The sequence below is a fragment of the Caretta caretta genome, chromosome 10 (genome assembly GCF_965140235.1).
Source record: "Caretta caretta isolate rCarCar2 chromosome 10, rCarCar1.hap1, whole genome shotgun sequence".
In the NCBI taxonomy this organism is placed as follows: domain Eukaryota; kingdom Metazoa; phylum Chordata; order Testudines; family Cheloniidae; genus Caretta; species Caretta caretta.
In genome coordinates, this window is record NC_134215.1 from 26,378,344 (window position 1) to 26,450,432 (window position 72,089).

At 41.6% G+C, this 72,089-nt stretch overlaps 1 long non-coding RNA gene across 2 annotated transcripts; it reads left to right on the forward strand.

Annotated features, from left to right (window-relative positions):
* Nucleotides 1–6,708: 6,708 nt before the first annotated feature.
* On the forward strand, nucleotides 6,709–50,267 carry LOC125643948 (uncharacterized). 2 transcript variants are annotated; one of them, XR_012670160.1, is made up of 4 exons: nucleotides 6,709–7,223; nucleotides 19,601–19,810; nucleotides 34,940–35,065; nucleotides 47,857–50,267. It is a non-coding gene; the product is annotated as an uncharacterized LOC125643948 (long non-coding RNA). The 2 variants fall into 2 exon arrangements; XR_007358873.2 differs by lacking the exon at nucleotides 34,940–35,065.
* The last annotated feature ends 21,822 nt before the right edge of the window (nucleotides 50,268–72,089 follow it).

Here is a 72,089-nt window from a genome sequence, read left to right on the forward strand (position 1 = left end):
GAGTGCCCCAGGGGTCGGTCCTGGGGATGTTCAACATCTTTATTAATGACCTGGATGAATTGCACCCTTAGTAAGTTCACAGATGACACTAAGCTGGAGGTTAGGGATAGGGTCCAGAGTAACCTAGACAAATTGGAGGATTGGGCCAAAAGAAATATGATGAGGTTCAACAAGGACAAGTGCAGAGTCCTGCACTTAGGAAGGAAGAATTCCATGCACTGCTACAGGCTGGGGACCGACTGGCTAAGCAGCAGTTTTGCAGAAAAGGACCTGAGGATTACAGTGGATGAGAAGCTGGATGAGAGTCAGCAGTGTGCCCTTGTTGCCAAGAAGGCCAATGGCATATTGTATTAGGAGGAGCATTGCCAGCAGATTGAAGGAAGTGATTATTCCCCTCTATTCGGCATTGGTGAGGCCACACCTGAAGTACTGTGTCCAGTTTTGGTCCCCCCACTAAAGAAGGGATGTGGACAAATTGGAGAGAGTCCAATGGAGGTCAATGAAAATGGTTACGGGGCTGGAGCACATGATTTATGAGGCGAGGCTAAAGGAACTGGGGTTATTTAGTCTGCAGAAGAGAAGAGTGAGGGGGAATTTGATAGCAGCCTTCATCTACCTGAAGGGAGGTTCCAAAGAGGATGGAGCTAGGCTGTTCTCAGGGGTGGCAGATGACAGAACAAGAAGCAATGGTCTCAAGTTGCAGTGGGGGAGGTCTAGGCTGGATATTAGGAAACACTATTACAACAGGAGGGTGGTGAAGCACTGGAATGGGTTACCTAGGGAGGTGGTGGAATCTCCATCCTTAGAGGTTTTTAAGGCCCAGCTTGACAAAGCCCTGGCTGGGATGATTTAGTTGGTGTTGGTCCTGCTTTGAGCAGGGGATTGGACTAGATGACCTCCTGAGGTCTCTTTGAACACTAATCTTCTATGATTCTATAGTGTCTGCCACAATAGAACTCTGATCTCCATCAGGGCCTCTATGCACTATTGTAATACAAATAATTAAAAATGATTAAATATTATTAAAAGGGAAGATGATGAAACATGAATTTTCAGCAATACTCTGAATGTGTTGATCATAGGGTAAAGTCCTGGTCTCACTGATGTCAATGGAAGTCCTGTCATTGACTTCAGTAATGACAGGATTTCACCCATGGTATTTTAAAGCTTGACAAGTTAGAGAGATGGTGGAGCAAGATGTTTGTTCTTCCAATCAGTCCACAGGGTTCAGTGACATGGAAGAAGCTGTCCTAATAGAGAGGTGGTATTTGTGAGACACCACGCTTGAATGATTGATATTTGATAATTGATATTCTGTTTCTTATCTGTGACCATATCCATTCTCTGAAGATGAAATGGGATACAGAATAGCCACACCTATATTTATTTTCTCTGTGTTCAGGCTTTCAGGACAATGCCAAAGCCCCATGAAAATAATGAACTAAGGGCATGTGTACATTGTCTCACCATTCAGACTAAGGGGGTGTGGATAGCAGCGCACACCAAAGTGCTACTCTGTAACTCCCTTGTGTGGATGCTGTGGGTGCAAACTTAAAGGTCCTGAATGCACCCTAATGTAGTCAATGGAATTCTGAAGAGGACTACATTAGTGCGCACTGAGGACCTTTAAGTTCACGCCCACAGCATCCACGTGGGGCAGTTACAGTGCAGCACTTTGGTGTGCACTGCTATTCACACTCCTTTAGTCTGAACGGCAGGACAGAGTTACACCCAGCCTTGAACATGTCCTCCTTCAAGCTCTCTTTGCTTGGAAACGAAAGTGAACTCTTTCACTGAGCCATGGGCACTCCCTCTCGACCAACTGTGCATCTCTGGGGGAATTAGAGATTTCATTTTAACAACATCTAGCTATATAGGCAGAATATGCTACACCCTTCTTTTGTGCACATTTAACGTTGATCTTACTGATATCTGCCAAGTGAGTCTGTGTTCTGTTATGCTATCTGATTTGCTTATGAAAGAGCACATTAAAAGAAAATTGCCTACCCATAACCTCAGAGGTGAAACATCAAAATAAATCTAACAATAGTAAGTACTGGTAATTGAATTTTTGAGCACAGCTCCTCAGTATTTGAGGAAATGCATCACGGTTTGCCAATAGTGGCACATTAGATGCCATAGCTGAGATTTTAAAAAGTGGCTATGGAATTTGGGTGCTCAATTTGAGATACCTTAATTTGAGACTTTCTTCAAGAGCTTAGCACCACCTCTGAGAGATGGGTCCCTGTAAAGGTATGTGCATCTTGCCACCAAAAAATTGACAAACACAAACTCATTAGTTCTTTAAAATCTTGGCCTCCATATTTTGTGTTGCAGTAGATGGCTTTAATACATCTCTGAGTGTGTTTTAGAGTACTAAATGATTTATCAAGATTTTAACATCATGGACAGTAATGGAATATATGCCATATTATAGATTACCACCTTGAAGAAATACTCATCTCATTACTAGCAACCATTCAGCAATGGTTATGTGCCAGTTATATTTTCTTTCTGTCTATTATGAAACCTGCATAGCAGAAACACTGAGCTGCTACCAACAAGCTTCTTGTCAGCAGCACATGGAATGGTGATCCTCTACCAGGGTCTGATCCTGCACCTACTGCAGCATATGGCAAAGTTCCCACTGAGTTCAGTGACAGAGGATCAGACTCTGAGGCCAGGTCTACACTACAGACCACTACAGCAAAGCTGTACCACTGCAGCTGCGGCGCTGTAGGGTCTCCTGTGTAGCCGCTCTATGCCGATGGGAGAGAGCTTTCCCCTCGGCATAATTAAACCATCCCCAACAGCAGCGGTAGTTATGTCAGTGGGAGATGCTTTCCTGCTGGTGCTTCTATCAGTGTAACTTTCGGCAGTCAGGGGTGTGTTATTTCACACCCCTGACCAAAAAATGTTACTGACAAACGTGGTCATGTAGACATAGCCTTAAACACTCCTGCCAAGGCTTTTGCAAGAATGGTACGAAACCAAAGTCATAAAGACTCTTCATCTCATTATGATTCCAATCCTGCAAGTGATTCTGCAGTGATCTGCCTATGTGGTTCTCGATGTAGGATGGAAGCCTAAAATAGCAAACTGAGATTATGTAAGACTTCCCTCTTCTCCCTCTGCAAGACACTAATGCCTCATACAGGGTTGCTTCAGATCAGTTTAAAAATCTTTCTATTTGGAAATCTCTTAGGAACGCTTTAATAAATGAACATAAGAGACCTCTTGAAGATCATGATATACTGAGAAAGTTCCAAGTCTAGTTTTAGTCCCAAAGATACTGTAGTGGCTGGAAAGTGGTAAATGATTTTGATTATCCATAGACAAAAAAACCCTAATTTGTGCCTCAATTTCCATCAATCTTAGTAAGACCTCTGATGCCTTGATACTGTTTTATTGGCTAGACTAATGAATACCAGTATCAGTGCCTTTGTCCTCAGTTGATCTAAAAATTATTCACATCCTGTTCTCAGTATTTCAAAGCTAATGATCTGATTTCTGCAACCAGATTTATTGCAGAGAGAATTCCACTGAAGTTTCCCTTCTTTTTCTTTCTTAACCCACAGTATTTTACCTAACACCACAAATGAGGAAACTGTTGGAAGTCTGTTACAACAGCACCATTGAGTCTGCTGCAGTTTCTCAGACTAGGTCTTCTGGAAGTTATAAAAAAAGTAATTCAGACTGGAATTTGGTAGAAGAGGTGCTAGCGATCGAGACAGTTTATCCCCCTTCCTTCTCCCCCTCAAATAATCACCCTCAACTATCATTCCGTTCATTTCAGGTCCTGGAAATGCTGATGATCACAACATACATAACAACATTTGGGCCTGGAATTTTCAGTGACCAATCAGATTCTCACTTTGGCAGTTATTCTTTTGCCACAAAGTAAGGCCTGATCCTGCGAGTGATTTTGCACGGTAAAAGGGTCCACGCTAGTGGACCTGATCACGTATGCTGTACTTGATCACTGGTACCATCAAAGCCTAGAAACACAGAACTCAGCAGAATTATTCCAAAATAAAACAAAAGAAAAACAACACAAAAATCTCTCAAATAAATAAGAGCAATGCAATGTTACCTACTAAAAGAAGCTCATTCCTGAAATGCATTGTTCATAGTCTGACCCCTGCATGTGTGTAGGGCCTCCCCTTTCATTGCCGCCCCCCATTTCCAACACATTACAGGACTAGGACACAATTTATTATAGGACAAATCCTGCTCGCTTTACTCATGCAAGACTCCCATTGGCCCTATGTGTTTGTCTGTCTATACTATTTAAAAAAAAAATTAAAATGTGCTTTCACTAGGAAAAGTAGAGCTAGGAGAACAATACACAGCATATAATTTATATGAGAGATTTCACCTCTTCCGCTGGTAATAAATAGCTCATGGACAGACCATTATTTTCACACATTAATTTTGTATTCAGAATTATTTGCAGAACAATTTCTGCAAATAACTTTTGGCTTGTAACTCTTTTACAAGCAGCTTGATGTGAGTATTTAAATCTGAGCTGTATGATTTCACAGGGATCACGAGGTATGTTTCTGCTTCCTGACTGGATAAAGATTACTGCTAGAATTAGGTATCTGGTGCAAATACCAGTGAGTATGACTGACTTGAAGGGGGCTCTGTGCTGGCACAGGGGTTCACACAAGTGGGTCAGATTGCACAATACAAGCCTAGAATGTAAATAAAATTAACTTTGGGGGGGAAAAAGTCTCTTTCTTTTGCTTTTAGCAGAGGACATTTGGAGTCCATTTTCTTGCATATAAAAAGCAAAGTAAGAAGATATCGGAATCATTAACTGTGCACTCTGTTGTTCCATTTCTTTTTAATTTCTGCTATATTATATCCCACACCACATAATTCCAGTATAACAATTCCAGCTTTTATCCGTTACTTAAAATAATTACCTTAAGAAATACTTGGAAGCATTAGATTTGCTTCCAGTGGAGATTCTGATGACTATTTCTTAATACCAGCTCATTTCATTATCTCTCTCCACAGCACGCTTCAAGTGCCCTAAACTAATGTTGTTTAACAATTATTATGGACGAACTTACACGTGTATTCAATTACTCACTCTAGATATGAAGAGGCTTCCCTACTTTGTACATATAGGAAGAGGCAATTCCTCTCTCTCAAGCAGTACACCAGGGGTCTTAACAATACAGTGAATTAGTAATTGGAAGAGTTTTGCAATAAAGCCATCTCCAACCTTCCTCAGAGAAATGAGACAAATGACCTGTTGCTTTATTTGATAGTCTCATATCTCCACGACAGTAAAGGCATCTGAATATCTCAGGAAGGATTGGCTTGAACTCACAAGGTATGAGGGGCCTGAGACTGATCTCATTTATATTAACGTAAATCCAGAGTAACTCCACAGAAAGTTGGACATTCTGGGCACTGCCATGCACATAGCAACTGAAAGCAATGTGATAGGGTTATTCTGCATGTGCCATTTTCCCCAATTGGCCTTCCAAGTTTGTATAGTAAAGCTAGCTTCCTTCTGAAACCTGGGGCTCTTACCAGTGGAGCTAATAGCAGCCACAGTGGAACACCATACTGAGTTGTATGTAGTTAGTGGCAGCAGACATACTGGCTGAGGGGGATTAGTGGGAAGAGACTATACAAAGGGATTGATTGTAGTTTTGTGGGAATCTGTGTTTGTGGATACAGTACCGCATATAATATCTGTTTGAGGTCTCGCTATTGGGCCGATAACCTGATCCTACATTTGTGTCCTACTGACTTCAATAGGGTACAATAGGGCATCCGGTTAGATCACAGCGCAGGGCTCTAAGTGCTGAAAAAGGTTAGTATGGCAGTGCCCATACAGAATGGGACAGAAAAGTCTGTTTCTCTCTCCCCGGGTTTTAACACTCTTTAGTGGGACTTTATAATTCTACGGGGGTTTTGTTGTGTGCCATATTATTGGTGTCAGACAATTCTATTGCCCAGTTTCAGAGCCAAGAGAACGATGAGCCGAGAAATTGGAGGGTAGAATACAACAAAGCCTTGTGGCTGTTTTCACATTGTTATATTCTTTATGAATGGTCACTTATGGCTTAACAACCACTGTTGCTGCCTTTGAAATAATTTACATGCCATTCTTTTCCAGCAGTTGTCATTGTTAACCTCTTCTAACCAACCATTTTTTCCCTCAGGTTGTTTAATTATTGGAGGATAAGTGGTACTAGTGAGGGATTCACAGGGAAAAAGTAATTAGTATTTCCATCTATCTCTGTGAAAGAAAGTATTATTAATTAATTAAGAAGGATTTTTAAAAAATCTACAATAGAGATATCTACAAGGGTCACATTTGCTCTGAATGCCTCTTTGACAGGTACCCATTTATTATTTTAACAAGCCAAGATTGTCTGCATCTTCAATCACAGGAGGTCAATCCTTCATTTCTGTCAAACCTTTGATAACTAAAGTGTCTGTATTAATAACTAAAAGCTGAAAGAACAAGCTAAGATAGCTACAATAGGGGGTCACATTGCTTGAAATTGCCAAGTAGCAGCTAGTTCGTTTTGCACGAAGAAAAGAGTTAATCATTGTATACAGTTGCAGTAATTATTTTTAGACGTGCTTTGGCACAACTCTGCTACCTACTGGACCTTTACCTCCAAGTAAGCCCTTTTCTATAATAGCAGTTCACGTCTAGAAAGAAAGAAAGGAGAATGAATGTGTGTGGGATAAAAGGGAGGGATTCTTCAATGCCAATAATGTTTGATGCTAATGGGTATAAGATGACCGCAACGACCAGCCAACCTGAATAAAGTGTTGACCTGGGCAGGGCTTTCCTAATGAGGGTACATCTTTGTAACCACAGGCGCATGTTAGTCCACACTTATAAATAACTGGGACAGCCACCAGGCTCTTTTGTCTAGGGCACTGTTTAACTGACGTGTGTCCCAGCGAGAGGGCTCATTGTTGGAATCATCCCCCAAAAGGAGGAAGTGGCTGAAGAACATTTAGATTTAGAGTATCCTTGCTACGCATTTTTCCTACTTTTAACTAGAGGGCTTGTGTGAGCATCCTACCCTTAGTCTGCACCTGATTAATAACTGAGAAAGGAAAGTTCCAGATGAGTTTTCCTGATGCACACGAAGAAGCAGCTTGGCTTAGTGGATAAAGTCCTGCACTTGAACTACTCAAGAGACACAGGTCTGCCACTGACTGCTGGATGGCCTGGGGTAAGTCATTTTGCCTTTCTGTATCTCTGTTTCCTCAGGATAGTGGCAAGGATCTATAGATGAAAACCACTAAAACAGCTAGGTATTATTTTCCTAAACATTTTCTAGGTGAAAGTGACATTTTTTCATCTTTTGGTATATGCAAAGACATAACTCTGCCATACCAGTGTCACTTATTCTTTTTTTTTAAAATGATAGTAGCACCCAAAATATGCTAAGCACAGTACAGCTGTGTAAGAAGAGACAGTCCATGCCCTGAAGAATTTACAGCATAGAAGGACAAAGACAAATCAAAGGGTTGTTCAGCTAACTTACTGACGGTTCCTACTGCACTATGGTGAGAATGGATTGTTGGTTAGCTTTTCAAAAGAGGCAGAGCACTCTCAGATCCCACTGATCTCATTGTAGGTTGTCAGCACCTCTGAATATCAGACCACTCATTTTCAAGTAACGTGTGGTAATTTTGGTGCAGGCAGAAAGATCCTACTTATTATACACATAGGCCTCCTACTTAACCCTGAAAGGAAGAGGACTCTCTGTATTCACATCTGAAAGAGATAGCTGCTGAGATACAAACAAAAGCACCTATATTTACTCAGCTGACTGTGCCACTAAAATCTTCTCTTTAAACGTGCACTGAGTAAACCCCACCAGATTTGGAATTCCGGTGTAGTTTGGAGAAGCATCCTAGAGTTTTGCATCACCACTACTCAAACTTCTCAAAACTGCAAAGCTGACATGGAAATTTCTCAACAAGAACCTTTCTGAGGAAATTGACAACATGCCCGGCTCTGGCCCTGCAAATGCAAAGGGCACATACAATCTGATATTTCAGAATCTTAAGAGAGTTTCAGTTCTAGAAATGGATAGAGCTTCATTGGGGTTTGATTGTATTCAAATTGGACTACCCCAGCTTGGACTCAGCACTAGTTGTGCTGCATGAAAGGGATCCAGTGGAAAGAGAACACCCTTGCTAGCATACAGCTAAGAAGCATTTTCTTCTTCTCATGCCTGTCACATTCCCTCTTCCTCTTATTTCCATGTTTTTGTTTTCTCCTTCACTTCACTCTATGGCAGCAAATAATGCAGAATACTAATGTAGCTCTAACTCTTTCATTTACAGATCATTTCTCCACACACAAGTGCTCAGTTTTTCCAAGTACAAATCAAATCAGGTTACCTTAATTACTCAGGAGTTTTTGAGTTGTTCTGAGGTGCTGGCCTTTTGTTATCCCTAAGCCCCTTTACTAGACGGAGTAAGATCTATGTAGTCTTTCAATGCTTTTCTTTCTCAGTGTTAGCAGAGAGGAATTCTTGTCAGAAGTAATTCTGTTTGCCTGAACAAGGAGTTTCAGGGTGACATTATTTTAAAGCCAGTGGATGAATAATAATCCTTCCAGGTGATTGCTTTGCGAAGAATATAATAAAGGAATATTTAGTGACTTTTTCACCCAATTTACTGTTTCGTGGAATATCATAACAGAATTTAGACAGGTTAGCTGTGAACACAGATTCTGGCTTCTTTTTCAAGTAAATTGGTAGCACATTATTAGAAAAATTCACAGAGGGAAATGCTAATGGTGCAGCAGTGCTTACGTTTTATACGAGCCAGATTATGACTAGATACATAGAAAAAAGAGTGGGAAATCTGCAGCTGAGAAGAGCTTAGTGCATAATTATTTTCTCTCACTCACCAAATGACTCCTGGGTTGGAAGGATTTAAAACAGAAAGTGAATGATAAAAAATGCTGACTGTGGCTAACCAAGCAGAATTAACATTGCCAGGAGAGATGCGCCAGACTTGTGTGGACCTTGAAATGAGTGCTTTCTAAACAGTATGGCCCCTATTTAAAAATAGCAACTGTTACTTACTAGGAAAAGCAAAGTAAGTTTCATTTCCGATTCAGCAGACTGGCTCACCCCTCCCCACATCCAAGAGCTGGCAAAATGGCACTTAAACTACAGAATTTCACAGTCCTTTTTCTAGTGCCAGATTTTGCCAGAGGAGATTGCTTTGGAGAGCAAGCAAGATATATGTCCTCCTAAACTGCTAGGCATTCAAGCTTCTCCCTTTTTTGAAATGCAGGAGAAAAGTAATATTCACTGGTCAGCACTGCAAGTTCCACTGGCCTATAACAGCACATTATTTAAGCCCTGATTCACCAAAATGCTTAAGCACATACTTAACTTTAAGACCATCCCTATTCAGCAAAGCATTTAACCATGTGTTTAAGTCCTGTTGACTTCAAAGTTTAAAGTTAAGCAGGTGCTTCTGTGCATTGCTAAATTTGGGCCTTAAACTGTAAGAATGGGATAATTTGGCTCATTATACTTGGGGAATGACACAATGCCCTTGAACATTAAACTTGCTATCTATTTGCATACAGATGCACACACAGTACTGGGTTCTGCTTTCAAAGAATTCTGTAGTTATCAAACTACACATGGATCCTTAGAGATTACCCAACTGCAATTATACTCCAAAATAGATTTGGCGGCATCACCTACATGCCATCTCAGTAAGTCCAGCTGCACTGAGCGAACACATTTGCTCAGGTTCTTCCATTGCCCTTGAATGTGCTTTGGTTTCACTTGCTGCATAAAATACTGTTAGATATGAGTTTATGAGACACCCACTCCCAGTAGTAAAATAAACCTCTCTTGTAACAAGGAAGTCCTCTGGAACTTGAGTTCTTTCCATGAAATCATGGTTTGTGCCCACACATTGCTAAAGGTCTTGCCGGAGCACCCTGAAGTACCTTTCTACATAGAATATCCCCTGCTGGGATCTCTTCTAGCCAGATTAATGATGTGATGCCTTTCTGCTGTTCTTGGTTTCAGTGAGCATTAATTTGTGATGAAACTCTTTATTACTGTTTAAAGACAGACACTGCATAAATAAGCTGTACATTTCCACTGCTCACTCTCAAAAAAAGCTTCTGATTTGAAATGCAAGGAACTGAAATCAGAGTTACAACACTGAAATTCCTAATCGAGGAAGGTCTAAGTGCCTGGTTGTCACTTAAGTATTCTTGCATGGTTCACTGATGTGCTCCGATACTCATTTTCTCCATGTCAAGTGTACATTTATTATGTTAATGCTGAATCATCATAATAAGAGTGGCCATACTGGGTCAGACCAATGGTCCATCGAACCCAGTATCCTGTCTCCTGAGAGCAGCCAATGCCAGATGCCTCAGAGGGAACAAACAACAGGGCAATCATCAAGTGATCCATCCCCTATCATCTGCTCCCAGCTTCTGGCAGTCAGAAGCTTAGGACACCCAGAGCATGAGGTTGCATCCCTGATCATCTTAGCTAATAGCCATTGATGAACTTATTTAATTCTTTTTTGAACCAGTTATAGTTTTGGCTTTCACAACATTCCCAGGCAATGAGTTCCCACAGGTTGACTGTGTGTTGTCTGAAGAAGTACTTTCTTACGTTTGTTTTAAACCTGCTGCCTATTAATTTTATTGGGTGACCGGGGTTCTTGTGTTATGTGAAGGGGTAAATAACACTTCCTTATTCATTTTCTCCACACCCGTCAATTTTATAATCCTTAATTATAAGCTCTCTTAGTCACCTCTTTTCCAAGAAGAAAAGTCCCAGTCTTTTTCATCTCTCCTCAGATGGAAGCAGTTCTATAGCCTTCATAATTTTTGTTGCCCTTCTCTGTACCTTTTCCAAATCCAATATATATCTTTTTTTGAGATGGGGCAGTCAGAACTGCATGCAGTATTTAAGGTGTGGATGTACCGTGAATTTACATATTGGCATTATCATATTTATGGTCTTATTATCTATCCCTTTCCTAACATTGTTACCTTTTTTGACTGCCACTGCATATTGAACAGATGTTTTCAGAAGACTATCCACAATGACTCCAAGATCTCTTTCTTGAGTGGGAACAGCTAATTTAGACCCCATCGTTTTGTACGTATAGTTGGAAAACATAATCCCAATATGCATTACTTTGCATTTATCAACATTGAATTTCATCTGTCATTGTGTTGCCATGTCACACAGTTTTGAGAGATCCCTTTGTAGCTCTTTTCAGTCTGCTTTGGACTTAACTATCCTGACTAATTCTGTATCATCTGCATGCTTTGCCACCTCACTGTTTACCCCTTTTTCTAGTTTACTTATGAATATGTGGAACAGCACTCTTACCAGTACAGATCCGTCGGGGGTATTGCTATTTAACTCTCTCCATTCTGAAAACTATCTATTCCTTCCCCTTTCCCCATCCCTGTCTTTTAACTAGTTACTGATCCAGAAGAGGACCTTCCCTCTTATTCCATGACTGGTTACTTTGCTTAGGAGGCTTTGGTGAGAGACCTTGTCAAAGATTCTCTGAAAATCCAAGTACATTACATCCATTGGGTAACTTTTGTCCACCTGTTTGTTGACCTCCTCGAAAAATTCTAATAGATTGTTAAGGCATGATTTCCCTTTACAAAAGCTGTGTTAACTCTTCCCCAACAAATTGTGTTCATCTGTGTTTCTGATCATTCTGTTCTTTACTATAGTTTCAACCAATTTGCGTGGTACTGAAGTTAGGTTTACTGACCTGTAATTGCCAAGATTACCTCTGGAATCTTTTTTTTAAAAATTGGCATCACATTAGCTATCCTCCAGTCATCTGGTACAGAAGCTGATTTAAGTGGTAGGTTATACACAACAGTTAGTAGTTCTGCAATTTCATATCTAAGTTCTTGCAGAACTTTTGGGTGAATACCATTTTGTCCTGGTGACTTATTACTGTTTAATTTCTTCCAAAACCTTCTTTATTGACACTCAACCTGGGACAGTTTCTCAGATTTGTCATCTACAAAGAATGGCTCAGGTGTAAGAATCTCCCTCACATCCTCTGCAGTGAAGACCAATGCAAAGAATTCATTTAGCTTCTCTGCAATGGCCTTGTCTTTCTTGAGTGCTCCTTTAGCACATCGATTGTCCAGTGGCCTCACTGATTGTTTTGAAGGCTTCCTGCTTCTGATGTACTTAAAAATCATCATCATAACTGACTAAGCCTGGGATTTTCAAAGAGGCCAAACAGAATTAGGCACTCAGCTCCCTCCACCTGTTTTGAAAACCCCAACATTGGGTAATCACAATTTTTTTTTAAAGGAAACTGTTAGTGCCTGCAATTTTTATTCCATTCATCCTGGAAAGTTTGGGAATTGAACCCAAGACCTCTCACCCCAAAAACCATACACATATGCCTCCAGGCCATCTGTATTGTTCATATCTGATTAAGGTCCCTGTTGAATTAGTTCCTTTTTAATCGACACAACTGGGGTAGCCCAGACAGTTATTATGATGTCTTGATTGTTGTTTATGTGTTCACTCTATTGTAACTTGCATGCCTTAGGTTGGTACTAGTGCTGGAGAGAAGAAAACTAATTTAGTTTTAAAGGGGACGTGAAAGTTTTAAGGTAGTTTAATGTTTTGGTAAAACTATAATGGTTGGGAAAGTTGGACTATCAGAGTCAATAAAAAGCATTAATTCTGATAATAACTCAAGCCTTAACTCCCTCCACATCAAAGAAACACCCTTTCTCCGATGTACAGTATAAATGCTCTTCATACCACAATTGATGACAGCCAATAGAAAAGATACATTTTTCATTTGTACCCCATTGAGATTTCACACCATAAAGATCAAATCTGTAGATAGTTATTTACCCATATATAAACTGACTTGTTCAGCGATGAGGAGTCATCTACATTTTATCCATTTATGCCGTTCCCTAAACTTTATAGGCCAGATCCACAGCTGCTGTCAATGACCTCAGTGAAGCCATGTTGAGTGACATGAGCAGAGGATCTGGATCTGATATAGTAGATGGATGACTGTCAATATTACACAGTCCGTAGTGCCAAGATACCACTCTGATGGATAGAGTATGGAGCAGAGGAAAAGAGTGGAGGTGGAGAAAGATGCATGAACCAGGTCTTTGCCTGGATTTCTGGACAAATACAGCTCTTGACTTCTTGCAAGCTATTGGCTATGCCTTTCCAAATCTCAGTGTTCCAGCTGCATAGGGCCCGGGAAGGCACGTCAGCAGCGGAGCTTGCTGTGTAGCTGCCGCTCCTTTCCCTTTGTTTTGGGCTACATTTGTATGTTTGCTCCCCTCCATGATGCATAACAGAGGGCAGCATTTGACCCCAAAAGAACATAATCTGAGTGACATTCCAAAGAACTGTTTTAAAATCTTCTCTCCAACTTCTTTATTGGATCAGTTACAGCCTCTCTGTGTTTCCTTCTGCAAACCCTACTGTAAATGTTGTTGGGTAATTAACGTGTTGAACACCAGAGCTGAACTTTCATAGGCAATTAATGGGATGGGAACAGGCCACAAAATGCATTTCAGTTTTAGTAGTGAATTGTGACTCATTCGCCATCTTGCAGAGCAGTATCCATCATTGTGGTATCCCTAAAACAGATCAGCCCTTTGTGCTTGTTCACCTTTCCCACCCTTACCCCCTTTCCATATACCAAGGCCCCCTTTTCTGTTCAATTTTTCACTTCAGCCTTGTAAAGGATTCTGCTTGTTGGTTACTTACAATCTACGTATTGTCCTTCTGCTGCATCAATAACTCATTGGCCTAGCATCTGCTTTCCACTGAGCCCAGAAAAACAGTTTTATTTTTACATCCTGTGTAACTCCTCAGGTCTCCAGAAAATCATACCCTCCATCATGATTCTAGCCCCGATGTTTGCACCCCTGCTAAGGAGGCTAGGAGCCACTTCCTAAGCCTAGATAGACAAATGCACTATCACAGCTGGGAAGGGCACAGGAGGGAGTCAGAAATGCCTCTTTGCTCCCGACTTAGGCTCGGGGGAACACAGGGGCTGCACCCCAGATACTTCCCCACAGAACAACCAGGCAGGGAAGGGGCAAGGAGGGGTGGGGAGTAAATTAACTCATGGCTCTATCACAGCTATGCACTGGCAAGTAGAATCAGCTGAAGTATGCTGCACCCCAAGCAGAGGGGTTATAAATTAGTCCCTACACTCAGAGCCTTATGGGCAGCAAGCATGATCTAACCCTATACCTTTAGATGGGTTGAAAGCTTAGCTTAAAAACCCAAGTCCAAAGACTTATCCAGGGAACACTCATTTATTATGAAATTTAAAAGCAAAGACGCTTAACCATTTGGAAGTTAGAGGATTGTGTAAAATTTGGTTGTATGCTATCCAATGTTTATTGAGATTCCTCTGCCTGACTCAAAAATACCAGAGTTGTCTTTAAGCTGAACTTTGCAAACAAATGACTGAAATTATTACATAGTTATGGAACCTGTTCAGTCTCAAGGACACAGTATACTAGTCTGGCCAGTACAAATCCATCATGAGTTGCATATATCATAGTCGGACATTATAAATATGAAATAACATCCTCTTCAAAGTCTATATTGACAGGGGACAATGTACAAGAGAGCGCCCTACTAGGCAATTTCCTGTCTTGAGAGACCACGCCAAAGTATTCCTCAAGTATTCTGAGTACATTTTTAACAGAAGCCAACCGCCACAGAACAATTTTGCCAGAACTTTGAACAGTGGCTAAAGACAAGTCTTCCCGTATAGCAAATATTGTACAGCCAGTTAATGTAATTAATGTATTTCATGATTTTGAATAGAGTTGGGAAATGTTCCCAACAATTCCGGCCCCCTTCCCACAGTACAATTTTCCTAGTAATAAGGACTTGTTACTAACTCAACATTTAGTCCAGGTTCCATTAAATTTTGTACAAAACTTTGTGATAACCTAACTCTGAACACAACTGGGCCAATTTATAGTTTAATTCAAAATGGAGGTAAAACCAACAATTAATAAGAGTGGCTGCTATTCAGAAGCAAGCCTAGAGTTCAGCTGTACACAGCACAATCCAGACCTTGGTTTTAGATGGGACACTGGTCATAAAAATTTGTCTCTTTATTGTGGAAAAAAAGTGAAATGCTCTTTTTCAACAAGCTAAAGAACTGGTCAAAATAGGAAGTTTTTGGCAAAAATTTTCACAAAAAATCCACCTTATTTTTCATTGAAATATTCCACAATTTGATTTGTTTACTAGTTCTAACACAGGTATATTGTGGAATCTGAGGAAGGCCCCAACCCAGCTGCAGAATGCCATATAAAGGGTCTTTAAAAACCCTAGATCTGGCTAGGGGAAAATTCTCCAGGCACAGGAACTAAGGGTTTGTCTTCACTACTGGGGAGATCCAAGCTGCTGTAATCAATGCAGCAGGCGTTGATTTAGTGGGTCCAGTGAAGACCTGCTAAATCGACAGTAGAGCGTTCTCTCTGTTAGAGTCTGATACTCCAGCTCCCCAAGAAGAGTAAGGTAAGTTGATGGGAGAGCATCTCACGTCAACGCGGTGCAGTGAAGAATCCAGGGTAAGTCGACCTGAGCTATGTCGACTCCAGTTACGTTATTCTTGTAGCTGGAGTAGTTGACTTACCCCGGTAGTGTAGACAAGGTTGACTTACCCCGGTAGTGTAGACAAGGCCTATGGGAGACTGCCACAGGCTGCCTTCCAAGGACTCTTTCACAAAACCAGCCACGGGGAGCATGCCAAAGCTGGGAGTGGGTGGAGCCATAGCACTCTGATGATTCTGAACAGTGCTCCTGCCCATACGCAGTGGGTGACAGGCAGCCTCCAGAACTGTGCAAGTCATACCTGGGTCCACTGTGATTTCCAGGGCAACCCAGAATTGGCAGCTTTCAAGGGACCTCAGGAGGTCATCTAGTCCAACCCCCTGCTCAAAGCAGGACCAATCCCCAATTTTTGCCCCAGATCCCTAAATGGCCCCCTCAAGGATTGAACTCACAACCCTGGGTTTAGCAGGCCAATGCTCAAACCACTGAGCTATCCCTACCCCCCCTTACTCTTCCTCCCACTCTCTGGCCTCTAAGAGGGGCAGCACAGAATCTCCAACTAAGCTGCACCTTTCTGTCTCATACATAGTGTAGGCACGGAGTCCAAAATTAGGGAATTGAATTTACAAGCACAATTCCTGACTGAGAAAATACAATAATTGCTAACATCTAACACACAGTGGCACCTGAGATGCAAAAGTGACTAGTGATTTTGGGTACCTGGATCGAGCCACCTTAACAGGGGCCTGATTTTCAGAAAGCACTGACAGTCCACACTTTGTCCCCTTGAGGCATCCCCAGACTTTAATACTTAGTCCTGCCATGAGTGCAGAGGACTGGACTAGAAGACTTCTTGAGATCCCTTCCAGTCCTACAATACGATTCTATGATCCTCAGTTAACCCACAAAAATCACTACATGTGCCCTATTGAATGTGGCATATAGCAGCATTATAAAATATATTTATGCACATGAGATGAAAAAAATTCTCCTTTCCACAATCTTCCCCTGTTTAGGGTGTGTGTTTGCACATGAACATATACTCCCCAAACAAGGAACGTATGTGGAAAGGAGAAAATCTTTTCTATAGTCTACGGGATGTGATAAGATTGTGCCCCACTCTTTTCTCAGTCTCACACTGGAGGAAACACAGTTTTTTTTAAATAAGCTTAGGGAAAAATAAAATCCATCAAGATAAAAATAAAATCCATAGAGCTGCAGCAGTCAGGCCCTGCACCACTGCATAGGCGGGTCCTGCTACAAAGCCAAGAAACAGCCAAGGAAAAAATGAATTGTCAAGCAGATGATTGTACTTAAGAGAATCCTCCTGAAGCCGGACATCTGGGTGCTTCAGATGCCAACCTTAAATCAGCAGTCAGCTTAGTGCTGGTATAGGGATGGATGGCAAAATAAGAACAAGTTTTACATTGCCAAGGATGGTATGGGATGCAATGTCAAGTGAATACTGCAAGTAAATCCATTTGGCACTGTACTCTGAAAACCTGCTTAAAAACAAAGCATAAATTGTGTCAAGAGAATGCCTAATCAGGGCATGGAAATGTGCTACTATGACAATTCTGTGCTATTGAACTTCATGAGCAAAGGGGGTCTATGCGCTTCAGAATGGCTGGGGGTAAGCAAATGGCTGCTGTGTGCTGGGATAGGCATAAAGAGAACTGAAACATTAACCTCTGCTTTGCCAGCAAGCAGCAACTGCCTTTTTCATATGGCAGCTGTTTACTTGTTTGTTGTTCTGATAGGGAATGAATTATCAAATGAAAAAAGGACAAGAATCCTGTATTTTATCATCATACTTATTACACTTCCTATACTTCACTGCCATGACATTTTGGCACGTAATTTAATACTTCTAGTAATGTAAAAATTGCAAGAAATCTCCTTTCCTATTCACTCCCTGCCCCTCAGATTTCGGTGTCTCTTGAAATCTCAGCCTGCAACTAGGACTAGAAGAACACCAGAAATCTGGTGTGAAACTTTTTCCTCAAGGGTTTTTCCAGCTGGTTTTTGCAGACCCAAGAGATCCAACCCAAGATTTTATTTACAGTAGCTATTCAATCAAACACTCATTTATCCAGATAAAAGGAGTAGATGAAAATAATTCAAATAAACATAGTTCTGGGAAAGCAGGGAACCATCTATCTTTCTAGATAAGAATACTTCTTATATATGACCCATCCCTCCTCTACCATAGTATCTAGGCACTCCCAGTCATTAAAGTATTTTTCCCCCTACACCCCTGAGGTAGGAAAATATTACATCCATTTTACAGCTGGGGAACCAAAGCATGTAGACTAAGTGACTTGCTTAGGGTCACATTGGAACTCTACTGCAGTGTTCAGAATTGAACCCAGGTGTCCAGAGACAGAGGCCAGTTCCTTAACCACAAGACCATCCATCGTTGCTTTATTTTTCAGTGTACTCTAATACATATTTAATACAATGTCTCTTTTCAAATAAAGGAATTTTTCAAGTAATCAAAATTTGACTGTATGCACAATCTCTCTCAGACATTACATTGTGCAGAGACAGTTTACAGAAAGTCTCCATTGCAAACACAACATTTTCAAAGAACTGTAGCACGTGGATCCACTAAATACTGTACATATGACACCTGAGTTGATCTCAGGCAGACAGCTTACAGACCTATGAGCTCTACATTCTCAAAATAAGCCCTTGACTAGATTCCAAAGAAGTTACCACAACCAGTCAAAAATGTCAACTATACATTAATCCAGGGGTGGGCAAACTTTTTGGCCCAAGGGCCACATCTGGGTATGAAAACTGTATGGTGAGCCATGAAGGCTCATGAAATTGGGGGTTGGGGTGTGGGCTCCAGCTGGGGATGCGGGCTAAGGAGTGGGACCAGAGATGAGGAGTTCAGGGTGTGGGAGGGGGCTCCAGGCTGGCACGTAGTGGGGGCGGGTGAGGGCTCCGGCGGGGGGTGCGGGCTCTGGGGTGCGGCTGGGGATGAGGGGTTGAGGGTACTCCGGGAGGGGACCGAGGGATTCGGAGGGCAGGAGGGGGATCTGCATTGGGGCAGGGGGTTGGGGCATGGCAGGGGGTCATGGGTACAGGCTCCTGGCGGCGCTTATCTCAAGCAGCTCCCGGAAGTAGCGGCATGTCCCCTCTCCGGCTCCTACGTGGCGATGTGGCCAGGCAGCTCTGCGTGGTGCCCTGTCCGCAGGTGTTGCCCCTGCAGCTCCTATTGGCCATAGTTCCCAGCCAATGGGAGCTGCGGGGGCAGCAGTTGGGGCAGGGGCAGCATGTGGAGCCCCTGGGCTGCCCCTACACATAGGAGCTGGAGTGGGGACATGCCGCTGCTTCTGGGAGCTGCGCGGAACCATGGCTTGCATGGAGCGGGGTAAGACCCGAACCCCGCTCCCCAGCTAGAGCGACGGAGAGGGGCAAGCCCCAGACTCCGCTCCCTGGTGGGAGCTCGAGGGCCTGATTAAAGTGTCTGACGGACCGGATGCAGCCCCTGGGCCACAGTTTGCCCACCTGCATTAATCCCTGTTTACCTGATGCGGCAAATATTTGCCGAGTATATACACTTTCTAATAGCAGATTTATTGATTTACATAATGACAAAAAGTCTGACTGCAAAAATAAGAAAATCCATAGCAAAGACAGAAAAACTTTGACTAATAATCCAACCTCAAGTCAAGCTGGCATGTCCTCCTTTGTACGATGGCAGAGTGATGACTGTGATATCAGGCTACAATTTTAGCAATATGTATTTCCTCTCTTTTGTCAATTTGTGTGTGTTGGACCCAATGGTCACCCTTAAGAACTTGCCGTCAGTCACAATGGCCAAATGCAGACATGTTGATTCATGAGTAGCATCTTACTCCATAACTAGCCCCAAGGACTTAGGTGGGAGCACATGTATAGTCAAAGTGAGTCTGAATATTGCCTTAAATAACTTTAATTCTGTATTTGCAGTATATTCTATGTATTTCTTACAGCCAAACCCAGGGAACCTATCAACTTACAGAAGGCAACTGGAAAGTTTACAAGAGAGTGACCACTACTGCACATTATTTCAACATGTGTTGAACATAAGAACATAACATAAGAATGGTCATACTGGGTCAGCCCAAAGGCCCATCTAGCCCCGTGTCCTGTCTTCTGACAGTGGTCAATGCCAGGTGCTTCAGAGGGAATTAATAGAACAGGTAATTATCAAGTGATCCATCCACTGTTGAAGATGAATTAGTAATAGTGATTTGCATTGTCCAGGGTGGTCTACTTCAATTGTGTGTTATATGCATGACCAATAATATGAATTTTCCAGAGCGGCTCCTGAGGATCAGGGTTCTAGTCAACACTGAAGGAAGACTATATAATGTAGGTGTCATTTGATTCTAACACACACATATATATATTTAGCTTATATTCCAGTTACTTAAGAACAAGTCCTGAAGTTCTTAATGTAAGACAAATACTGGGCTCCTCAGATACAACAAAATTCCCCATTAACTTCAGTGGGAGTAAGGACCACAGAATTTGGCCTTTAGTCCTTAGACAACACTCCCAATGAAGTTAATGGGATGCTTTGCCAAGTAGGACTTCAGGATTGGGTCCTTTATCATTACTGCTGATGCTAAATATGAAGACGACTTTGAAATACGTGCAGTTTTTTTTTTTTACTAAAGTCAAATCAATCACAACCGATAGGGCTATGTGAAACTCGCAAATTTCATTTCACACAGATATCAGCTAACTTTTTCATTAATTTTGATTCACATGTTTTCACACTCATTTCAAATCCAGAACTCAAAATGAACGACTGACGTTATGTTCAGCTCCAGAATATTGCCTGTTAGTTTGAGTTTTATTCCACTGAGAAAACCTACCATGGAAGTTAAAAACATTTAGACAAAACCAAAATTCAACCACAAAAAAACACTGTTTTTTTAAACCATATGTGTTTAGAAGCAGCAAAATCTCCTGGTTTGATACAAACTGGTTCATAGTAAACTTTGACTTGTTCCATTTTTAGGTTCAAAGTCCAAATTTGCAGAGTTTGCTTAGTTTTAGGTTTCAAATTTTACCTTTCACACAGCACTTGTAACAAAGCAACACTAACTGCTACTTCAAAATAAATCACATCACAATATTAAAGAACTGCTACTAGACTCCCTTAAAAAGGAGCAAAATGTTCATAACCATAACTTAATTATACAGATATACAATGCAAATCAGAAATATTTTCTGAGTTGTACAGAAACATGAATAAGATGGAGGTTGACAGTTCAACCCATCTGAGGTTTAAATCTACAGAAGGATTGTTATGGCCTCTAGTTTTTAACTGAAGTGTGAACCCCAGTGAAATAACGCCACTAAATCAAAATGAATGACCTCTAAATAATTGTTCATGTTATTGGATTCTATTAATTTAACAATACCTATTGTTTTTAGAAGTTCATGTTTAAGGTGTGATACTACCATGAATAAGAACTAGAGGTCATTGTGCACCTTATAACCAACCTAGACATTCTTAACCATTCTTCAATTTCAAAGAAAAGTCATAGCCTTTGATGAGAAAACTAACATGACCCTTTCTGTTTAGAGAAGTAAAATAAATTCAAAATCTTCATGGCACAATGTCTAAAGTTCAGGACAAAGTATCAGTTTAGCCACAACATGTTTTTTTTTTTTTAAACTTCAAATTACTTGCTTACAAAGTGTCTCTCCATCCAGTAAATACATTAATCAGTGATTAAATCTAGGTGGGGACATTATTACTTGCCGAGTTATTTCAGCTTACATACACAACATGGCCTAAAAATCATGCTGGGAACTAAACACTTCAAGGTAGCGTCACTTTACCTTTGATTTTGGCTGGCTGGGACAGTGAGTTTTTGTCTCTCACATTGTAGCTGTCATTAAAAAGTCAGTGTTTACTACGATGCCACATCCATTCTGTTTGGTTAGAATATAGAATTTCTGTGATAACTGTTGAGTTAATGCTGACCAATGAACGTTCTTCCAGACACACCTCTCTCCACTCCTTTGGCAGAGGCAGCTAGGATATAGTCTTTTCCCCTGCTTCTCCCCTCAGGAAAGCTCTCCTGTATTTCCTTAGCAGGGTCAACTGAACAAGTGGCTCCTTCTCTTATGACCATGCTCTGAGCAGTTGCTGGGCTAGCTCATATCCAAAGAAGCAGTATCCTGTTTACTTCTGAGATACTAGATATGGGTGCAGAAATCAGTTCAATATCTACACTAAGTTGCCTTTGCAACAGACATTATATGATGAACGGAGGCAACCTAGATAATTTGCTTTGCCATGACAGCTATTATACTATGTCAAAAGTAGTGTCAAGTATTCCCAATGACTGGTCCAAGATTGTAGTGTTTAACTTTGTAAAGTTGAAATACCTAGAATCTAGATCCAATTTACAATACTAGGAGTCCTGCATATTAAGTGAGCTATGCCTTTACATACCAATATTAGCATTTCAGCACCACAGTTAATTTGAAGATCACTGTTCTGAAAGCTTAGTTAGGGAGAAAATGTTCCTGGCAACAGAAATATTTAGCTGAAAATATATTGTCCCGTGGCAACAGCCTCACAGAGAAGACTGAACGAAGCCCATCTCTTTTACATGACACAATTATGTTTGCAGCCATTTGTATTTCAGATCATGAGAGATGAACACTGCGCTGAAATCTGTATGCAGCTTTCTTCTGAAAGATTCCACCGCATTGTGCTGCAAAGCCACAGATCTAAATTAGGCCCTTAAGGCTCAACATGGAAAGCTGTAATCACAGGCTGAACTTTTAACTTTTGTTTTCCTACACAATGACCAGCACATTCTCCTTATTATTAGACTATTAAATTTTAATACTGCTATCTCACATGTTGCCTTTATTACCTGACACATTAAGTCTGCGGAGGTTTGCGTTTGTCCATCTTTATACCCCATAGAAGTGATTCAGCTTACATTTAAAGCACAAATTGTATTAAAAAAAAATAAAAATTCCTACAGGTGTTGAGAAAAATATCCTCTTCATTAAAGCTAAGCAAACTGGTTCAAACTAATTAAGAATCTGCTTAAAATTCAAGACCAAATTTTGACCTGAACTTTAGAAAAGTTTGATCATTACAGATAAATATTCCCTACCCAACCTAAGTTATTTTATGGCCCCAGAACACCACCCACAGTCTTTGATTTCCTCTATCACCTTCTCTGACATTTTAGGGACAGAGAAATTGCAATACCAGAGCAGTTCAGTAACCTGTGTAAGAAACCTTGCAGTAGGCAGTTAGAGTACTACATATATAATGGAAAGTTGCTTTCTAATCTCCATCAGTTAGAGGTTGGCTTGTGCCCTCAAGCATAAAGGTTTATACCCTTCCAAAAAACTTTTATACATTTTAATTCTGAATATTCTTAATATTCATATAAATATCCTATTTTTAAATCTTGCTAAACTCTTAGATTGTATGAGATCTTGTGACAATGAGTTCCTCAGGCTAGTTATGAGTCAGGTGAAAAAGTACTTCTTCATATCACCTTTAAAAATGCTGCCTTCAGTTTCATTGAACCTTGACAAATGTATTGCAGGGCACTAGATGTGTATGTGACCTGGTCAGTTCTGCTGGGGTGGCTGCTAGCTTTAAACCTCAGCTTCCCCAGAGAGGCACATAATATATGCAGATATCCCTGACCTGGGGGAAAAACCTGCTTATGCAGGATTTTCATACAGCCACCAACTTGGCCCAGCAGAGAGTGGTAGACCTAACGAGTGTGAGACAGCTAGGGCTGCCAGCCATCCAGGATTGTCCTGGAGTCTCCAGGAATTAAAGATTAATCTTTAATTAAAGACTATGTCATATGAAGAAACCTCCAGGAATTTGTCCAATCAAAGTTGGCAAGCCCAGTGACAGCCTGCAACAGGAATAGGGTGACCAGATGTCCCAATTTTATAGGGACAGTCCCGATTTTTGGGTCTTTTTCTCACATAGGCACCTATTACCCCTCACCTCCTGTCCTGATTTTTGACACTTGCTGTCTGGTCAGCCTAAACAGGAATATCAGGACGGGGGTGGGGAGAGAGCAAGGCAAGAAAGTAAATAAAGTGGTTGAGGGCAAATGGCAGACAAATAAAGAGAAAGAGATGGGAACTCTTAGGCTCAGGCCATCTAATTGTAAAGGGAGAAGTAGTAGAGGAACTGGGGTACAAGAGAAAAGTGTCACTTATTCATACATTTTAAAACTAAGAATAGTTCAAATTCAGTTCATTTCTTATTATTCCCCTCATTTATACTCCTCTGACATGTGGGGTACTAGTCTAAGCATGGGACTGGGAACAAGGAGATCTGAATTCTACTTCCCGCTCTGCTCTCTGTAAGAACTCAAGCCTGCTGCTTAACATCTCTGGGCCTCAGTTTCCCCATCTCTAGAGTAGGATTAATTATACTTTGTAAATCACTAAGATATTTATCATAAAGCTGCTATTGTACATAATTATAATTCAAATTCATTGAAGTACAAACAATAAAAAATTACCACTGGTGTCAGATAATAGGTTTGGGGCGTGATAAATACAAATAATGTTTGCTATTGCTCTTACACAAACCCATAAATCATTCGTGGATTAAACTTTCAGAAACTCTTAACAAGCATCCATGCCATTACAGCACAATTCAAAATCTATTTCAGGTTGCCACAAAAGCTTGGTGCTGTATTCAGAATGTAGGGATCAATCAATTTAAGGAAGGAAAGATGAAAGAACAGATTACCTAGTGATACGGTCATTAATTTTAGATGCAAACACCCAACTTCATTTTATTTTTATGGGAAAGAGCCCATGGTATCTCAGAAAACTCGTCAAAGTTCCGACATTCTCTCCTGCATTTAAAGCATCACTTGAACTTAATCAGACTGCTGAGCTAATGACAAAAGGTAGGCAAAAATTGTGCGACAGCATAAGATTAAATGCTAGAGAGAACAGCTTGTACAAGAGCTCTGGCTCCCCTGGGGGAGAGAATTTGGAATCCAAATCCCGAAGGCAGTTTTGACCACCCAAAGCATTTACTATTATCCTGTTGCTCTTACTCAGTTAAATGCCTCACTGAAGTCACTAGGAATTTTTCTTAAATACTGCAGGATCAAGCCCAATGACTTATTTTATATATGTCTATGTCTTTGAGGTATAAAATGTCTTCTAGATATAAATCTAGAGATTAGGTAAAATGATTCTGATACACGTGTGTCATAAATATAAAGGGAAGGGTAAACCCCTTTGAAATCCCTCCTGGCCAGGGGAAAGCTCCTCTCACCTGTAAAGGGTTAAGAAGCTAAAGGTAACCTCGCTGGCACCTGACCAAAATGACCAATGAGGAGACAAGATACTTTCAAATGCTGGGAGGAGGGAGAGAAACAAAGGGTCTGTGTCTGTCTGTGTGCTGCTCTTTGCCAGAGACAGAACAGGAATGGAGTCTTAGAACTTCTAGTAAGTAATCTAGCTAGGTATGTGTTAGATTATGATTCCTTTAAATGGCTGAGAAAAGCATTGTGCTGAATAGAATAACTATTTCTGTCTGTGCATCTTTTTTGTAACTTAAGGTTTTGCCTAGAGGGGTTCTCTATGTTTTTGAATCTAATTACCCTGTAAGATATCTACCATCCTGATTTTACAGGGGGGATTTCTTTATTTCTATTTACTTCTATTTTTTATTAAAAGTCTTCTTGTAAAAAACTGAATGCTTTTTCATTGTTCTCAGATCCAAGGGTTTGGGTCTGTGGTCACCTATGCAAATTGGTGAGGCTTTTTATCCAACATTTCCCAGGAAAGGGGGGGTGCAAGTGTTGGGAGGATTGTTCATTGTTCTTAAGATCCAAGGGTCTGGGTCTGTAGTCACCTAGGCAAATTGGTGAGGCTTTTTACCAAACCTTGTCCAGGAAGTGGGGTGCAAGGTTTTGGGAAGTATTTTGGGGGGAAAGACGCGTCCAAACAGCTCTTCCCCAGTAACCAGTATTAGTTTGGTGGTGGTAGCGGCCATTCCAAGGATAACGGGTGTAATATTTTGTACCTTGGGGAAGTTTTGACCTAAGCTGGTAAAGATAAGCTTAGGGGGTTTTTTCATGCAGGTCCCCACATCTGTACCCTAGAGTTCAGAGTGGGGGAGGAACCTTGACATGGTGGCACAGTGGTGGGATTAACCTGAAATCATCTGAGATCCAGTTGAGATTTTTTGAACTAGAAATACAGATTTTAAAAAGGAAATTTTTTTTCTTTGGAAAGAAAGTCCAGAAAGCAGCTTTGAAACTGAAAGCAGCTTGGTTTCTCTCTGCTTTGTGGCCAAGCAGAGACAAAAGGGGATTATCTTGTGAATTGCAGGTTTTCTTTGCCTGGAGGCAGGGTACTTAACTCCTGCAGGGAAATTCACAGTCTTCCAACCCATTGGTTTTTTTTTTCTTTTCTTCCTAAAAGTAAATAGGGGGTGTGTGTTCTACCCATTTGCTTTTTCTTTGGGCTGGGTAAGCAGGTTTCCAAGTAGTTGGAGGTTTTTTGCTTTAATTTGGGCCCAGAGCAGAGACAAGGGAATTGTCTTTTTCTGTAGGCTGACAATCACTATCAGAAAATAGTTATTCTATTCAGCACAATGCTTTTCTCAGCCATTTAAAGGAATCATAATCTAACACATACCTAGCTAGATTACTTACTAGAAGTTCTAAGACTCCATTCCTGTTCTGTCTCTGGCAAAGAGCAGCATACAGACAGACACAGACCCCTTTGTTTCTCTCCCTCCTCCCAGCATTTGAAAGTATCTTGTCTCCTCATTGGTCATTTTGGTCAGGTGCCAGCGAGGTTACCTTTAGCTTCTTAACCCTTTACAGGTGAGAGGAGCTTTCCCCTGGCCAGGAGGGATTTCAAAGGGGTTTACCCTTCCCTTTATATTTATGACAACGTGTATCTATACATTCACAAATACCATAATCATGCTTTATTAGCAGGGCCCTATCAAATACATGGTCAATTTCACAGTCAGAGGATTTTAAAAATCGTAAATTTTGTGACTGCAGCTATTTAAATCTGAAATATCATGGTGTTGTAATTGTAGGGGTCTTGACCCAAATGGCAGTTGCAGGGGAGGGGGTAGGTCACAAGGTTATCGTAGGAAGGGGTTGAAGTACAGCCAACCTGACTTCTGCGCTGCTGCTGGTGGGTCACTGGCTTCAGAGCTGGGTGCCTGGGCAACAGCTGCCGCTCTCCGGCCACCCCGCTCTGAAGGTGGCGCAGAAGTAAGGGTGGCAAGACTGAAACCCCCCTAAAATAACCCTGCAACTCCATTTGAGTCAGGATTCCCCATTTGAAAAACCCTGGTCTCCCTCGTGAAATCTGTATAGTATGGGGTAAAAGCATAGAAAAGACCAAATTTCATTTGGGGGAGACCAGATTTCAAGGTCCATGATATGATTTTCATGGCCGTGAATTTGGTAGGGTCCTATTTATTAGTTACACATACTATATATAAAATAAAGCATGATTATGATGTTGAAAATATGTGTGTTATATCTATACGTATGATATATAAAATATGTATATAGACATGTGCATCACAATCATACTTTATATTTTATACAGTGTGTACATAGAATACATACACAAACATGTCAAAATCATGCTTTCCATCATAAAGCATAATTGTGACTCATGATTTGGGCTGTCTGGACACTAATGTAGTTTAATTTTTCTTAGGCAATAATGTTTCTTTCAATCATTTAAATCACAAAGTCAATCCTTTCTGTTATATAAATAATCAATTTTATTTGTTTATTTTTCTTAAATACCAGAGTTCTTCCTTAGTTTTCAATTGAACTCCCTTATTTATTTTCCTTGAGCCTCTGGGGAAGAATGCATGAATGCTGCTGACATAAAAATTAATGGAAAGGAAAAAACCCAACCTAGCCAGACTAATAAACTGAGTGACATTAGACAAAAGAGGGGATAACATACAGTGCCTGCATTAAGCATGAGCTGCAGTCCCCACCCCTCTGGCAGCAGAGCACCTCCTGGCTCTGGAACCAGTGCTGTTCCACAGCACAAGGGAGGAAGCTGGATTCTGAGAGGCCATGCCTGGATTGTGCATCGCTGGTGTGAGGCCTGCCATGATAGGGACTCATGATAACATGCAAGGGGTGAACGGAGTAGGCTGTTGCCCAGATTCTACAGATCCTCCCACCAGGATGATGGCATTACTAAGGCCATTTCATCTACCAGGCACAAGCAGCATCAGTGCAGCAGCTCCCCAGCACTGGGGGAGGATTTCTTCCACCCTAAATTACTCCACAGAGATGCTTACCCTACAGCCTGCTAGTAGGCCTGTGGGCTACCTTTCTGCATTGGCTCTGCTAGCACTATTCTCAAGAGAGAATGCCACTGTACAGGAATATTAGGAACTGGTGCTCAGTCTAGCAAAGCACTTTAAGCATGTGCTGACTAGATTAAAGACATGCCTGGTTACAAATACACACGTATTTCGGTGATTTGCAAGATTGGGACCCTGGGGCTTGATGCTACGAGGGGCTGAGCCTCTGGTCCAGATCTAGCAAAGCACTGTGAGGACTCCCATTGACTTCAGTGGTAAAACTCAGGTAAAGATAAACACATGCTTGAGTGCTTTGCTGCGCTGGTGCTAGAGTGCTCAGCACTTTGCAGGATTTAGCCCTTACTGATTTACAAGAAGGCTGAACACCTACTATTAAGCTTATTTCCTATTAAAACAGGGAAGGATTATAGATCACTCATGCTTTTGCACATGCAACCAACTGGTCACTGTATGTGACAAATACCTCTCCGAGCCCAACCCACAGAGGATATGTTCCAGGCTACGCGGCCTGGCTCTTTAGCTCAAGCTGCAGAGATGTGAAGTTTCAGTCTTTGGCTCAGTCCCTGGTTAGTTGCGTCAGCCAAGATGCAGAAGGAACATCACACATTTCCCTACTCCTCTTTTATTCCTCCCCACATCTGTGTATTACTACTGCACTGGACCATAAACTGTCATCCCACATACAAGGGCAGAGACTAGTGGCAACATGACTCTCCATCTAAAGCTAGCAGCAGACACCACATGGCCTCTTGTGTAGGCAATGCAACCCATTTTGCATTCTGGATTCCCATGTCACTCATCAGATTTCCAGCAGCATCACAAATTCAAACTTCTCAAGTTTTTGAGTAGTCAAGTTCTGGAACTCTCAGTACCTCTGTTTTTTTCTCTGTGATGTGAGGATTACACTTATTTATCTACATCCCAGTGCAATTGTGAGTTAAAAGGCATCAGTGTTTGCAGATCACTTTGATCCTAAGATAAAATGTGCTGCACAACTCTTATGATGTAATAATGTGAGTGCAATGAATGGAGTAGAGAGAGCAGGAGTCTAAATGTGCCTCCGGTATTTCTGTATCTCCTCCCAACATTGATGTGCCTATAAATTAGCAACTTTTCCCGGCACACTTTTTTCCCAGCTGAAAGGTCTCTACAGTCTGATCTGAGGTTTTCAAAGCAGTGAAAATTAACAGAAGATATGTGGCCAAACCCCCTGCACAGCTCTGAAAAATCTCAGCCCAGATGTTTGTTTTTAAAATAGCCACAGTTAAAAGAGAAGAGAAGACCCAAACACATTGCATACCTTTGGGATTATGGCTTTAGAAACAGCAAAGCAATCAAATCCTTTCCCCCACAGCCTTCCGTGGGCCTGATTCTTTTATATAGGGCTTGTTTATATGGAAAACTAATGTACGGTAAACTGGGGTGTAAACCTATAGCACACTAGTCTGCAGTGCACTGTCTGGCTGTATGGAGCCTACTATTGCACACTGAAAATGCCATAGCATGCTTTACTGCAGTTTGAAATGGGAGTAGATTAAAGAGCATAGAACTTTTAGTGCACATTAGCAGGGTTGGCCAGTTAGTGCCCAGCAAGCTAGTGTGCTCTAGATTTACACTGCCATCTTAACACATACTAATTGTCTGTATAGACAAGCACTTCCACTGGCTTTGTACACAAAGTTATTACCAACCTAGGCCCCAGTCCAGCAAAGCAATTAGGCACATGACTAGTCCCTCTGAAGTCATTGCTATTGTTGTCCACCGACATCACTGGAGGCAAGGTCATATTGCCATGAGTCACTGCCCCTGCACGTAGTTAAAAATAACTGAGCTCAATGGAACTGCTCACATGCTTAAAGTGAAGCATGTGCTTAATGCTTTAAGGAGATCATGGCATTGCACGAGCATAAATAAAGTATCAGTGAACTGGATTCTCATTTCAAGTTGAGCCTTCTAATTTTCTCAGCCACACATCTAGTGCATTGGGAAGAATATTGTAGAATTATAACAAGGTATACATGGCCGTTATTACGAAGTCAAACAAACTGATTCCAAGTACAGAATACGCTAAAACGTTCAAACATGTATTCTAGTGTTTGAAGCAGTGCTTGCTTTCTTTAAGAAGCTAGTAACATCCTTTTAACCATACAAGCCTATTGAAGTTATCACTGTTGTTCTGTCATGTAATTTCAGAGTTCACAAGATATAAAAGGACAGCTTGTTGTGACAAACAACCTGATGATACTCAAGGACACAAACTATGTATAGCCACTTTAAGGCTTTCCTCGGGCCAGAGAAGTTTTCTAGGGGTCTTTATACATGTATTCATTGATTCTGTGGTTGCAAAGTTTGCCACAGATTTTAGTTTTACTGCATGGACTTTTTTTAGTATGTCTAACTTTGTTCTTCTTCTACTATATGGGGAAAATGCTAATTATTCTTCATGTTCTCCTGGAGCTGCTTTGTCTTGTCTTCAGGATGCAAGTGGCTGGTCTGAATTGATTTAATTGGCAAAGGCATAGTTCAAAGAATAGCAATATCTATGATAGAAATAACATAGCACATTAGGAGTCAAGATAAGTAGCCCTTTTATTTCAACAGGTAACGCTTATTGGTCCTGCTGCGCACTGCTCTATTGATTTACAATCATTCGTCTTTGACATTGGTTGTGGAGTTCTCATTCTTTCTGATTCAGATTGGGAGTGCAAGTGTGGTAAAAAAATTTGTTCCAAAACAAACAGAAATACACAAGGAGGAAAGTTAGAAGGACAAAGTATCATTTCTCATTACATTTTATATTAAGAAATAGGTTTGCAAAGCTATGTTTTTAGAATAAACAATATATCAAAGACCACACTGAAAAAAAATCACATCTATGGAGCACTTGTAGTATGTGGTACAAATAGTTGCATTTCCTCTTAGTTTAAATATTGAAAACATCTTTACAGTTGCAGTTCACTCCTAGGACAAAAAAAAGGGTGAGGTTTCTTTATCTGAGATTCATACAGCATGACAGAAAGTCCCATCTCAGCAACAAGAAAGGGAAAATGTAACAGGTACTTACCAATTGGAAAAGAGAAAATTGCAGCAACCCATTGCAAGATGGCTACTGTAGCATTGCAGCTACCTGGTTCTGCTGCATTTAAAAGGCTAGCTCCAAAAACGCATGCTGGAGGTGTATATGTGTCAAAGTGATAGGAGGACAACCATGCATTCAGCAGAGTATGACACAATGGCCTGTTGCTTTGTGAGGTTGGATACATTAGGCTACTCTTACGTTGCATGTAGTGTGAGTGAATGTGATATTAATGGAGTATGAAAGATCGTATTGTCTGGGTTTTTTCCCCTCTCCCTGCATTAGGTTTATTTATGCTGCAGAATTTTTATGTTCTAGTTCCTTTTCCACTTTCTTTTCTTTCAACTGAGCAGCAGAGAATGTGGACACCTGGGAATCAGCTGGGTTATTTTAACAACAATTAGGCAGGAAAGACATGATTTAATCCTGAAAGGCCAGGGGAGGCTTGCTGAAGAAAGCAGAGTTTGGGGTCAATTACAACAGGAGAAAGACCAAAGAAAAAGCACCAGACCACCTTGTCACAGAGAATTAGAGATTGATCCAATGTTCACTAAACTCAATGGAATGAGATCAGTCTCTAATAGGGTTCACAAAGTTGCTAATAGAGATATTGCATTCAGGTGTACCACTGTATCACAAATACAAATGACTTTCAGGAGTAGCAGTGTAATAGTGATGGCTTAATGGGTAAGCATCAGTATGAAACAGCTGGGGACAGATTCTCCATTGCCCTGCACTATGTGTAGTCATTTACCCCAATGTGAATTGAAAGGAAGGTGGGAGTAAACTGCAACTCTATCAGAATGGTAACTATTTACAGTCACTTAGGAATTCCTATGCAAGACACAGGGTAATGGACTTCTAGTCTCTTGAGAACCATAGCTTTCAATCCTCCCTTCTAAGAGAGATAAACTCAGTTCTACCCATAATTCTTAGATGTGGGTCTTTTGAATTAAACTTTAAATGCTGAGGTCCAGTCTGCTCTGTGTGGATAGAGATTACAAAGTATTTTTCATTAACATAACTGCTTTCCTTGGCAAACTTGTCCAAAATTTCCCATCACCCAATTCTGCTCTGCAATGGTCCCAGTTCCATTGTCTGTGGGGGAATATAAAGATCTCCCATTTGAAGAGCTTGCCACTCTATGTTTATTGATTCTAAAGTCCCAGAAAGGGAACCCATACCGCCATTTATACTTGTGGTTCAAAGGGCGGACAGTTAAGAATGCTCATGATTTACCTGCATTCTGTATGGCAGTATATCACCTTATCAGTTGCAAAGCAGTGAAAGATCAAGCTCTTACGTCATGTCTACATTAAGAAAATTCACACTGGTGTAACCCCATTAATGTAGTTACACCTGCACAATCCCCCAGTGTAGGTAAGTGCACTGCACTGAAGTGAGACCCTACCCAGAGTACCTTACTTTGCTATATTCCTGAACTAAGCCCCACTGGAGGACTTTCCACATCTACATTAGAGATTTGTGTAGAATAGCAGCACTAATGTAGTTACACCAGTACAAGTTATTCTAATGGAGTTAGGGCCTTAGACTGGGAAAGGCAGCATTGTAACTTTTAGCCAAAGAAGGGCGGGTTTACTACTTGTATTACAGTAGTGCCTAGAGGCCCCAGCCAAGACCAGGGCTCCATTGTGCTAAGCACTGTGCAAACATACATTGAGATACATTCCCTGCCCAGAAGAACTTAAAATCTAAATAGACGAACGGGTGTGAAGGGAAACAGGCCCAGAGACGTGACCTCTCCAAGGTCATACAGCAGTGAGTAATAGAGATGAGAACAGAACCCAAATCTCCCAAGTCCCAGTTCAATGTTCTATCCACTAGAACACGCTGCTTCTCCACCTCTGGCTTTTTATGGCAGAAATCTTTTTCTTCTAGGACATTACACTGTTCTAACTATAGGCTTAGATCTGGAGTCAGTGCTTTAAGTGCTTCCATTTCAAACTGAAATGGAAAGATGGGAAGCAAGTGAGAATCAATAGTGCATATAAATGTATAAAAGACACATATTTCAATCATATGGTGCTTTTCGAGTGACAAAAACTGTGTCCTGACAGTATGGAAAACTTAATCACTCTAAACATGTTGGACTAGATTTCTCTAGCCAGGTTACAGCCTCATTGTGCCACTGAGACCATAATTTGGCCCTAGATGCCCACCAGCAGAGTCCTCTGACAGATGGGAACACTACCTGCTGGTGTATCTGTGGCACAGACAGTCCTAGTGCTTCTACACCACTCCCTAGCATGGGGGTGGGGAGGCATGTCAGAAGTGGCAGTGACACAGAGGAGGGGGGTGATGGAGCAGAGCTCTCCCACAGCTCTTTCCCGCTGGTGTAGGTTCGATTAAGAACCCTATAACAGTGATAGAACTTAAAGTTGCCTTGCAGCAGTTTAAATTGCATTGGGGATGAATCTGACTCCATGCATCAGAGAGCCAGAACTGGCTCCCTGATGAGCCCACCTCCTCTTCATTTATAAATCTAGCACAATGGACTGGTTTAGAAGCACGCTATGCTAGAACGGAGAATCAAATTCTGCCCTCACTTACATCTGTGGAGTAAATAGGTTTTCATGGGTGTAACAGAAAACTGAAATTAGCTGGGATTATTTCCCTTTAATGTGATGTATGGAAAGTATAGTGCACTGCTTCCTAAATTTCAGATTTGTATTGCTTCTGCAATGCTGATCTCAGAACATAAAACGAACACTTAGTTTAACTCACCATAAAGAAATAACTTTATTCTCATGAAATGTTCTTATCAGAAATGTTGTTTCTTCTTCATTTAGCAAAAATAACAATACCCCAAGGGGAACGCAGTGTTGCAAGAATATAAACTTCAAACTTCAATAAATAATCTAAACCCACAATAGTTCTAGGGACAGACAGCTGGACTACCTAATGGTGAAAGGTTATTGTAAACATGAATTTTCAAACCAAATCTGGATGGTAATAAAGGGGTCCTCTAAGAGATTTCATAGAAGGAGACAACTGATGTCCAGATATTTTCTTAACAGTCTTTTCCTTTTACATCCATTTAAATTCTCCTTTGGATAATGTCAGTTTCCTGTATTATAAGACACTCTGATTAAGACATGATAACAAGAATACAGAATCCTCTTTTAGAAAGATCAGAATCTCATTGTCTCAAATGTAATTTCTTCTTTTATGATTTTCCCAAAAAAATCATTTGCAAAGTAACAGCATCACCATCCTAAGCATTCTTGCCAGCTTCATTTTAGAGCCAAATCCACCCTCCTATTCTTACATGGATCCCAGTAAACTCAATAGGAAGCTCCTGTGTATACCTGAGTTCATAATCTGGTCCCTTTACTAGTACATTGATGTTCACTTCCACTTGCACAGTTATTCCCATGTTGGTGAACATTTCAATGGAATTGTGCTATACTCATAAGGACTTGGCACTTTGCTTGCTGTAATATTCCATTCTTCTTTCTTATTGAGCTCTTGAATATCTGAAACCCAGATGCTACAGTGATAGATGCTTTCAATAATATCAGAATATTGAATTAAGCTCCATTATTGACTAGCAACCAGGTGATTCTCTGTATTCAAATGTCTCCTTTTCAACCAGCAGAATAGCTCTTGACTGATTCCATTTTCAACAAATTAAGAGTAGAGGCAAATCCTTTGCCCTGTATGCTCATAGAAACATAATCCTCCTTATATAACTGAGTTTAGACTTACGATCTTACAGTAAACAAGAGCATGCATTGGTATTCTGGCAATGTATTGCTCTACTACAGCAGCCTACCCTTTTAACTTGCACACCATCCTTAATTTATGTAAGAGCTGATAATCCTTGAAGGCCAAAAATGATTGCTGTCTGTTATTTCCAAGTTTTTCTAGGGTCCAGTTTTATAGTGTTGTCCCTTTTCTTGACTGAAATACAGCTGTATGAGTCAACTGATCGACACTTTAGTAAATCATCATATGCTAAGCTGTTGAGTAATTTGTTACTAATTGGTGAGTAATTGCTTAAGTTTCTCTTCTTTTGTAAAATACCTAATTAAAATATTGCTGTATTTTTTCATGTTTTTTACTTTAATTTTTCCGCAACATACTCTGAAAATATTATATTTTTGAGTCTTCCATACAGATAAGATTATGTTTGTTTTCCATGGTATGTAAGTGATTTAATTCATCCTACACCCTTTGGGTAAAATCCTGGCTCCACTGAAGTCAATGACAGAACTCCCATTGACTTGAATGGTTCAGGATTTCACCATTTGTGTTTTTGACCTTGTTTATCTACTCTGGACTGAATCCTGATCTTTTAAAGTCAATGTCAGTCCTGAAAGGCACAAAGCAGCCTTAAAGGTGGCTTAATGGGCTCCTTGAGAATTCCCCCTAAGTAGAGGGATCCTTGGGTTGCAGAACCTCTAGAGCAGTTATTTTTTAACCCCTCCCGCCAAGTCCTTGTTGCTGGAGCTGTCCTTACCCCCAAAACAGAAACTTAGGAAACAGCTGATGGAAGTTAAAGCAGCCCCAAGGCTGCTCTAACATGCATTGGAGGATTGAGCTGTTAAAGGTCAGCTATACGATCCAGACACCGCAGAGACAACATGCTATGATCAGAGTCTGACCGGACCAGAGCATCTGGCCTCATCAAGATTTTTAGCAGTAACTTCAATGGGAGCAGTTTAGGCTCTCTAAAACTCTTGCATCCGATGAAGTGAGCTGTAGCTCACGAAAGCTTATGCTCTAACAAATTTGTTAGTCTCTAAGGTGCCACAAGTACTCCTTTTCTTTTTGCGGATACAGACTAACACGGCTGCTACTTTGAAATCTAAAGCTCTTGTATTTAAAACAGACAAAAAATATACAGTAAGCAATTAAAATCCCATAATCTAACCTAAAGTAACCACAAACAATGTAACTCAGTGTTCTGGCATCCTGAAACCCCAGTTAGTAACATGATAATATTCTACAGTGTATGATTATTAAGTTAATAACTTTTTCAGTCATGAGGAATTCTAGGTTCTCACTGAACCTCCTCTGATTCCAGTCAAATGACACAGGCACAGCCTGATACACTAGACTTGTTTCCAACATTACACAGATGGTATAAAAACGGCCATACTGGGCCAGACTAGCCCAGTATCCTGTCTTCCGATAGTGGCCAATGCCAGGTGCTTCTGCGGGAACCAACAGAACAGGCAATCAACAAGTATTTTGTATTGCCATCTGAATTTACAACAGCATAACTAACAGCAGCATATAGTCCTTTCCTTTTAAAAGCATGGGCCACCAAGTGCCGGCAAGATTAGAGAAAGAGGACCCACCCATAGTCCCATGAAAGTTCATGGCAAAGCTTTCATCATCAGCCGTATCAGGCCCTGGGACATTATCCCATTATACATTATCCTACATAATAGAAGTTTAAATTCTGCCATGTTTTTGAAAATAGAATATTTAGTCAACTGGAATGGCTGTATCTTATTGTTACAGTTTTTTTTCCCTCAGAGCTTTGTTCCAAATGGCTGTGTTGGTCTCAATTGTTGTCCTTTGGTAGACTGAAATTAGTTTGTGGTCAGGAGAAAATATCATCCCAAGGAAATTTTAGGATGCAAAGTTAACGGAGCATCACTGTCCTGTGAAGTATCCATCAGGCAAATCTCAAAGGTTTTACACAGCTTTGCTTCCAACATAATAAACATCCCTTTTGCCTCACACTATTCCTTTTTACAATGCTAATATTTGTGATTCCAAGCACCTTTTCCATTAGCCACATGTTGTCTTCCCAGAGTTCTTCAATCATCATCTTTCCTTTTGTCTGAAAGTTTGAATATTCATCTTGCTGCTCACAGAAATGCTCCATGTCTTTGAAGAAGAGGTCTTTTCTGACTGGCAGTGACAGTTATTACAACATTAAACTAGACACTTGATCATTTTGATCTTTGCCAACTTTGTTCTTTCCTTTGTAAAAGTCATGCATATGTGTCTCATCACTGTACTCTGCATTCATCACCTCTTTTTCTCACTACTCATACTTTTTTTTTTGGAGGGGGGTGGATGCCTTGTAATCCCCATCCTGTCACTGATGTGGCAATAAATCTATCATGCTGCTTGTCATTCATTCATGCAGTGCTAAGTCCATTCTTTGCCTCCCCACATTTGTTTTGCACCCTGAAATGCTCGGTCTTATTTTCCTTTACGTTAAAACCTCTTATAATAAAAATACAAACCTATTGAAACAGATTGCTCTTTGAGGCAGGGACCCACCATTTTGTTCTCTGTTTGTACAATGCCTCACACAATGGGGTCCTGGTCCATGACTGGGGCTCCAAGTGAGATCCACAATAAAATAAATAAATAACAAAATTCACTAAACTATACATAGGGATAAATGAAGGAAATTTTTTTTAGAATTGCTTCTAGTTCTGAGATCAAAAGTGAAATCCCATCATCACAGTGCATTAATTCGGCTTGCCAGTCTCTACATTTTTTTAAAGACACCTATCACTTGGGGCTGGGTTTTCAAAAGTGCTCAGTGTTGCTCCCATCTAACTGAATGGTCGTTATGCTAGGGTTATGACAATGGATTATCACTGAAAATCTACTACTCCTTAAAGATATATAGAGATAAATTTTCCCAATATTCAAGCATATCATATTTTAATCCTTCTGGAGAGAATATAGTGATCTATTGGTTTCATGTGATAAAACAAGCAGTTTCACCATATACATGAGAATTGTTTTCATAACATGTCCCTTCCTTCAGAATTACTAAATTGAAAGAGTAATAATGTACACGTATAAATTGCCATTCTTTATGATTAAATCCTCAATTCTAATTCTTCTTTGAAGGAATCTATATAGCACATTTCTCATTTAAAAACTAGTAAAAGGAAATTTGTATAGGGACAATGGCCACGCAAAGGCATATATTTTGTAGGACACCTAAATTCCAAAGCAGATTGAGATTGTCATCTTTTATGATGTATAAAGGAAGTTAAATTTCCTACCAGTTAATTGTGTAAGTTCTTGTATACAAGAAAGTGCAGTCTCAAATAAATAATTTTGACCCCCAACTCAGCAAAGAACCTAAATATATGCTTTGTGTTAAGCACATGCTCATCCCAGCCATATTCACTGAAGCTCTTAGGCACTAATCCAGCACAGCACTGCCACGCACTTTAAATATAAGAGCACTTGATAGACTTCATGTGATTACTCATGTGCTTAAAGTTAAACACATGCTTAAGTGCTTTGCTGGATCAAGGGGTGAAATAGGAGTTTTGTCATTGACTTCAATGGGGCCAGGATTTCACCAAGGTCTCTATTTGCTCCCCAGTCCTGCACGTCTCTTGATAGTCCAGGTCCAGGTATCCCTTCGGCAGACTGCCAATGTAGATGGACTGTCGTTTTTGCTAGACCCATGAATCTGAGATCACATTACAAAGAGACACTGTCAGACTATTTAGGCATCCCAGATTTAACCTCCCTGAAAGAAATTAAGTGTCATGCAGCATCAGTGGCAAATGCCTGGTAGATTTTTCTTCTACACAATCAGTGTATAACTAAGATCGTTCTTGTGACAAATCTATACATTTCTTGCAATAACGGGCATGCAAGGATTTTCCTCTGATATTTTCATTCTGTTTACTCAGGTGATACCCGGGCTCACTCATATACATAGTACTTTTATCATCATACTGGACTCGGTCCTACAACCACTGACTTCAGTACAAATTGGCTCAGTCCCATTATCCTCCATGTATGAGTCCACAGGAGAGAGTCCTCGGGAGAACCTAATCTCTAACTCCAGCTCAAAGGGCCCCTGAGGCTACATTTAAAGCAATGAGCAGTGTGCATACCAACAAGCCCAAAATAGCATTAAATATGCCTAAATAGGCCAACATAATTTGGGAGACTACCAAAGCCTAATCCATAGTGAAAACCCACCAGTATTTCCTATGCATTTGTTATACACGTTTGCTACAAAACACCGAAAATGCAGATTGCATAATTCTGGCCCTGCTAAGTCAATGACAAAACTCCCATTGACTTAAATGAGGTCAGAGTTTCACCCCAAATGTCTCAGTGGTATAGACCAGTGGTTTTCAAAGTTCGGGTCACGACCCAGTACTGGGTTGCGGAATGCAAGCCACTGGGTCACCTTGCTCAGCACCAAGGACCCTGGCAGGTGGCCATTAAAAGCTAGTAGTCCCTACCTGTTCTGAAACTGAACTGCATCCTGGAAGTGGCCAGCAGCGGGTCCGGCTCGTAGGCAGGGGAGCCATGGGGCTCCATGCACTGCCCCACCCTGAGCACCGGCTCCACACCCCCATTGGCCAGGATCTGGCCAATGAGAGCTGGGGCGGGAGGGGCGATGCCTGCAGGTGAGAGCCACACCTCCGCCTAGGAGCCGGGCCCGCTTCTGGACGCTTCCACGGTGCAGCACGGACCATGGTGCCAGGACAGGCAGGAAGCCTGCGTTGCTGACCGGGAGTCGCCGGAGGTAGGCTCATGCCCCAGCCCTGGGCCCCAATCCCCTGCCCCAGCCCTGAGCCCCCTCAAACCCAGAGCCCCCTCCTACACCCCAAACCCCTCATCCCTGGCCCCACCCTACAGCCCACACCCTAACGCTCTGCCCTGAGCCCCCTCCCACACCCGAAACCCCTCATCCTCAGCTCCACTGGGTCACAGGCATCAACAATTTTCTTCAACTGGGTCACCAAAAAAAAAGTTTGAAACCACTGGTATAGGCTGCATGGGCTAAAGAAATCTTTTTCAGCAATGAGAGATTCCACCTGACTGGTTTTATGATGTTACCATGACTGGCCTTACTAATCAGAAGAATAATGTTCTGCACACTGTACCTAATATTGGGCCAGATCTTTAGCTGGTGTAAACTGGCATTACACCCATCTGGCCCAAATTCCACAAAAGTATTTTGGATCATCTTAAATCATGAAAGATGTTCAGTATAATACAGAAATGGCTGATTTCTGTCCAGAAGATAATGTCATGATGGAGGTTGGGTGAAACCTCCCTGAAGCTGGTGAGCCTCATCGTTACCGTACATTCAGGATAAATGTAAAAAGCAGTTAAGTTCCTTTGAGTAAAATAGCTGAAACAGTAAGATCCAGGGCCCAAAATGGAAAGCTGGTCAGAAGCTGAGCTATGTGGGTGAAGGGATTTTGCTGGAGGTTGAATGCAAATGCATGAGCTGGCGTGCTTATGAGAGAGAAAAACTAGGAGAGCCAGAAGCAGACGTCAAGAGAAGCACAGGTAACACAGCCAAGAGAGAAAACTTTTAGGGCACAGTGCTGGCTGGAGAGAGGCGTGGAACTGTGAGCAAAGAAACTGCCTCCTGTTGCTTGACTCCTGCTGTGTTCAGGGAAATAGGACTTTGTACATTCTTTGTAAATAAACAACATCAGATAAATACCTGACTCCAACCGCAATTTCTCCTCTGAATGGAAACAACTCAGCAAAGCCCTGAATATTGAATAGGTGCTCAGGTCAAAAGGGATAACAATACAAAGAAAAATATCTTCAGAGAACACTAAGTAGAAATGGACAGTTATGAACAAAACTAATGGTGAACTGAGTAGCCTAAAGTAGTTTTTCTCTAAGCAATATTTACTAAATGCTCTAGGGTACCATTTTCAAGAGTGCCTAAGCAGCTCAGGAGACTAAATCTCATTGACTTTCAAGGGGACTTTGGCTCTTAAGTAACTTAGGTGCTTCGGAAAATTTTACTGCTACTCCCTACAGTCTATAAGGCTGAGCTCAGTAGACAGAAGAATCAGGATACTTTACTTCAGGTCCTATCTAAACACATGTACACTGTCTCCCTTATAGGTGAGTTGACAATTGGTTAGTGAGCTAATTTGTTTTAATATGTTGCGTTGTTATCTGGAAACCACACATGCACCTCCTGTTAGGAAAGTTCTGAATTATGCCACTCTTTTGGATCTCTAACAATTTTTAAATGACATGGGTAAGCTCACTGCTGCCATGCACTAATTGGCAAGTAATCCAAAATCCTCCAATGGCTGATAGGGAGGATGCTCTTCAAAAAAGAGGTGGTGCAACACTGAGAACTAAGTTTTATTAGGAGCAGTATCTAGGAGATTTCCAAAAGTTACAGAAATAATATCAAACCCTGAAGAGATAAGGTAAATATATGACCTAGACCAGGTGGTGGGCAATTTCTGGTCCATCAGGGTAATCTGATTGCAGGCTGCAAGACATTTTGTTGACATTGACCGTCCACAGGCACGGCCCACTGCAGCTTCCAGTGGCCGCGGTTCGCTGTCCCCGACCAATGGGAGCTGCGGGAAGCGGCGGGCTGCAGGTACGTGCAGGAGCTGGGTCGGGCGGTGCCTGCGGATGGTCAACGTCAGCAAAATGACTCGCAGCTCGCAATCAGATTACCCTGATGAGCCGCATGCGGGCCACAGGTTGCCCACCACTGACCTAGAGCATTAAGTGCCAAGAAACATCTTATTAACATTCACATTGTTACCTTTTTCTCTTCCCATCTGATTCACAGACATTAAGGCAGAAAGGACCATTAGATCATCTAGTCTGACTTCCTGCATATTACAGATCATTACATTTCATCTAGTTACCCCTGTATTGAGTCCAATAATTTGAGTTTGGTTAAAGCATAGCTTGCAAAAAAGCATTCACAGTCTTGATTTGAAGACATCATGAGCTGGAGAATCCACCTCTTTCCTTGGTAGTTTGTTCACTGGTTAACCACCCTCACTGTTAAAAATATCTGCATTATTTCTAATCTGAACTTGTTTGGCTTCAACTTCTAGCCATTTTCTGTCTTTCCCTGCTAAATTAAAGAGTTCTTGAGCACTCAGTATTTTCACCCTGTGATGGGTCTTCTTATATACTGTAATGAAGACACCTCTCAATCTTCTTTTTGATAAACTGAACAGATGAAGCACTTTCAGTGTCTCATTGCAAGGCATTTCCTCTAGCCCTTGAATAATTTTTGTGGTTCTTTTTTTTTTTTTTTGGCACCCTCTCCATTTTTTCAACATCCTTTTAAAAATGTTGACACCAGAACTGGACACAGTACTCCAGTATTGGTCTCACCAATGCTGTATACCAAGGTAAAAATCTACTCCCTACTCCCCTGTCTACACATCCAAGGATTGCATTAACCTGTTTTACCACAGCATCACAATGGGAGCTGATGCTGAGTTGCTTGTCCAATTTGACCACTAAAGCCTTTCCAGAGTCATTGCTTTCCAAGATACCTCATTCCATAGATATAAATGTATTATAATTGATTTTGTTTGAGTGGACCCCTCTGACCAAGTAATCCAAGTTGCTCTGTATATCTGCCCTATCCTCATCATCACTTGCCATTCTGCCAATCTTTTTTTTTTTAAATCTGCAGTGATCTTATATTCACTTCCAGATCACTGATGGCAGTGTTGAATAGGGTCAGAACTCCACTAGAAATACCCTCATTCAAAGACGAGTCCCCATTGACAACTATATTTTGAGATCTGTCAGTTAGCCAATTCTTAAACCATTAATGTGTGCTTTATTGGTACTTTTTGGTGATAATTTTGTAATCTGAATGTTGTGCGGTACTAAGTCAAATGTCTTACGAAAGTCTAACTCTATTACATCTATGCAGTTATCTTTATCAACCAACTTTAATATAAAAAATGAAATCAGGTTTCTTTGACAAGACCTATTTTCCATAAAACCACATTGACTGGCATTAATTTATATTCTTACATTTTAATTCTTTCTTGATGTGTCCATTTGTTGTCTCTCATTTTACACTTGGATTGTAAACTCTTGGGGCAGATTTCAGAGTAACAGCCGTGTTAGTCTGTATTCGCAAAAAGAAAAGGAGTACTTGTGGCACCTTAGAGACTAACCAATTTATTTGAGCATGAGCTTTCGTGAGCTACAGCTCACTTCTGTAGCTCACGAAAGCTCATGCTCAAATAAATTGGTTAGTCTCTAAGGTGCCACAAGTACTCCTTTTCTTCTTGGGGCAGAGACCATTTTTTGTTAGATATCTGTACAGTGTCTAGCACAATGCAGATGAGGCCTCTTTATTGTGATGTAAAGTGATAATGATAATTTTACATGTGCAATATCATTTTGTATTCAGCTAGTGCTGACATCACAATGGCATATAATAAAATTTGGTGTCAAGCACTGTGTTTTGTATGGAAATCTTCATGTATAAAATCCTGTGCAGGAAAGGGGATCATGAAAGGGAGCTACTGATCATTACTCCAGTCTAGAATTAACTGAAACATTTTTGTAATATTCCTCAGGAAGCTCAATCAAATCTACCAATCTCTAGAAATTAATGGCATGAACTTGCATTAAATCAATCTGTCGTTAGTCCAGCTTTCTTTATGGTAACTCCTTAGGATACATTTCCTGCAACTGACTGAGAGATGCCAAGAGAGGATCTACAGACATGATTTTAAAATGTATCACAGTACATTAGCTTGCACCTAGCTGTATCTTTCACAGGACATCACAGTCACACAATATAAATACAAGGCGATGGGATACTGAGCCATTGACTGCTATGGACCCAGTTCAGTGTATTTGTGTAAAAGATGGACATAAGCAGTGTAGAAAGAGACATACAAGTTCTGGATTCCGTAAAGTTAGGAGAATACTACACACTGGTTTGAGATAATGTGGCTGTTATATCTAAGTGAGTTTAATCCTTGTACAATCAAATTGCCACTTGCAAACATACCGTTGCTTGTGGGCTCAAGTGTGCCCGTTAGGTATCGCTCACAACAAAGAGCAGTGCAGAACTGCACAGCCCCACTGGGGGTGGCTCCTGGCAGAATTCTTTCCTGGTGGACAAGGGAAGTGAGCTCACTGCTATGCTCCTACGTTGAGTGCGGCTTACTCTCCCCACTGTGCTGGCCGCCCTCAGCAGGCTGGTGTGAGGATGGGGTAGGGACAGGGGCCCATTTCAGATGTTGTGCTCCCTTAGGGAGTAGGGCACGAGCAATCCTTGTGCTCAGGAACTGTGTTTGGGCCTCGTGCTTACGAGGGCTCTGGAAATGGGAGTGCTTGTAAAATGGATGCCTGTAAAAGTAAAAGAGATAGATTGAGATAATGAGCCATATCTTTAACAAGTGCAAACTGCATAGTTCCACTGAAGTCGAAGGGGCTATGCACTTGCCCCACAGGTGAGTATCTGTGAGGAATCACTGTAAATTCCTAGCCATGCACAGAATGGGAAAAAATATCTATCATTGACCGCTGCTAGAAGAGTTTCGTAACAAGCCAAATCCCACAATGCCACTGAAACAGTAAAATGCAAACCTACTGCAGTCTTACTGATTAAATGCCAAGACTGTCAAAAGTTACTGATGTTTGAGACCCCACAAAGTGGCCATGTTTGCAAAGAGTTGGGGGTGGGGGGCTCAGCTCTGTCAGAAAATCCAGCCCCTTGAAGGTGTCTCAAGTTGAGTACCTAAAAGGCGAAGCATGGAAAAGTTTCTAGTTGAAGGGATCACTCTCGTTACAGTGTGTATGGTAACACCCATTGTTTCATGTTCTCTATGTATATAAATCTCCCCACTGTATTTTCCACTGAATGCATCCGATGAAGTGAGCTGTAGCTCATGAAAGCTCATGGTCAAATAAATGTATTAGTCTCTAAGGTGCCACAAGTCCTCTTTTTCTTTTTGTCAGAAAGTTACAAAATGATGCGAAAAGGACTCTCCAGCAAAATCACTGATCCCCCCTATAAATTTCACTTGACTCTTTGCATGTAGGATTGCCTGTTAGAGTGCCACATCAAGGACTGCATCTTTCCATAAGGAGGAATGTCTTGATAATCAATGGTAGATTTCTAATTGAGGCATGGCTCAACCATTAAATTAATTAGCCTGATTCTGATCCTGTACCATGTAAATCAGGAGTAGCTCCACTAAAGTCAATGAAATTAAACCATGGTAACTGAGATAAGAATGAGACCGAATGCATTTAGTTAACTAGATTAGGTTACCTGCCTCTAGCAACAATTCCAACAAAGAAACAAACAAATCGTCACTTCAGATCAAATGGCAAATCCTGCTGTGTACAGCAGTTCCCTTTTATATTGCAGCAGGTTCTAAAACCACCTGACCTTTGCCAGCACGACAATGTTCTCCATTATTGAAAAGGATATGGTTAGTAGTGCATTAAGATACCTGTTTTCCAGTACATCCAAGCTAAATGGACTTCAGCTTTCAGCTTCTGTAATCATCATTAATGATTTGTTCCATAGCCAATCTGATAAAGAAGGATGACCAAAGCTGTGCTGATTAGATTTCCTTGAATGGAGGTGATTACATTCTCTGCTTTATTTATCATTACTAATTGCAACCAGGGGTTGCTCAGCTTCAGTTAGTTCAGCTGATCCTTTTGAATAGGATAACATAGCCTGATGTTCTGTGCCCTTTCTGCTCTGCGTGCCAATTGCCCAAAAAGGACGGAAACCACTTGAGTTAGGGGAAGTCAAATAAGGGTTTCCTCCTCCTTGAGATAGAGAGAGGAGAGTGTGTTCTCAGGGGAGGTGTATGGGCCACATATGTCTCAGTGCTAGGATTTCACTCATAGGCATGACTCAGTGGGTGCTCCAAGGCTGGAGCACTCACAGAAAAACATTAGCAGGTGCTTAGCACCCACCAGCAGCCAGCTCCTCCACCCACAGTGCCTCCTGCCCGCCAGCAGCCCCACTGATCAACTTCACCCCCTCCCTCCCAGCACGTCCCGCCTGCCGCAGATCACCTGTTCTGCTGCATGCAGGAGGTGCTGGGACGGGGCACGCTCAGGGCAGGGGGCAGAAAGAGGCGGAGTGGGAAGAGGCAGGGCAGGGTGCGGCCTTGGGGAAGGCGTGAGTGGGGGTGAAATGAGGGCGGGAAGAGGTGGTGGGTTTAGGGTGGAATGGGGATAGGGCCTGCAGTGGAAGGGTCGAGCACCCCCCGGGTAGAGAGGAAGTTGGCACCTAATATTTCACTGTATGCTAGGCCGGTGGCTAGAGAGGCTGTTCCATCCAGGAGTACCCCCTGCAGAGTCCTAATGACTTCTGTGGGGTTTTGCATGGGGGAAGAGGTTCACACAGGTGAAACAGCTTACAGGATCAGGGCCTTATTCTTTTAAAGGAAAGTTTATCTTGAAAGCAGCCCAATTGCTTGAGATGCAGGGAATGATGTGGGCAATGTCTTGTGGTGTATATCTAGACACACACATAGGTACGGTAATTTACAGAGCTGTCAACCAGGCCACACGATGTGTACACTAATTTCTATAAAGAAACAAGAGGGAGTAACAAAAGGGTTTCCATTTTACATACCCGGAGTTCTTTCAGTCTTTTCGAAACAGAACACCATGAAATTTACGAGCTGAGCTGTTTATCCTAGAGCTGGAATTGTTAAGCTTTTCTTTTAAGGTTTCCACTTTTATTATTTATTATACACAGTGAAACTTCACTTACCCTAACCTCAGCTATCAGAAAAAGCCTAATTTATGTGAAATGAGGTCATGTCCCTTGATGTGTATTAAACAATTTGAAAACCCCCATTTATCCACATTAATTCCATTTGGATAAAGGAGGTGTCACTGTATATCAGTAATTTTATTTCTTTTTTTTTCTTTTCTAAAGAAAAAGCCAAGTTAATTAAACCAAACCCTACAGTATTTATGATTTTTTTTGTAGCTTAGCCTGGTTTATAAAAGGTGATGTTAATATTGACTTTAATTAATGTCAATCTTAATGTAATATTACATTAATAGCCTGGTGTATCTTTGAGCCTAAGGCAATGTACCGTACAGCTTAAGCTATTTATAACAAAGGTATATTTAACAGCTTTGCCCCCACCAAAAAAAAAAAAAATCAATTTATACTAAATGTTGTTGCAAAATCAGATTCATCACCCCAGGGATTAAGAAAAATGAAAGACCAATTTAATGACAGGATTTAGTTCATTATTTATCTTCCAGCATGTAAATTATAGATTGTCATGAATTTTTTATCCTTTTGGTGCCCACTACCTAATTCATGTGAAAAACTTAAGCCTATGTTACAAAGAACAAGCTCCCTAGCTCTGTGTACAAGAGGCATCTCCTCTGCCTTTTGACGGACGATAATCTGTCAAAATGAAAAATTAATGGAGGCTCCCTTAATTCATCATCTTCTGCCTGTGTTCTATTAATGGTTTTAAAAAAACTTCTGTAACTGCTCACACTGAACAGAATTGGTAAAGTGGGGGGAATGAGAGGTCAGCTGACTGCTTGAGTTTATGCCATGTGCTATAATCCAGCCAATAGCTGAATGACATGTTATTTATTAAATTCATTCAGGAATTGTGCAGATTTCCGCACACCATGAAAATGTGCTGAGATCAAAACATTTGGTGGGGGTACTTTATAGTTTTCAGTTTTGCCGTAACAGAAATTACTTTGTGTAAATGATTATAAAGAACTTGCATGGAGTAGGTATGCTACATGAAGCCCCCATTTTGAAAACTCGACCCAGGAATAGACCAAACCAGGGAAATAATAAGCAGGCTTCAGTTGTGTCCCCTAAAATAAAATGTACATGTCAAAAAACAACTGATTTTCTCTTTGATGACTGATTTTACCTCAACCAGGGAGGACTTTTAGCACTGTCTTAAATAAGGATTTAACCGCTATAGAAAATATGCCATTATAAATGTGTTTCATAGCTGTCCTAGTCACCTCTACTGATGACCTTAAAAATAGGAGTTCAACCAAAGTCTTTCTTTCTTTCACAGCTCAACTACTTTTGGATGATCCTATAGGTCTGAATGCTATGTTTGTCATATCACAATAAATTCAAGGACAACGGACGATGTCATAAATGCAAGATTATGACAACTTCACTACTGGATTGAGAAGCATGGAGAAGTGGAGTGGAAAAATGCTATTCAAACATAAATACTGGCAGAAATAGCACAGTAGATTACAGGAGAAGTGTTTCTTTGTGCACAGTACACATGTATTCCTTGAGACAATATGCCTTTTTTCCAACAATGGATACATTTTGGAGGGCTAAATCCGGAGACACTACACAGGAAGTAAGATCCAACTCTTTGTCATTCAGAATGCTCATTAGAATAAAGCACTAATTCAGCCATCCTTATTTATAAAATATTGCAAGGAGGAAGGGAGGTCCTTAGTCACTCACTCAGTCACCTGACTGTTTTTATTGAGATCTCGCTGTCTCACTAATCATTGTACATGGTTCTAAGGCACCAATTACCCTATCTTGGCTATGGTTATGTTTTCTAAAGCCCGATCCAGGTCTCATTTACATCAGTGGAAAGATACCCACAGACTTCAGTGGCGGTTGGAGCAACCCCTTGATAAACAGGCTACAGCCGAAATCCTGTGACATCCCCTGAAGGGGAACTCATGCAATGACTTGGCTCATCAGCAAGAGATCAGCGAGGAAGAGAAAATTTTTGTCAAGAGTTTTGTGAATAACAAGAATATGTTGAACAAGTATAGCACCTTTTGTCTGAGGATCTGTGTGTTTTAAACATGAATGCACAGACCTTTGAAACATCCCTAAGAGATAGCTATTATCACTCCATTTAAAAATGGAGAAATTGTGGGTCAAAGAAGTTAAGTGTTTTGCCCAAGGCCAAGTAAAAAGTCTGGGACAGAGCTGGGAAGAGAATACAGATCTTCTAAATCCCAGTCCTGTGCTTAACCACTTGAACAACCTTTCCCAAGTTAGTCTTTTCCCCTGGTTCAAAGATAGCAATTTTGTCAGGTGAACTAGAAGAGATTCCATCTGGATAATTCAGCCGAAACTGCTATGTTCTCGTGTGTGTCTGAGGCATGCTGAGATTAAGACAAAAGCCAACAAAACTGAATGTTTACATTATTTAATTGTTTTCCAGTCAACAGCAATTTTTATTTTCTGAAATCAGTGGTCAGAATATGTGGCTCCTTCTATGAAATACCAGGAAGAGAACACACATGTGCTGGGAATTTCAAAGGAGACCAAGGGGGTTAGGCACTCAAATACCACTGAAATGCAATGGGAACTGGGTGCATAAATCCCTTGGGTTCTTTTGAAAATCCCAGCCACAATTGGCTACGCTACAGCTGAGGGAAAACAACCATCAAGAAGAACTGCCATGGACAGAAAACTGCCTGCAAAGAACTTAAGGTTCACCCAGTTCCATGAGTGGCTCTGGACACAGGTGACCCAGAGCACGAGTCATTCAAAAGCTCTTGAACAATGACCCTCATGAGTGCATTAACATTCTGTGCATTTGTCACAGGTGTTGATCAACAAAATTTTGAGAGCTAAAGATTTGTCCAGAGAAGTGTAATGGGGATAAATGAACTCCTCATGTGAGAAGAGCGCAATGGCCTTGCTAGGCATTAGTGACATTTGCGCATTAGGGAAATATACTTGATTGGGGGCTGTTTTGTTTACCCATGTTTTATGTATGCAGAAGAAGGGCTGAAAGTTTTTTGGCATCACATGCAAGTGAATTGGATAGCAGACTAAGTGGTTACAGAGTGAGACTCTTCTAGGACTGGAGATACTGGTAAATGGCTATGGATCCAGACTCTTCTAGGACTGGAGATACTGGTAAATGGCTAGGGATCCAGACTCTTCTAGGACCTAAAGTCATTATAACCTGAAGAACATTTTGCAGCCTATGTGAAAGTGAGTTGATGGTCACAGCCCATTTCCCCATAGACAGGTGAACCCATCACAGAAGCCAACATTTCAAAACCACTAGCTGTCACCTTGTTGACAGTCTCAGGGGTGAGGCAAGGAATGAGCAGGCCATGAAGACTGAACTACTTTCAAACCCCTAGGGGTGGGAGATCCTGCCAGACCATGGTTGGATGATGCAATGATGTCTCCACTGCTACTCTCCATGATATAGTTGGTGTGGGAACCTCACATCTCTCTCCAAGGCTGTCTGCCTGGTAGCTACTATTACTGCTTATTATTACTTAAGCTGAGAACTGTACAGATGGGTATGTGTCCCCTTAAAAGCCAATATAACCACTTCGAAAAAACTTTGGGGAAAAAGAAAATGCAGTCCCTGTGGGAGAACATTAGAATCTTATTCCTACTTGTCACGGTTCATAACAGAAGCCCTCTACACCTTGCTCCCTAGATCTAGTATTAAATCCTTCAGATATCTACAAATTATTATGCTGATATTGCTTTTAAGGTCAAGGTTTAAAGTATAATGTGGATCTTACAAGAAACTCTAGTGATTGATGTAATATATCAGGTACTTGCCTTGAAAAAAAGAGTATTATTCAGCTGCCTCCACTGGAAGATTAAAAGGGTGGGGGGCGAAGAAGTTGCCTAGCTGGTTAAATGAAGGGTGGTTGTTCTCAATGGTCAATGTTGCAATGAAATCACTATAAAAAATAGCAACTGATATTGAACTTGCTTGCAACATCTTCTGATCCCTCTAATACATGTCTCCAGGCAGCAATTCTCTCTTCACATCAATAACCTTGTTACACCAGCTGGTTTCAAATACTAGCAATTTCCAAAATCATCTTTGAAAGCTGCTTTCTGTACACTCTGCTCTGCATGTTTTTGAAACTCCTCAGACAATGCAGGAAATTGCTTTTTATATTTGCTAAAGGTCCAAGCCACCAGAAGGAAGGTTGCTCCCATCTCATGCAATTTCTCTCATTATTTCAGGTGCTAACGTTGGTTTGCAAGCACAAGTATTTGAACCTGATGAACGATACAACAGGAACAGTGAAATTGGATATTATCATGCAGAAAACATTTTGCTGTAGGAACATAGACTCAACTATACCTAATCAGGCCACTAGTCCAACAATAGCCTGAGCTCTCCAGTAGCTAATACCCAATATTTCATAGGAAAGTGAAGGAAACCCCAGAGCACTAAGATAATTGTTCACCGCTGTATATGGAGAAAAATATCCTTCCTGCCCCCGAGGCTGACCAGCTCATGCTTTCACACATATAATAGTAATACCCTCATTATAATGCAGACAGACTCAGGATATTGTTTCCTAATCTATATTTACAGTATGCACTCAGGCATCCAATATGGAGACCCAGTAGTGGACTATGCACAGAGTTATTATTGGCTATATATAGCCAATCTTTTAAAAATACAGCCACAATATTTGACTTGTATGGTATTGTCCAGGCTCCAGGAGCTGTATTTTAGAAGTTGATTATTTCCTCAGTAGAGGAGTAGAGAGCAGACAAACTTAGGATATTGTTTGCTAGTCTATATTTACAGTATGTACTCAGGCATCCAACATGGGGACCCAGTAGTAGACTGTGCACAAAATATATTAGTGAGAGGTCAGCATTGGAGATGCTTCAGACTCACTTCAGTCCAGTGGCTGACATAGCCTCTCTCAGCGCTAATGTATCTCCCTGGGGAAGAAGATCAGAGAGTTTGACTGGCTCCTCCCTTTCCCCACTCCGCTGCAAGGTCCCCATAAAGGTTGCAAAGAGACAGCAGAGTTGCAGGCTAAGTCCCACAAAATGCCGGTTGTTGCTTTGCAAAAGGATGGATAAAACAGGAAAAGCAGCAGCAAAGCTTACTCAAGATACAGCTAAGTTGAAGTAAAACACTGCCACTGGGATAAGTGAATGGAGAATGCAGATTTGGTAGCACTTTACCCCCACTTTTTACACATGTAAATGAGTACATAAGTACAAGGCTGTGGAGGATCAGGCCCCAAACATGCAAGTACCCCCCAGCATAGAATGCTGCTCTTAGGGCAGTTTGCTGGGAATGTATCGGAAATTTAATGATGGAGATGTAGAGAAAGCAAACAGCTTCGGTGTATGTAAGCAGTCCCGGGTTTACAATGGCTCCAGTGGCTCCATGGAGCCGGGCCCATGCTCAGAAGGGGCCCTGGCCTGCTCCACTTGCATTGTGCCCTGAGATCCCTCTGGCTCCCCCTGCCCACCCCCTGCTCCTCTTGGCCTGCCCCCCTGCTCCTTTCTGCCCCCTGGCTGGACCCTAGTGCACTTCCGGCTCCGGGCAGTCTGCTTCCCACCACCTGTAGGACCCCACCTGTCCTCCAGGAGCTGAGCAGCCTGGGACTGGTGCAGAAGCCTGGCCAGTCTCAGCCTGGGGGGTGGTGGTGTGGGGGGGGTAAGGGGGGAAACAGGACAATGCGGGGAGCTTGGCTGGGCCCCTCCAGGAGAAGTGCATCTTGAGGGAGCCCGGCCAGGGCAGGCCCTGGCCTGGCTGATCACACCACTCCTGAGGAACCAGAGCGATTCCCTACCCTGGTACCAGCTCTGGCTGCACTGCTGGCACACAGTTGCCTCCCAGCAGGGCCGGTGAGTGTGACCAGAGGCAGGGCGTGGGGGAGTGGGTTTCTTGTAGGGGCAGTGCTGGGCTGTGAAAGGGAAGGGAAGATCTGTGTGTTGGGGCACTAGGGAGTGGGGGGTTTGTGGGAGGTGCTGGGCAGTTGTGGTGGGGCTATGGGCAGGGGGATGCTGGGCAGGAATGGTGTTGTGCAAGGCGCTATGCATTTGTGTGGAAGGGGATGGGGGGGCGCTGGGCACAGTGGGTCTGGGGGGGCTCTGGCCATAGGGAGTTGGGAGGATGTTGGGGGGGGGGGGCTGTGTGGCACGGCATGGGCCCACCCCCCGAGGGGAAGGGGCATGCTGGCAGCACAGGGCCGGGCGAGCCAGTGTGTGTCTGGTACCTGCCGGTTTGTAAATAGTGCCCTCGCACTGGGCCGGGCGGAGCTGGCTGGCCCCTCGCTCTGGGGACTGACCTCTCCGCGCCATGCTCCATTACTCCCATGGGGGCCCACAAATAAGTTTGCTGCCGGGCCCACAAAAGGTTAATCCGGCCCTGTATGTAAGGGACCTGATTCATCACTGCATCAGTCCAGTTTATGCAGGTCTCACTGCATGAGGATGGTCAGTTGGGCTAAATAGCACAAGAGCTGTAAAGATCCCATCTGTGAAAAGTGGGTGCCTATTTGCTACACTTATTTCAAAGTAGCCACACTGGTGGAAAGCCAGAGTGACACAGTGGTCAATCAGGCCCAAGTATTATAGAACTAACGGGATGTAAGGTTCAGTGTGTTGACCCTAATTCTCATTTACACTAAAGCTCTGTCACAGCACTCCAGCAATGTAAAGGGGCCCTAGTGCAGCGGCTCTCAGCCTTTCCAGATTACTGTACCCCCTTTGGGAGTCTGATTTGCCTTGCGTACCCCAAGTTTCACTTCACTTAAAAACTATTTGCTAACAAAATCAAACATAAAAATACAAGTGTCACAGCACATGATTACTGAAAAATTGCTAACTTTCTCATTTTTACAACATAATTATAAAATAAATCAATTGGAATATAAATAGTGTACTTACATTTCAGTGTATAGTATATAGAGCAGTATAAACAAGTCATTGTCTGTATGAAATTTTAGTTTGTACTGACTTTGCTAGTGCTTTTTATGTAGCCTATTGTAAAACTAGGCAAATATCTAGATGAGTTGATGTACCCCCTGGAAGACCTCTGCGTACCCTCAGGGTACATGTACCCTGGTTGAGAACCACTGCCCTAATGTAAATGAGGATCAATCCCTTTGCTTTTAAAATTCTGAAGAAGCCTTTGGGCCTGGTTTCTTTTGGTGTACATTGTTTTTTATCCTAATGTGGCTCTAGTGAAGTTACTCCTGATTTACACTGATGTTCATAAGAGTAGAATCAGGCCTTCTACATTTTACACTCTTTATAATATTGATCTGTAATCATGCAATATCCACAGGGAAAACTGAGTTCAGGAGTATACAATCAATATTGTATTCATTTAAAAAAACCCAAAGAATTAAAAATACAAACCACCTGATTTTGAAATAAATTACCTTCATGGAATTATATCTTATCTTTAGACTGAAATATTCACAGAAAATTAATGAGATTGTCAAGAGGCCACAATGAAGATTTATGTGCTAATCTGGTGACGTTTTAAAACAATATAAAATAATAAAGAAATGCTTCTGTTAAAAAAGAGGCAGAGATACTTAACTTGAATGGAATCTTTTATTAGATTCCTCCTGTTTAGAAGCAAATAGCTCCTTTGTTTAAATACCCTTCACAAAGGCAAAGCCTCAGGAAACATTTTGTAAAAGAATTCTGAAAGTCAAAGTCATTTTGATAGAAATCAAACCAGAAATAATTTCTCCCTAAAGGAATTCTACTTTATTTTAATGATGTCTGGATTGTTTCCATTTAAACAGCATTTTTTGTTAATTATGATTCACACTGTCCACTTAAACAGTGACTTTTTTACATAAGCTTAGGAACTCATTTGTCATATCCATTTTGTTCAAGTGGAGGAAACAAATATGAAAGGAAAACAATTTGACTAAAAACATCTTCCGTTCATTAAAAAGCTTTATGTTCTAATGGCTGAATATGAAATTCTGCTCTTAACGGCTACTGGGAGCTGGGGAGCTCTCTGTTAGACACTTACTGAGGCATTCTTTCCTGGTAATATAGGCTGTTTATGGGGCTTTTCATGACCTTTCTTTTTGGTACTGCCAACAGAGGAATACTGTGTGCATCTCTTTTATATCCACTTGTCTGCTTGCTCATGGATATGTATCTGTTTTGTTGTCTTCATTTTGAAGAAAAAAGCCAGGGGCAATTAAAAGAGAATCAAAATAAATATATGTGTGTTGTGTCACAAAACTAACACAAACATTAGGAGAATGTTAGTGCTACAGACACAAAGGTACTGAGATAAAATGCCTGGTCACCTCCTCCAGTGCTTGGGTACATTATGAGGTGTTACTGCCCTTTGCTGTAGACATGAAGATGCTGGTGAGTTCCATCACCAGGAGCTGGGCATTCTTTGGCTTCTAATGTTACGAGTTGGATATGTTTTTAATTAGAAATTAGCTAGAACCATTAATCTAAATCCCACAAAATTTGGAAGTTCAGATAAAATAGATTGTACATCTAAACCCTCCAGGATTTTGTATGTACTAGCTTGGATGCAGGGAAGCATCCTTATTCCCACAAGCACTCAAGCACATGCTTAACTCCCTTTGAAGTCAATGAGGCTTAAGCCCTTCCCTGAATAAGGATGGATTTAAGAACATGCATAAGTGCTTCCCTGAATCAAGACCATTCTGATTAAGTCAGAGCAACAGCTAATAGCTTGTTTATTTCTGGAATTTCTAACTAACCAATGACTGCATTTCAAAGAACCACTTAGCTTAGCTACATATCAATAGTCTCCAGTGCCATCCAGCAAACTCCCAAGGTATCTCACACATGAATACAAACCCCCTGACCAATAAAGATACTGCAAACACAAGCCATCACCATTTGGCCTATATAAAACACATTTCTCTGTGTTTCCTTAAAAAAAACACAGAAATATTTGTACTGTAGCTAGTTGACCTTTTTCAAAATGAATTCCATTCTTTTCCAAGTCTGAGTAAACCTGAATGTACAGTGCCAGCAGATCGATAATTAAATGTTTTCTTCTTTAGAGTTATACTGGGATTACACCCGGTTTCTGTATTTACCATTTCCACATACACTAATGGTGACTATATTGGAGCCTCTTTTAAGTAATAGAAAATCATATGCATTAACTTTCCCTCAAAGTCACGGCAAATTGATATCCCCTCTAGTAACAGCTAATATGTCTGGATGCAAGCAACGACTGACAAGATTAGATTCTAATACCACAGACATGCCATGAAAATAGAACTAAAATCTTGTTGGGACCTGACTGGTATCTGCATTCACCATAAATCCACATGGAATTATCTGATTTAGGGGAGATGTCTTTGGGATGAAGCTCAGTTAAAACCAACTGTGGTCATTAAAGACTCCTTTAAACAACAAGGGGCGGGGGATTGTTAATTCATCTAACAGCCAATTGCGAATGTGGATAATTCTCAATACACCCTCCCTCCCTGACCCCTGCCCTGGCCCCCCATCTTTCCTCCTCCCTCTGCATTCAAAGCAGCCTGTTTCCACCTCCTGCTGCGGGCTTCAGTGGGGGAAGAAGGAACATTGTGAGCACAGGAGAGACAGGATGCCTGTTCTCCATACCTGTGTCTGGAGCTACTGTTGCTTGAAGAAGCAGCTGTAGGGAAAGCACTACTTAAGACCTGCAGTCTTGGGCTGGATCATACCCAGTGCAGATAGAATCTCTGGAAAATTTAGCCGCCCAGCCCTAGCTCTCTACTGAGCATGTGCAAACTGAATTTTTTCTGATGCTCATAACTTGTACAACTTCTCACAGGGACAGCAAAAGGCATATCCCTGGCACTAATGCAGCCTCCCTGCCCCATTTCAAATCCAAAAGCATGGAGGCACCAGAGCTTCCCAATTAAATGGTTTAAGAATTTGCTTGACATGGGAAAAACAGTTCTTTTCCCAATTCCAGTTTTGGAAATGGCTGAACCACTTTTGCTGAAACTTACCAGAAAAATTCAGCTTGAGGCAGACACGCAGCGTGACAATTTTCAGCTTGAAGGGTTAAAACCTGGCAAAATTATAAGCTACTGAAAACAGGGTCCTCTCTTGGAAAGCATTGAGCACCCTTAGCTATAAGCAATATTACCCATTCCTCTCACAACATTTTATGAAACCCTTTAGGACAGAGTGTTACAAAGCTTTCATTTTCTATGCAGACATTGATTGTTGCACATGTGGGATAACTACAAATTTCACAGCTATAGGAGATCTTTTATCATAGGTTATGTCTACATTTACACCAGCATGTAGACTATGTATACTACATGCCCAGATAGCATGGCTATTAATAGCAGTATAGATGGTGAAACACAGCTTAAGTGAGTAAAGACACACCAGAACCTTAGATTATATAACTTACACAGCTCTCTAATCACCCATGCAGTGCCTCCCATGTTTACACTGCTACCTCCTACTGCCGGAGCCTTTCCCCACCACAGGCGCTGCCGGAGACTTTCCCCACTTCATGAAAGACTCCAGAGCAGCAGGGAAAAGCTCTGGCATGGGGGAGGCAGTGGAGAAAGACTCCGGCAGTTATTTTTCTTTTAAAAAAATTATATTAAGCATTTATATTAAGCATTCATTTATACATAGTTTAAAAGGGGGGTAATAAGTGATTCATAGATGTGATAAGTTTGTTACACTTATGAGTGGTGTATTATAGATGGCTGTATGCACATCAGCACAGGGTACTCCAGATAGTTGCAACCTATTGGGCTTTCTAAAAATCTATAACAATTGATTAACCGTTTCGTTATCCATAATCATTTTATTAACACTTTATAAACTGTATATGAATGTACCTTTAATATAAAGTGTGACCAAAATGAATATGGATTACCACATTTTGAGGAGGAAACAAATCAAGAAAGAAACGGTATAGCAAGTAATAGTCCTGTATGGATGTGTTTTGCAACCTAAACACTAAAAAATAGAGGTTTGTCATGAAAATACATTTCTACCTTAGGGTTTGTCTTTGCTATGGAATCATATCATGTTGGAACAGGATCTTGAAGAAATGAGATAACTAATGCAATTATCACTCACGGGGCAGGATAGATACGGATGGGTCATGTTCAGGACTGAGTTGGCTAGAATGGTCAAACCCTGCTCCCACTCAGGTTTAAGCATAGCGAGTGGATGCAATACTTCATACAACTAGCCCTCTGCACTTACTGAAGAGTCACAGTCAGCATCATGAAAAGGAGTACTTGTGACACCTTAGAGACTAACAAATTTATTTGGGCATAAGCTTTCGTGAGCTCACTTCATCACAATAAATTTGTTAGTCGCTAAGGTGCCACAAGTACTCCTTTCCTTTTTGCGAATATAGACTAACACGGCTGCTACTCTGAAACCAGTCAGCATCATGTTAGTTAATTGGACTCTTCAAGGTCATCTGACACTATTACATTCTGTTGTGAAGACAAGCCTTAAGCTCCTATGTTATGTTCTGAACACAGCACTGAGAGAGCACCTGCACTGTGGTGTGAGGATAATGAATTCCTGAAGCTAGGGGTTTGAAATATCAGCAAGCCATTTGATACGCAGTGATAGCCTGGGAGGTGACCTTGCTCTTGTAGTTGCTCCCTTCCTCAGTTACAGGGTAATACAGCAACATCTAACTGCACACTGAAAAGAAGAGAACAAGTGTACAACATCCACTGTTAGAGACTGCTCTGAGCAAGCCTTCCAGGGACTATCCACTTTATTGTTGAGTTACTGTTGGGGGGCGCAGAATTCATACAATCTGCAGATTTCTTTGCTCCCCACAGAAAAATGGTGGAGCAACTAAATTTGTGCCCCTTCCCTGGCAACCTGGGCACGCCTGCCCAGAGCAGCTGGCAGAGATGTAGATCGGTGCGCGGAGGGGTGGGGGGGGGCTGGGTGTGCATGGAGAGACATCAAGGAGGCAGGACTGGGCATGTGCCTGTGACACACTGTCCCTCTCACTCGCTTTTGTGACGCTCCTGGCTTGGAGGGGAAGGGCTTTGTGAGCCAGGCTCTGTCCCCTGAGGCAGAGCAGAAATGTAACAACTAAGTAGGCAGGCTGCTAACGTTCCCATTGTCAGTTAATTGTTCCCATTCTTAGTCAAGTTCCCCAGGAGCCTAGAACACCAGTTTCAGACTAGCAGCCATGTTAGTCTGTATCCGCAAAAAGAAAAGGAGGTCTTGTGGCACCTTAGAAACTAACCAATTTATTTGAGCATAAGCTTTCGTGAGCTACAGCTCACTTCATCGGATACATTCAGTGGAAAAAACAGTGGGGAGATTTATATACACAAAGAACATGGAACAATGGGTGTTGCCATACTAAGTGATCACTCTCTTTACAGATAAATAAATTGGTTAGTCTCTAAGGTGCCACAAGTACTCCTTTTCTTTTTGCGAATACAGACTAACACGGCTGTTCCTCTGAAACCTCTCTTTACAGTGTGTATGGTAACACCCATTGTTCCATGTTCTCTGTGTATATAAATCTCCCCACTGTTTTTTCCACCGAATGCATCCGATGAAGTGAGCTGTAGCTCACGAAAGCTTATGCTCAAATAAATTGGCTAGTCTCTAAGGTGCCACAAGTCCTCCTTTTCTTAAAATACCAGTGGAACTCTTATCTGCTAGGGTAATGACCTCTCCTGGGAGGGTTTATATCCCTAGTAAAACATTCCATGTCTGACCCAGCTGTCAGTCAAGTCAACGGCCAATCATTAGTGTCTGATTTCCAGAAGTGCTAAACACTGACAGCTCCCATTGAGTTCTGTTTGAGTTATGGGTGCTCCACAAGTCTCAAAAAAAAAAAAAAAAATGCCCTTAGTCTTCCCTGCTTCAAGAGGAAAAAAAAACAATATACAGATGACTTTGTGGGGTTCCCTCTAAAACAATACTGTTTTTTGTCCTTGACAAGAGTTCCCCCCTTATCCCCGGCTACTCTCTTTCCTTTGCAACAATTTATGCAGCTTTCAAAACAGCAATGTCTCTGGGCTTTACGATCGGATGGAGCTCTTTTCCTTCCTCTATTCACCTGACTGCAATTATTCTTTTACAGCTTTACTGAACTAATTTTCAGTCACCTTGCTTAAAATTAATTCCAAAACACAAAGTCCACAATTAAAAAAAACATTAATTCTTTGTGACATTCCGTTTCCAAAATTATTCTTGTAAATTATTTGGACAATGGTTGAAGAATTAGTTTTTTGCTCCCCAAACTCTTATCACATCGATGCTTTAAAGAAACTATTTTTTTTCCTTTGGGTCTCTGATTTCCCTGGTGGCAGCAATATAAACCTTGAACTTCTTAAATGTCACTTAATTTATTTGATTTTTCTGTTTACCCTTTTAAAGTGACAAGTTGTTCTGTAGTATTTATGTCTGTTTGAAAATTAGATCTCATAGGCAAGCCAGTGCCGCAGTTACATTTTTGTTACCTTAAGCTTACTAAGCACTTGCCATAAAACCAGAGGATAAAAACAAGCCCCATCTCATTTTTTTCCAGCCTTCACCTTTTCCTGTAATGTCCAACAATTTTTTAATCGACTTATTTAACCGTTTACTTGCTCCTTTAAACTTCAGCAGTAACAGTGATTTCAAATGATCTGACCCTGCATTTGGTGAGCAAAATAAGAGATTACTGACCTGCTTTTAACTCTCCATTCTTGACAGGGGTTAATTAGTTTCACACCAAACATGTCAGATCTTGTCACAGGCCTGTGAGCCATCAGGTTGGGGCTGCAGTGAGTTGCACACATTATGTTCCCTTCAGAGAACCTTGTGACAGAAATGAAATTAAATTGACCTGTGCTGCTGGTTTTACATTAGTATTGCGTCTGGTCTCTAAATTAGGATGACAAGATTCCTGCTCTTCCAGTTCTGGTTGGGTTACCACCTCCCGTGATCCTGGTGGCTCTAGCTTTGAAGAAGTCCTTCTCTAAGCACCAATATCACAGCTTTCTCCCAAGCCCACCATGACTACCATGGAAAAGGCTTGATGGCAAGTACTTTCCCTAAACAAATACATTTTATACAGCTATATTAACACAAGTGGAGTCATTGGAGCCACTTCATAGCAGCAGAGGATCTGGGCCATAAACTGAAACTTATTCATCCAAACTATTTGGTGAATAAAAGTAACTAATATATTTGAAGGTAATCAGGACCAATGCTTTCAAAAATGGATGCCTAAAGTTAGGTTTTCAATGCCATATTTAGGCATCTAAAAATTGGTCAGATTTTCAACAGTAACGGGAGCTCCTGGGTGCTCAGCACATTTGCAAATCAGGCCTTATTTAGGATATGGATTTAGAATCCTAATTTTAGGCACCAATTTCTGAAAACTCGCCATAATCAATCCACAGATGGTTCTCTAACCAAAAAGTGGGACTAAATTTATAACCACTATTACTCATAATGAACAGGTACATCATCTGTACTTAAAGGCTAAAAGTTCCACTAGAAGTAAAGGAGGAGAAATGGAGAGAAAGTACAAGATAGTCAAGATCTGTAGCTCTCTTATGAAAGGAATCTTTAAGGTATGTTTTTATAGATGTGTATGAGGAGCCCAGGAAACCCTAAAGACTAGCAGGAGTCCTAATTAACTTTTCATTGTATCAAACCCCAGGGCAAAAAGAAACATAATGAAGGGTAAGAAAAGAAAGGTCAGAGATAAAGCTTTGCATAAAATGTCACACACAAAGCAGAAATGACATATTCCACTGGTTCGCCAATTTTGTGAACAAGCTCAAAAGTTTGTCTCTCTCAACAACAGAAGTTGGTCAAATAAAAGATATTACCTCACCAGCCTTGTCTCTCTAATATCCTGGGACTAATACAGTTACACCAACACTGTATACAATTTTGTGAACTGGCATAAATGTTCATTTTTCACCTGTTGAACTTGTGTCTATTTCCAAAGAGGGAAGGATGGGGAGGAATAAGGAAATGGGCTGAAGGAAATCAAGTGAGATGATAAAACCCTGCTGTTTATCTAAGACAGCTGAGAAACTGGAAGCAGTACCAAGAAGGAATTTTAATGAGAAGCTTATGGTCAAATATGCAACCCCAAGTGACTTTGGTGAGAGCTATACATGAGCATCTCAGGCAGAAATAGGCTCTTATTATCTTATTTTTATGGCAATAGCAACAGTACTATCCACCGTATGTCAGTTCAACACAGAGAAAAAGTTCCAGAATTACTCATAGATGATGCAACAATCATGGACAGAATAACTAAGTGTTATTCACTAGCCCTGATCCTTGCACTGAATCTTTAATACAGAGTTCTTGCATTATCCATGTGTGATTCTTGTACTTTTGTCTGTATGGGGAGATACAAAATAGGTCATCCCTTTCCTAGCTGACTCTATGATCAGTGATCATAAAAGCATCCAGGTCTCCATACCTGAGAACTGCTAGAAGGGGTTAAAGTCCCAAATCAGTACAAATTTATTAATAAAGAGAAGAAAAAAACTAGTCATCTCTTCTCTTTCAGAGGTTAAACAGCAGAATATTACACAAGATGGCAGCTACTTTAAAAACTACTGTGACTTTTGTTAAACACTATTCTCATCAGGACACTGTATGAAAATCAGAGTGACAGCTATATAGCTAAAAACTCTTACTTAACAAGATCTGTTAGAAATGGGTGAGAAAGTTCACATAAAACAAGAACTAGAAATGGACAAATCCCCCAAGAGTCTCCGCAAATATTTGCTCAACTAAAAAATTTAATTCACATTAGCTGTGTTCACCACACCCCCTTTTGTATTCACTCTCTGTTGATGTTCTTAGTGCCCAAGTTTACTGTGAAGGGTGCTCCCAGATACAGCAATCAAAGTGAATATTAGAGAATTTGTCATAGAAAATGAATGTGGTTAGTTTATCACATCAATATTAAACTTTGTGCTTCAGGGTTTAAGATGATCTCTAACTATTAGAGACCTGGATGAGATGTACGTGGGGTGCAGATTACCCCACAATTGCCTACTGTAGGACTCTTACATCCTACTCTGAAGCATCTGGTGTTGGCTGATATCAGAGGCAGGAAACTGGGCTAGATGGACCATGGATCTGATCCAGTCTGACAATTCATAGTTCCTAATACCTCTGAGATATATATATTTCCCTGGAAGATAATAATAATACCTAGCTCTTATATAGCACTTTTCTTCAAGAGATCTCAAAGTGATTTACAAAAGGTCAGTATCTATTTTACAGCTAGGAGAACTGAGGCACTGAGAGGGGAAGTGACTTGCCCAAGGTCACCTCATAGGACTGTTGCAGAGCCACTGATTAGAACCTAGGTTTCCTGAGTGCCAGTCCGGTGCTTTATCCATTAGATTACACACTGCCTAAAATGCTTCTAATCCTTCACTAGCAACGTCTACCTTGTTAAGAGAGTTCAAGCCCACTGACTTGTACAGAGAGGCACCCGCTTATGTCAGGACTGAGTCTGACCCTATCTGTCTTCTGGCTGGAATTTACAGAAGGTCATTTGCAAGCTCTTTGGGGCAGGGATTGTTTCTTGCTACGTATTTGTACAATGGGGCTTTCAGGAACTACAGTACTGTAATACCTACTGACAACTTCAAAATAATTGCTGATATTTTAGGAGTTGAACTTAAACAACTCCAGAGCTACATTTCAATGAGAACAGTCAGTGGACTACAGTATATTGGCAATTACAATAGCCAAGCAAACAAAACTGAGTGAGTTTGAGAGCCCAATACATATCCATTATAGTCTGTTGCCAGTTTGTGTGCCTGAAAATGAAAACACGGCATGTACCATTCTGAATGGCTGAGAGCAAAAATAATTGAGGCTCAAACTTTATTGGCCTGTATGAATTATTTTTGGTCTCCTGTAATCAAAGCTGAAGATTCACCTGTCAGGCACAGTATGGTAAGACTCATTAGAATCTCACCATGTGCTGTTATGAAATTGCTCCATATGGCTGTGCATGATTGTTTACTTGCTAGGTTAGGATATAGACAGCTCTGAAAAAAATAAAAAGTAATAATTATTTTCAAATTCCTTAAGGCAAAAAGTGTATATGTGCAAATTACAGACTTTGGCAACAGTAAATATTTCCCTCGTACAAAAGTATTTTGTTCTGCACAGCATTGACGATATCGATCATGCAACTGGAAATCCTCAGATGTGAGCACTCATTAAGGCAAAGGTATATGAATCATTTTTTAATGACACCTTTTTGCTTTCAGCATCTTAGCATGTGTCCTGGTTTCAATGGATGCACTGTAATTTAGGCAAGCTGTCTATGGATTTCAGCCATTTCTCTTACCATATGTTTTCTTCAAAAATTACCATGCGCTGGGGCCTGCTCGCTGGATTCACGTAGTGAGATGCACTCTCCGCTGTATCAGCACTTCAGCATCAGTTGAGAAAGCAAGAGTAATATTCTTATTATAAAGAGAAATTCCCAATTAGCGAGTTTAGTGCATGTGGTGTTAACGTGGATTAAATACTTGCCAATTATGAGCAGCTTATTATTAAAGCTACAGCCAGCTGTTTGCCAGAAATGTGAGATCTGGTAAACAAGTCTGTCTCTCTTCACTTGTAAAGGCTCCCAGATTAATTGTTCTTCCCACTGGCTCACAAAAATAAGGCTGAATATTGATGTAAATTGCACTGCCATGGCACCCAAGTGGTTCAAAGATCAGTTCCGGATCAGAGGAGAATCAGAATGTAACAGCACTGACAGCACTCTGAAGGATCATACTTGCAGAGGGCACTAGACCCAGAACTGACCTTCCTATGTAGGACAACTGGATGAGAAGACAGCTTCACTACAAACTGGGAAGATCCTACCCTATAATTTCCTACTATTTTGCTAGTCTTCACTTAAGGGTCTCCACCAAGTTTCAGGTTTCAGAGTAGCAGCCGTGTTACTCTGTATCCGCAAAAATGTATGCATCCGATGAAGTGAGCTGTAGCTCATGAAAGCTTATGCTCTAATTAATTTTTTACCAAGTTTCAGAGTCGCAGCCATGTTAGTCTGTATTTGCAAAAAGAAAAGGAGGACTTGTGGCACCTTAGAGACTAACCAATTTATTTGAGCATAAGCTTTCGTGAGCTACAGCTCACTTCATCGGATGCATGCAGTGGAAAATACAGTGAGGAGATTTATATACACAGAGAACATGAAACAATGGGTGTTACCATACACACTGTAACAAGAGTGATCAGGTAAGGTGAGCTATTACCAGCAGGAGAGCGCCGGGGGGGTGGGGGTGGAAGGAGGAACATTTTGTAGTGATAATCAAGGTGGGCCATTTCCAGCAGTTGACAGGAACGGGGGGGTTGCGGGGGGATAAACATGGGGAAACAGTTTTACTTTGTGTAATGACACATCCACTCCCAGTCTTTATTCAAGCCTAAGTTAATTGTATGCAGTTTGCAAATTAATTCCAATTCAGCAGTCTCTCATTGGAGTCTGTTTTTGAAGTTTTTTTGTTGAAGAATTGCCACTTTTAGGTCTGTAATTGATCACACCACACCACACGATCCATTGTCTACAGCCAAGCTCTACGATACAACCACATTTGCTCCAACCCCTCAGACAGAGACAAACACCTACAACATCTCTATCAAGCATTCTTACAACTACAGTACCCACCTGCTGAAGTGAAGAAACAGATTGACAGAGCCAGAAGAGTACCCAGAAGTTACCTACTACAGGACAGGCCCAACAAAGAAAATAACAGAACGCCACTACCCATCACCTTTAGCCCCCAACTAAAACCTCTCCAATGCATCACCAAGGATCTACAACCTATCCTGAAGGACAACCCATCACTCTCACAGATCTTGGGAGACAGGCCAGCCCTTGCTTACAGGCAGCCACCCAACCTGAAACAAATACTCACCAGCAACCACACACCACACAACAGAACCACTAACCCAGGAACCTATCCTTGCAACAAAGCCCGTTGCCAGCTGTGTCCACATATCTATTCAGGGGACACCATCATAGGGCCTAATCACATCAGCCACACTATCAGAGGCTCGTTCACCTGCACATCCACCAATGTGATATATGCCATCATGTGCCAGCAATGCCCCTCTGCCACGTACATTGGCCAAACTGGACAGCCTCTATGTAAAAGAATAAATGGACACAAATCAGACATCAAGAATTATAACATTAAAAAACCAGTTGGAGAACACTTCAATCTCTCTGGTCACTCGATTACAGGCCTAAAAGTGGCAATTCTTCAACAAAAAAACTTCAAAAACAGACTCCAGCAAGAGATTGCTGAATTGGAATTAATTTGCAAACTGGATACAATTAACTTTTCTTTCTACCAAGTTTGTTCATTAATGCAGGAGACAGGTTGTTCTCCTACCAGATTGTTCTTGTTATCAAAAAGTTTTTCCTAATACTCTAGGTTAAAACGGAAGAGAGATGTACATCCTGTTAGCCTTTAACTGACTGTACAGAGCTGGAAGATCAGAGAGAAGGTGCTGAAAGATACATACTGGTTTTCCTTTTTTAAACCTTTAACTCGATATGTTACATGATCAATTTAAGGGTTGCTTCAAATATAAGTTCCAAAAATATGAGACACACAAGGTGGATGAGGTAATATCTTTTATTGGACTGGTGGTGGAGGTGACAAGCTTTTGAGCTTCACAGAGCTCGTCCTTCACAGAGGTTGTGAAATGGTAACTAGAGCGTTACAGCTAAATACAAGGTGGGACAGATTGTTAAGCTTAAGGAATTCACACGTGGTGCATCTTATGAAGTGGGTTCTAGCCCATGAAAGCTTATGCCCAAATAAATTTGTTTGTCTCTAAGGTGCCACAAGGACTCCTCATTGTTTTTACACACGGTGAAGGAGACCACTTAAAATGAAATGGGCACTTAACGCCTCTGCAGTTGTAGAACGAAGTGGGGTTAGTAGGCAGCAGTGTATTACAGTTTGTTATGATGAGCCATAAAATCAGTGTCCCTGATAAGGCCATGATTTTTAGTGTCCAGTAGAGTTATGAATTTAAGTTCCCATGGTCATCTTCTGTGCAAGTTTCCTTTGAGGATGAGGATTGCAAGGTCAGATATGGAGTGATCACTTTGTGAAAAGCATTTTCTCACAGGTTCCCAAGAACTGTCAGCGTAGATAGGTGGGTGGTGTGTTTCTCTCTCTTTTGTAAGAATTAGGGAAAATCAGGAACTTTTCTGAAGCTCCAGGTTTAAGCATGTTTCATATTTGTTTGGTGTCTTTGGCAGGGAGATGAGGGGCCTGATTCTCCATTATCTTGTCCCTGATGCGAAGTTTTGTCAATAAAGCTTATTTCAGGGAACTCGTATAAACCAGACTGGCAAAAATACTCTTTTGTGGGTATAAACTGTGTCTTCATCAGGATAGATATACCTGTATTGGCTATATATCTACTACATAGGTATCTTGGCAACCCCTTTCTAGTGTATGCAAGGCCTGGGAGTCAGTGTAACTCTCTGCTTTCTCCTGAGTGACAGTAAGTTACTGCTGGCGTATAAAAGCCTTGCTGACTCAGATGTTCTGGCCAGTGAGTAGGGAGGTATAACCAAGGTTCTGCCCATTCTTCATCCACCGCCTCTAAGGGAAGAGAGAGTGGGTGCTTAGCCCTGCTTACTCCTTACAAACCTGCATGCAAGGTAGCCTACATAAGGGGTCCTTATTCCCTTTTGTTCCCTTACATTCACACAGAATCCAAGTCTGAATCTAGCCCTTACTGAATAAAGAAGATGGGGCACAGGAGAGAGGTAGGGGTAGGAGGGGGGCAGTAAGATCTCTGCACCGTAGTAATTGAGTCACATTGTAAGCCATGAAATGACACTTACTCACTGCTGGGAGGAGAGCTTACTACCCACCATGAGCTGCCCCACTGAACTCAATGCAACTGTTTACAGTAATAAACAGTGCTTAATTTGTGCCAGGGTATGCTAGGGCTGAGTCCCGGCACCTTTAGGCATGGCAGTTCATATCCCTAGCACCTCTAGATTTGGCAGTTCACAGCCCTGGCACCTCTGGGCTTGCTGCATCAGTTATGATTGTAAAAATATTGCTTGAGCCTCTGTACCTAATTGCTTGAGCCCCGGCACCACTTTCATTACAAATTAAGCACCAGAAGTAAGTACTACTCCTGATAGTAAGTGTCTATAGCAGGGGTCGGCAACCTTTTAGAAGTGGTGTGCCGAGTCTTCATTTATTCACTTTAATTTAAGGTTTTCACGTGCCAATAATACATTTTAACGTTTTTTAGAAGGTCTCTCTCTATAAGTCTATATATTATATAACTAAACCATTGTCGTATGTAAACAAGGTTTTCAAAATGTTTAAGCAGCTTCATTTAACATTAAATTAAAATGTTGATCTGACGCCGCCAGCCTGCTCAGCCCGTTGCCAGCCTGGGGTTCTGTTCACCTAGGCCGGCAGCGTGCTGAGCGGGGCCTGTGGCCGGGACCCTGACTGGCAAGGGGCAGGCAGCCAGAACCCCAGACCGGCAGCGGGCTGAGCAGGGCCGGTGGCTGGGACCCCAGCTGGGGTTCCGTCCGCCAGCTCCTGCCAGCCAGGGACCCGGCTGCTGGCCCCGCTCAGCCCGCTGCCGGTCTGGAGTCCCGGCCCTGCCCACATAGAGTAGGTACCTACCTTCTCCCTGGTTCTAGCCATTCTCTTCCTCTCTCTGCACTGAGATGAGGGTGGGAGTGTGCTGAGAACAGGGCTGGGGGCGAAGGAGCAGGCTGGGGGTTGGGGTGCAGGGTCTGGTCAGGAGCTAGAATGAAGGAGGGGGATCAGGGATGGGGCATGAGGTTTGGGTGTGGAGCACTTACCTGGGCAGCTCCCATTTGGTGTGAGGGGTGCAGGTGGGAATATGTGTGTGTGTGTGTGTGCAGGAGCTCCCGTTTGGTGCTCAGGGTGGGAGTGGGGATGTGGGGGGTGCAAGAGTCAGGGCATGGGGTGTGGGGGGGCTGGGTATGTGTGGGGGGTGCAGGAGTCAGAGCAAGGGGCTGGGTATGTGTGGGGGGTGCCAGATTCAGGGCTGGGGTTGTGGTGGGGGTGCAGGGGTCAGGGCACGGGGCTGGGTGTGTGTGAGGAGGGTTCAGGGGTGAGGGCAGAGGGCTGGGTATGTGTGAGGAGGGTTCAGGGGTGAGGGCAGAGGGCTGGAGGGTGTGGGAGCGTGCAGGGGTCAGGGTAGAGGGCTGGGGGTGTGGGCTGTGGTCGTGGGGGTGCGGGCTGGGGTCGTGGGGGTGCTCCCAGCCCCCTGCCTTGAACGGCTCACGGCAGGGGGCTGGAGGGGATATGCCCTGATTCCACCCCCTTCCCCAAGGTCCCCGGAGCACAGAGCACGCTACGGCTCCGCTTTTCCCTCTCCCCTCCATAGCAAGGGCCGTCAGCTGATTGGCTGCAGGGAGGGAGAGGGGGAGGGGCAGGAACCCAGCACGCTGGGCGGAAGAGGCAGGGGGAGGGGGAAGCTTGCCTGCCCTGCAAGGAGAGAGCGGGGGAGGGGGGGGAAAGAGCGAGCTGGGCCGGGCAGGATTTTTAGTGGCACACTGCTGTCTGCCCGGGTCCAGCAGACAGCAGTGTGCCATTAAAAATTGGCTCACGTGCCATAGGTTGCCGACCCCTGGTCTATAGGATCAAGTTTCTAAACCCAGCTGCAGAGAAAAGCAACACATTTGTCTGATATTGATACCAAATCTATCTTCAGTTGTGTGATGACCTACACACTGTTTATTGGAAATGGATCAAACCCAAAGCTAATTAATGTGGACACTCTCCGCCCCCCACAAAACCCACCCATGCTAGTGATGCCTGGGATACACTAGGCAATGTAGTGCAAGTACTCATTAAATATATAGGCCCTCTATGTACAACTTCATCTACTCATAGCAACGACATGTAGCAGAACCATGAAATAGGCAGAGAGGGAATCTTTGCCTCATATCTCTCTATTATAAGCAATGGGAAAAAATACCATTCACAAAATCATAACATTTGGGGTGCTTTTTTATAAAGGAGAAAAATTAGATTTATTAAGTGTGAGCCAAAGCCAAAACACTGGAGGATTATGGAGCAGGTAATCCCATTCTAAGCAGTCTGACACTTTCCCAGTGTCATTAGAAAGTGCTATTTGGTAGGGGAGAAGAGCTTATTGGCTCAAGAGATAATGCTATAGACGTTTCTAGCATTGTTTGTGCATAATCCACATATAACAAATCCAACCTGGGACTGAGTTATGGTGTGGGAAATTGCTTTTTCAGTCCTAGAAGCCATCTTAGCCACTTAGCTCTGCAATCTTAATTTACAAGGGAAAAGGGATGGTAGTTGGAATAAAAATTTGGATCAACGTCAGGTTTAGGAATGAAAATAAATAACGCTTCTCTGAAGCTCCCTTGACAGTTAGTTTTGGATTCAAGATCTTTAAAGAAAAGCTTTAATTTAGGAGCAGAAACTCATTATATTGTGAAAGACCGCAGCAGTACTAGTCATATTGCCTTCAGTCCATGTTCAAACATTTGTAAGGTCCAACCTTCTCTTTCTGTCTCCACAGCTAACACACTTGTGTAGACCCTGATTATTTACTGCCTCAACATCGAAAGTTCAAAGTCAAATGTTCTTTGACTCCCATCACAGTCAAGCTTCTTGTCCTCGCCTTCCAGGCCCAAAATATTCTGCTCCCTTTACATGACTGTCAGCGGCTCTTTTCACATTGACCCTGTCTCCTTCTGTCTACCAGTGACACCAGGTCCACTTTTAAAAACATGCCCACAGTTCCTTCCAAGCTGCCTACACATGGAACACTCTGGCTGAGCTAGCCTCCCACGCCACTACATTCTCCAGGTTTTGACCCCCACCTAAACATCCACTTCTACCATGGCACCTACAAATTACTCAGCTGATCATGGCCAGGAAGATGGACCTTTGGGAATAACTGAGATATAATCATCTGGAAAAAATGACAGGAGTTGGCTGCTTGCCAGCTTGGCCACTCAATGTTTTGAACATTTCCCCCCTGGTACCTTCATCTGTCTGTTTAAAATGCAAGATCTTTGGAGCCTGGACTGTGCCTTGCAGTAACTTGTTCATTCCTTGGCACATTTTGGGTGCTCTTGGGATGTAAATAATAATGGACAATGGAAACTCTGAACATGGGTCAAATGCACAATATGGGCCAATAGCTCTTTGGCCAGATGTTTTATTGAGTTTCACATTTTTTAATTGCTCTTTCTATTTCAGCTTCTTCCATGGTTCCCAGATGGTATCTCCTCAGCATAAAATGGATCTAAATCCTACACCAACATTTCTGGATTCCTCAGCACTGTGGCTGAAAATTCTCAGCAACTTCATTTAATTTCTAAAGGTAGGGTTTTAGGAACAAACCTAATACTTCCTAATGCCAGGGGAAAGAATCATGTTGTTTTCAAAGGGCATTGAAACAGGCACTCAGGGAATTCAATCATACCATCAGTATAGTATGGTAGCCTGGGAGTTTTTTCTATTGCATCACCTCTTATTTTCAGTGTTGGATATCCCATAGATTTTTGTACTGATGACCTAGGCACTGAAAGGTTTGATAGTTGAGTGTTGGTGTTTTGGCAGCTATGGAAGTACAGGGAAACAATTTGGGATGGTGGGTTAAACTCATTAGCTCTGATCAAGTTCCACCGAAAGATCTAAGCCTGGTGATGACAATGCTTTGAGAGTTGACATGGGATGGACACGGTTTTCTTTTTGTTTACTTAGTATAGTGTCTAAGGATCCAATCCTGCCAATCATATGCTTGTCTCTAATGAGACTATTCATGTGCATAAAGTCAACGGGACTATTCACAGTTCCAAAGTTAAGCAAACCTTTGCAGGATTGGGCACTAGTACAGTATCAAAGACTTCTCCAACCACATTATATTAGGAAAATCACTAACGGTTGTAGCTTTTTCAGTTCTTTAAATAAAAATAAAGGGAGAAGGCTGATCTTTGGTAGAGTCATATACATTATGCATAAGCCTCTCTTAATCTCCCATCTCTATGTCTCTCTGAGATTGCAGTGAACATTTGCTAAAAAGTACGTCAACATCAAGCTTTTCATTAGCCAGTGGGGAATATAGAATTTCAAATAACTTATCTGTTTAGATTTGGGTTTTGATGAATGGCTCTCTTGGAGAAATACTACTGAGCATTTAGTTCTTTCTTTTTTTTTTTTTTTTGGAAACGTACAGATTTCCCCCCTGTTTTAATAAGGCTGTTATGGCTTTTAACATTCCATGAAATTAAATGTCTACATTGGGGATCCATAATTTAGCATAACAATAGTATTTATAGCACTTGTTGGAACTATGAAGAATCAGAAGATGGTATAATAATGATTGTAACATTTTAATTGTGGCCATACATTCTAGAGCCCACAAAGTTGACCTCTAAATTAAAAACATACTAAAGTGATAATCATGTTTCTCAGCAGTGGTTTGTACAAGGTGAATTATCACCTGCATGATAGTATTAAT